This window comes from Microchirus variegatus (genome assembly GCF_963457635.1).
Source record: "Microchirus variegatus genome assembly, chromosome: 10".
In the NCBI taxonomy this organism is placed as follows: domain Eukaryota; kingdom Metazoa; phylum Chordata; class Actinopteri; order Pleuronectiformes; family Soleidae; genus Microchirus; species Microchirus variegatus.
In genome coordinates this window covers 2358124-2430212 of record NC_139811.1, presented here as the reverse complement: position 1 = coordinate 2430212, position 72089 = coordinate 2358124, and the positions used below count along the sequence as shown (strand labels likewise).

At 41.7% G+C, this 72089-nt stretch overlaps 4 protein-coding genes across 4 annotated transcripts; 2 read left to right on the top strand and 2 right to left on the bottom strand.

The window, feature by feature from the left end:
• Nucleotides 1-4092: 4092 nt before the first annotated feature.
• LOC310933054 (amine sulfotransferase-like) lies at nt 4093-5934 on the bottom strand (the record flags this gene model as incomplete). Its single annotated transcript, XM_083896476.1, has 6 exons — nt 4093-4202; nt 4290-4461; nt 4542-4636; nt 4970-5096; nt 5506-5711; nt 5793-5934. 6 exons carry the CDS (start codon nt 5932-5934, stop codon nt 4093-4095), a joined length of 852 nt encoding a protein of 283 aa, XP_083752602.1.
• Nucleotides 5935-6540: 606 nt separating this feature from the next.
• LOC310932889 (amine sulfotransferase-like) lies at nt 6541-8837 on the bottom strand (the record flags this gene model as incomplete). The annotated part of the gene is made up of 6 exons (XM_083896278.1): nt 6541-6650; nt 6749-6920; nt 7008-7102; nt 7428-7554; nt 8416-8621; nt 8696-8837. 6 exons carry the CDS (start codon nt 8835-8837, stop codon nt 6541-6543), a joined length of 852 nt encoding a protein of 283 aa, XP_083752404.1.
• A 5834-nt stretch (nt 8838-14671) lies between these two features.
• Nucleotides 14672-15079, top strand: pirt (phosphoinositide interacting regulator of transient receptor potential channels; the record flags this gene model as incomplete). Its single annotated transcript, XM_083896176.1, has 1 exon — nt 14672-15079. One exon carries the CDS (start codon nt 14672-14674, stop codon nt 15077-15079), a length of 408 nt encoding a protein of 135 aa, XP_083752302.1.
• A 16098-nt stretch (nt 15080-31177) lies between these two features.
• foxk2b (forkhead box K2b) lies at nt 31178-52077 on the top strand. Its single transcript, XM_083896859.1, has 9 exons — nt 31178-31662; nt 38129-38323; nt 42194-42347; nt 43464-43610; nt 43713-43906; nt 46198-46409; nt 46505-46732; nt 48037-48231; nt 50518-52077. The coding sequence occupies exons 1-9, from the start codon at nt 31370-31372 to the stop codon at nt 50721-50723; spliced, it is 1824 nt and encodes a 607-aa protein (XP_083752985.1). The 5' UTR covers nt 31178-31369; the 3' UTR covers nt 50724-52077.
• Nucleotides 52078-72089: the final 20012 nt, after the last annotated feature.

The following is a 72089-nucleotide window of genomic DNA, read 5'->3' as shown; positions in this document are numbered from 1 at the left end:
AAGTCGGCCGTGCACACGGCCTCACATCTGTGTCCACCGGGTCGGTCTGTCAGCGCCTTTTTATCATCAGTGCCTTGAAAAAGAAGAAAATAACAGAAAGTAAAGCAGCAGCGAGGCAGCAGCGAGGCAGCCGGAGGCCGTGAACCATCAAATCAACCAGAGTGTGGCACACTTTGTTCTCGGCCCAATTATCAGCCGGGGAAAACAAATCTGTCGCAAATGAGATGTGTGGCTGCGCTATTGATCTGTTTACACACACACACACACACACACACACACACACACTCAGCAGCAAATAAAAGCACTCTGTCCTTTTGGCCTGTCGGTCGCTGACATGTCGCAGCGGGGAGGGAAACCTTTGACGTCACACGAGGTCCGCGGGTACGTAAACCCTCTCCTCCTCTGTGTGTGATGTGTGATCTATTTGTGGACGGACGCCTGTGCGCTGTGTGATGTGCGCTTGTGTGATCATATACGTGTGGACGCCGCCATCATCAAAGCCGGGGGATTCGTGCACACGACACGAGGATCCTCCGCGACGGGAGAATCCGTTTAAAAAAACCCTGTCAAATAAATGACCCAGATAACACAGCACACGTCTGATCCTGACTCTTCACTGTCTTCTGTCCTGTTTGTCCTAAATAAATGAATAAATACGAGGTCATCAGGAGAATAACGTGTGTGTGTGTGTGTTTGTTCACCGTGGATTCACCAGAATCAAAAGGACAATCAAAAGGTCCAGAATATAGGTTCATTATGTATTCGGGGTTGAAATTCACATTAAATTTGTGAATAATTGTGTTTAAGACTGATTTTTTGTTGTTGTTTTACACTTGAACAGGGAGGGGAGGGCTGCAATAAGAAACTTCACCTCTAGATGTCACTAAATCCTCTTTCTTAGTATACAATAACCTCGGAATTTGGCGTTCTTGGTGTTCTTATAATGCCATAGTTTCTTATTTACACTTATGCATGAAGCAAACAATAGTTGCAATGATGTAACTTCACCTCTAGATGTCACTAAATCCTCTTTCTTAGTATACAATAACCCTCGGAATTTGGCGTCCTTGGTGTTCTTATAATGCCATAGTTTCGTATTTACACTTATCTACACAGGGAGGATGAAGCAAACAATAGTTGCAGTGATGTAACTTCACCTCTAGATGTCACTAAATCCTCTTTCTTAGTACACAATAACCCTCGGAATTTGGCGTCCTTGGTGTTCTTATAATGCCATATTTTCTTATTTACACTTGGACAGGGAGGGAGCATGCCGCAAACAATAGTTGCAGTGATGTAACTTCACCTCTAGATGTCACTAAACCCTGCACAGAAGAAGGCAACATATTTTAGGGCCTGTAGAAGAGCGGCAAACTTTTAGCATAGTGTTTTTGAAACTGTCCTGTGCTACGTGGCTACGTTGCCCCTTATCATGTTGTCAGTTTTAGACATTGTGGGGTTGACCTATGATGTCACAAACCAAAAACATCTTCAGTTGTTGCCATGCTACCATACGCTAACATCAAACATATAATATTTCCCGGTAAAAACTGAGGAGCGCCTTCACCGGTTTGGGTCCAGTTGAATGCTAACGTGCAACAGAAGTTCAACGGGTCCGACTTTGAGAGTTTAAGGCTCCGTCCCAACACCTCCCGCTTAGAATTTCCCCTTGGTTTTGAGCGCCCTCGACCGTAAATTCCCCTCGTTGAGGGAAGTGGTATTGGGAGACACCACTACAAGCAAATTAGCCTAGTGAGCGTAACGAACGCGCTAACCTACGTCACATGTTGACAATTCTACCGGTGGAGCGCGTTACTATTTACATTCAGGAAAAATGCCGGCAGATCAGCTGTTTGTTTTTCTCCGTCCTCGTAAACTTTATATCAAGAATGTGATTGAAATCTGACAAGTCCGGGGTATTCGTGTTCAAGTGAACGCCGCTACACACATCCAAAACACTGACAGAACTACCCAGATGTAGCAGAGCTAGCTGGCGGCTGTTTGCCGGGTGCTTCGAGGGCGTTTGCCCGTCATGCAGCTCTGCGTGGTCGGCGTGCTCTCTCAGGGAGCTCGGGGGGTAGCCGCTCGCTCGCTAGCTAGCTATCTGCTTTCATAAATGGTCACTTATTTTCTGACATTAGTGTTCAAAGCTCAACGGTCCTCTGGATGTTTATCAAACCAACATATTCCAACACATTTCGACGTTGTAAAGTGCTTATTTGCGAAAACATATTACAACGAAAATGTTCCTCGGGCAGAAGTGGCCGCCATCTTTGTTGAAAAATATCAGTCAGCTTGCTAAATCCGCAAAGCATCATGGGTAAATTTCATCTTCCACTTCTTTTTAAGCCCGCATCAGAGCTCACTATATTTTGAGGGTTGATTTTAAGGAGAAAATCGCCATCGGGTTAGGGCAGGAATGGGGATGGGGCCTTAGTCAGACTAACAGGACAGACTTTAGCTTTATGTCCGTTGTGACTGCAAACGCAACGTAAGTTGGACTCACAGACAATTCCATCTTCCTTTTGTTTGTTCTGTGGTCCAAACTTCTACTAAAGGTCACAGTGTTGTGTTGTAAGGTTGACTGAAAAAAAAAGTTCAGACAAAAGTTCAAAACGGTTTCCTGCAGCTGTTTTGTTATTTCCTCGTTAGGTTTTAGTTTGATGGCTAAACTATGAATAACAGCAAAAACTCTTTATGCTGCAGCCGATTGTTGTGCTCTCCCCTCTGGGATTACTCAACAAAATATGCAAAGCAGATTAATTAGTTTTCCAAGGTCATCTGTACAGAAATATGACTGTGTGTGTGTGTTAGTAAATCAGCAGTGTGTATCACCTGTAGTGACACTGGTCTGCAGATGAGTTGCCGCTCGGCTTTTATTGGTATTTGCTCAGGATTTAACGAGGCTTTGTGGCGAGGCTTCGTTTGGCCAAAAAGTATTCCTGTTTAATCCACCGCAAAAACAACACACACACACACACACACACACACACACAAGGGTGGGAGTTGTTAGAGCATCTTAGTTCTGGTAGCTTTAACGCGGAGGATGTGCGTGCGCCGTACGTTAAAGTCCACAGTTCATTTGAATCCCGTCTTAAAAAACCGCTGTCACACCAACAAAGTCGGCGCGCTGACTCAAGATCAGCCTCATTAGCTCTAATCCGCGGGCAAACCTCTGTGTGTTTGTGTTAGCAAACCGGATTAGACCGATACCTGGATGTATGGAGGATATACTCAACTTTTAACTTTGGAGTTGTGACGTGGGGCGTATTGGGGTCTTTTTCAGAACATTACTGATGTTGAGTTTTAAAGTTTTTAAACATCAATTTGGATTAAAAAAAACTTTCATCCAAAACTAATTCCTGTCAATCTTCCATAGGCCTGAGTCACTCTATCATCTGTGTGTGCACAAGTCCTCTCTTTGGTTTGGTGACCATGAAAAACTTGAAAACTTGCCTGTGTTCATATGCGAAGGTTCAGCGCTCAAAATAAACAAAGACACAGGAGTGAGGATGAATTCCTGCTGAGAAATCGATGCTATATCGAGTACGCACAGACCCTCGGAAAAACGTATGTCCACGTATGCGCTAACCCTAACCCTTTAATGAGCTATGAAGAAGAGAGTGGTCGTGTTGTTCTTGTTGTCTGCAGAGACGCTGCCCTCTGCTGGTATTACTGGTCTACTGTTTTATTTTTGTGAGGTGGATGTTACTGTAAACTGTGATGTTTTAACGGCCAACCAGATGTTCCTGGAAGTCTCTGAGACCAGAGGTGACCGAGTCTTTGCATCGTCAGCCCCTCGGCTTTGGAATCTCCTGTCCTGACTTTTGAGACTTTCAAATTCTCTTTAAATACCTTATTTTTGAGGGGTTTATGGTTTTTGTCTTTGCTGTTTTATTGATGTCACTATAAAGAGCACTTTGGTCGCCCTTGGTTGTCAAAACATGTTTTGATCCAAAATGGGATGACCATTTGGACTTTTGGTAGAGAAAAAAAGTCTTTCAAACAAAAATTTGTGGCTTTTTTATTGTTTCATTCACAGAATTAAAGACAGAAGAAGAGAAGAAAACGTCTTCAAATGGACTTTTAGGTTTATTCGTAGATGATCTTCAGAGACAGATCACCCAGTTTCTCCTGAAGCAGCCGATCAACTCTTTCACTCTGAGCAACGGTGAAGACGTTCTTCCAGTCACCGATCTGACCTGCAGAGAAAACCACAAACTAGACGTGATCATCTCTCAACACAGAAAGCTCTTTATTCATTCATTTGTTTGTTTGTTTTTCGTTACCTTTGCGCATGTATTTTCCACTGAAATTGACAATTGGCAGGGATTCGTAATTTGCCTTCGAGTCTTTCTTCATCGTGTTGAATGTGGATTTTTCTACGACTCCATCGATGGCGTCTTCGCTCAGGGTTCTCCCTAAGAAGCTGCCAATCTTAGACACTGCCCCCTTCAGGTCCTAGAAAGCAACACAAGGTCCAACGATGACAAACAAGACCTTTTCATTTACCGTCAACACTTAAAAATGAAAATTCTCACCAGAATCATGTCCTCGTAGGTCAGGAAGAGGACGTCGTACTCGTCTTTCTTTGAATGCCACTCCCTGATGTGGTCAAACCACGATGATGCGAAAACTGTACGATGGTCGAACAAGAAGTGGTTAGAAACAGTGACATCTAATGGTGGATGGTGGAACTGCAGAGGTGACCAATGCAAGGCTAGCCCCATATCTTAAATGAAGTGATGGATTATTCTGAGGTTACGAGAACCTAATGAATGTTTGTTTGGTCTGTTTCATTTGCTACTATTTGAGCAATTTCAGTTTTAACTGCAACCAGCCACCAGGGGGCAATCCAGATGTTGGATAAAAAAACAGCAAACCCCATGCGCTAGCTTGAGGCTTTAGAGCAATTATCTACAGTTTCATCCTCTACAAATATAGATGTGTTTGAGTCGACGTGTCTCACCGTCGCCCGTCAAAAACTTCTCAAAAAAGCTCCTGAAGCTCTCGGGAGTCTCCAAGTCAGTCAAGGCTTTGCTGAAGTGATAAGAGGAGACGACGACGTCTTTCGGATTCCTCATCACGTAGATGATCTGAAACAAAAACAACCAACAATCGGGGGATGGGTCTGATACAGGGCGTCTGACAAAATGCATATATACAACCAAACCCAACCCTAACCCTAAGCCCTATACCTACATAGCGAAATCCAAGTGCTAAAAACTACCACGCTAACAAAAAGAGGGGGGGATATCATCATCTAGCATAGCTAAAACAAGTAGCTCAACTTAACCGTGCATGGAAATAAACCCACTACTTGTTCGCATGTTTCTGTAACTTACTGGTACCCAATAATCTCTAATAATGGCCGTACATGTCGTCCGTGTAACCGAAGAAACACTTCTGCAATCAGGTGACAACCTGTTTGGTTCCTTCATCCAATGATTTTTCAAAATGTTATTGTCCCTGCAGACGTGAACTTCCACAGAATAAACCACTGACCTTTGGCTTCTTGTCCTTCGTGTCCGGAGGCATGAGAGCCGGGGTGAGGTGAGAGGTAAAGAGTCGTGGAGAGGCTCTCAGAGCGTAATCTGGACGTGGGCCCCGATATTCAAGCCACGGCATTTTGTCATAGTTGTTCAGATATTCATTCAGGCTGTTGCTTAGCTCGCAGATGGAGATGATGATCTGCTGAGTCCATATGGTGCCTGTGGAGTGAGGGAATCACAGTTCAGTCAAGTTTTCAGAAGATAAATCAAGAACTTCGAGAATAAAAACGTTTCACTGACCAGACTTTGGATAAGTGACCAGGAAAATGTCAGAGTCTCGTATTTCAAAGCTCGGGAGTGAATCCAGCTGCTTGACGTCGGTGATAGCGGTGATAAAGTTGTAGTTCTTGTAGCTGGTGAGGTATTCGCTGATCTTCTCCATGTTGCTTCTGATTCACAACAGGAATAATGTGGTCCTGAATCATTCAGAGAGGCAGTATTTAAAAAAAAGAAAGGGAGAGGACTGGACTCTGGACTGATGGTGTTTCATCACAGTACAGCGTGTTCCTCCATTACAAACAAATCTTTAAATGTAACATCCTCTAAACCATCCAATACAGCTGTACCAGATGTTCCTGGAAGTCTCTGAGACCAGACCAAAGACCAGAGGTGACCGAGTCTTTGCATCGTCAGCCCCTCAGCTTTGGAATCGTCTGTCCTGACTCTTGAGACTTTCAAATTCTCTTTAAATACCTTATTTTTGAGGGGTTTATTGTGTTGTGTACAGTAACTGTGTTGTTTTTGGTCTTTGCTGTTTTATTGATGTCATTATATAGAGCACTTTGGTCGCCCTTGGTTGTCTAAACATGTTTTGATCCAAAATTGGATGTCCATTTGGACTTTTGGCAGAGAAAGTCTTTCAAACAAAACTGTCAACAAATTGTGTCTTTTTTATTGTTTCATTCACAGAATTAAAGACAAAAGAAGAGAAGAAAGAATCCTCAAATTGACTTTTAGGGTTTTCAAGACATCGTTGGATTGTCGCGGTTTATTCACAGATGATCTTCAGAGACAGATCACCCAGTTTCTCCTGAAGCAGCCGATCAACTCTTTCACTCTGAGCAACGGTGAAGACGTTCTTCCAGTCACCGATCTGACCTGCAGAGAAAACCACAAACTAGACGTGATCATCTCTCCACACAGAAAGCTCTTCATTCATTCGTTCGTTTGTTTGTTTGTTTGTTTGTTTTCGTTACCTTTGCGCATGAAGATTCCGCTGAACTTGTCTTTTGGCATGAACTCGTAATTTGCCTTCGAGTCTTTCTTCATCGCCTTGAATGTGGCTTTTTCTACGACTCCATCGATGGCGTCTTCGCTCAGGGTTCTCCCTAAGAAGCTGCAGATCTTAGTCACTGCCCCCTTCAGGTCCTAGAAGGCAACACAAGGTCCAACGATGACAATCGAGACCTTTTCATTTACCGTACAGTGTGAAGATGATAGTGGACGTCTTCTCACCAGAATCATGTCCTCGTAGGTCAGGAAGAGGACGTCGTACTCGTCTTTCTTTGAATGCCACTCCCTGATGTGGTCAAACCACGATGATGCGAAAACTGTACGATGGTCGAACAAGAAGTGGTTAGAAATAGTGACATCTGATGGTGGATGGTGAAACTGCAGAGGTGACCAACGCAAAGCTAGCCCCATATCTTAAATGAAGTGATGGGTTATTCGGAGGTTAGGAGAACCTTATGGATATTTGTTTGGTCTGTTTCATTTGCTACTATTTGGGCAATTTGAGTTTTAGCTGCAGCCAGCCACCAGGGGGCGATACCCATGCGCTAGCCTGAGCCTTCGAGAGGGAAATGCTTTAGAGCAATTATCTACAGTTTCATCCTCTACAAATATAGATGTGTTTGAGTGGACGACGCGTCTCACCGTCGCCCGTCAAAAACGTCTCAAAAAAACTCCCGAAGCTCTCGGGAGTCTCCAAGTCAGTCAAGGCTTTGCTGAAGTGGTAATAGGAGACGACGACGTCTTTCGGATTCCTCATCACGTAGATGATCTGGAACAGAAACAAACCAACAACCGGGGTATGGGTTTGATACACGGCGTCAGACAAACGGCAGAATTATCCCTAACACTAACCCAGGAATAACCCTAACCCAACCCCAATCCTAAACCCTAACCCTACATAGCGAAAAAAACATTTTCACTCACTCAAATGATCCGGGTTATTCAAGTCACTTGAGTCAGTATTGCTAAATCGCCAAGAAAACTCAGTCCTAGTATATTATAATAATTCATACTTTGTTGTTGTTTTGCTAACAATAGAAAAGTCTGTCTAGCATTAGCCTATTATTATTATTAATAATATTATTAGCCTATTATTATTATTATTAGGCTATTTAACATCTCGACCGACATCATTTTTATATGCTACATCTATACACCAAACCTTGGCCTATAACCTATAAACATGCTATTTCAGAAGTGAAAGTATGGCTTTTGTTGTGGATTTGCTGACTCACGGAGAAATAGCCTACCTTTCGTCTGCTAGCTAGGAAACACATCCGCTCATGCTAACGTAACCTGCTGATTAGCGCGAGTCGCGGCTGTTTATGGTTCTGCAGGAGGTTCCCATCTCTGACTTAGTTGACTTGTGGAGTCGTGGTTGCCTTCGAAATTGTCAGTTTACAACTTTTGACAGCTAAGACGGCTAGGACTAGTAGCTAATGTTGCAAGATGTTTGTGTGTGTGGCGCTGTTTAAATTAAACTGTAGTACGACTCAACTGATCCGGGTTAATGATGCTAGTGACTCGCGACTCATGGGTTAATTTAAAGACACGGGTTTAAAGAGTCGGTTGAATCATGACTCAACCAGCTCTTCTAAAGACGTGAACTTCCACAGAATAAACCACTGACCTTTGGCTTCTTGTCCTTGGCGTCCGGAGGCATGAGAGCCGGGGTGAGGTGAGAGGCAAAGAGTCGCGGAGAGGCTCTCAGAGCGTAATCTGGACGACCCTCAGGATATTCCAGCCACGGCATCTTCTCATAGTTGTTCGTATATTCATTCAGGCTGTGGCTTAGCTCGCAGATGGAGATGATGATCTGCTGAGTCCATATGGTGCCTGTGGAGTGAGGGAAGTCACAGTTCAGTCAAGTTTTCAGAACATAAGAACTTAAAAAAAAACGTTTCACTGACCAGACTTTGGATAAGTGACCAGGAAAATATCAGAGTCTCGTATTTCGAAGCTCGGGAGTGAATCCAGGTGCTTGACGTCGGTGATGGCGGTGATAAAGTTGTAGTTCTTGTAGCTGCTGAGGTATTCGCTGATCTTCTCCATGTTGCTTCTGATTCACAACATGAAGTGAAATAAACGTTTGGTCCAGAGTCGTCAGTAAAGGCAGCAGTAAATGTAAAAAAAAAAATGGATCATACTGGACTCTGGACTTAAGTCTTTATCTGTGATACTGACTGCCAGGCCTTAAATATAAGTTTGTATTCTTAGTTTTATCTCAGCACTCGCTGAAGGATTGAGAACAGGCGCATGTTAAAAAATTGAGAAGAGACCGTATTTTACACTATTTTAAGAATACAGAAAATGACATGACATTGAAGTATTTTCGATAGAAAACATAAAGGCCTTTTCGTCATCTCAGCAAAATATGTATTTACAGTGTGAGACAGTGGAGACACTGGGCCAGAGGTTACATCTCCTGTTTTACGGCCTCTATACTGCACAGCATTGATGGCACAGAGAGATAACATCATGGTTACATAAGGACAATGAACCTGATCTGCAGTTTAAAAACAATGCAAAGAAAACGGACAAAAACTAAAAATATATGTGTAAACAATGTGTTACAACTTCCACTAAAATATAAGCCAGGAAACATTTTTAAAGCTTCAGTTCCACAATTCAGATCCAACTTGTTACCAAAAAAACTTTATTTTTGCAAAATCTTTCCCTTAAAGTTTCAAACTAAAATAAATCAATCTCTATGACTCAAAATTTTATGGAAAACCAGGTTTTTATTACTGAGCAGAGTGAAAATTCCCCTCACGTGACTATGAACAATCCATAAACAGGTCCATAAAAGACAATCAAAAAGTGATAATTTGTCACCAAAATAAAAGACTTAATCCACAATGAACTCATAAAAGTAAACAAAAAAAAACCCTCATACTCACAGTTATTCATGTCACAGTTGAACTGAAGCAGCTCATAAACACTAAAACACATGCGAGTGCTGCCCTCTGCTGGATTCTGTGGCTCATCGCATGTATTGATCAGTGCTTTGCACACACACACTTGTACTTGCTGCATACTGAGGACCGGGTTGCTGACAAAGTGAGGACTAGTATTTCTACTTTGTAAATCAACACAATTACAAATATTTACTTTGTGAATGACATCTATAAAGAACTACTGGGTGCAGTACCATAAAATGTCTGCAGGTGGAGCCCCAGAGCAAAAAGTGTGTGAAACACCGAGGCTGGAAACAGGGTTTTTGTACCAAATTGAGGAGCTCTGTTAAAAAGTGATTTCAATGAAAACAAAGTGAGGACCGGCCAAAATGTCCTGACTTCGTCAAAACGACCTCACTTTGTTGGTTTAAAACCCTCACTGGTCCTCAGTATGCTGCAAGTACAAGAACACACACAAGGCTGTGTCAGGACCACAAGGGAGACTCATGTTTCAGAGAACCGGGGTTAAATCCTTAACCTAAAGTTTTCTTTCACCTCCTGGTTTTTCAGAGAACCTGGGTTATTTCCTTAACTTACAGGTTTCCCTGTTTCGGAGAACCAGGGTGAAATCCTTAACCTAAAGTTCCCCCTGTTTCAGAGAACCTAGGTTAATTCCATAACCTAAGGTTTTCTGTGGTTCAGAGAACCAGGGTTAAATCCTTAACCTAAGGTTTTCTATGTTTCATAGAACCAGGGTTAAATTCTTAACCTAAAGTTTCCCCTGTTTCAGAGAACCTTAGTTAATTCCTTAACCTACATGTTTCTCTGTTTCGGAGAACCAGGGTTAAATCCTTAACCTAAAGTGTTCCCTGTTTCAAAGACCCTTAGTTAATTCCTTAACCTAAGGTTTCCCCTGATTCAGAGAACCTGGGTTATTTCCTTAACCTAAATCGCTCCGTGTTTCATAGAACCAGGTATAATTCCTGGTTCTATGAAAGTGACTGCGAGAAGCGGGTTAATTTCTTAACCTGAAGTTGTCACCGGACATTCGTTTCACCTCACGCCGCCTCGCCTGCTCGCTTTACTAGCGCAGTCAGTCACTGTGCGTGCAGCGCAGACACTGCTGTTCTGTTTAATAATATCGAACATAGTCGATCCTCCACAGAACAAAGAAACACGACCGTGTCGTCTGCAAACAGAGTGACTTTGTTTGTGATGAGATCGGCCTGGAGGGCGTTTCACCGATCACACGAGGAGAAGCGGAGCTGAAGAGTGGTTTTCATTTCCACCGCCATCATCGCCGCCGCCGCCGCGCGTGTCTAAGTGTCTAAGAGATCTTGTTCCGATCAATAGCCTCGCACGGAAACGAGCGCGCGTACAACAACAACGAAAACAACAATGCGACAGATGCAACATCAGGGCCGTTTGATGGGCGCACAAGTGTCATGTTCCTGCAGCAGCGCTCCGGCCCCATCCCCCATGATGCATCTGAGGCAGAAGCAGCTGAATCACAAACAGACCAGCGTGCAGATAAATTCTAAAAAATTGACCCGTTAAAATCCCCCCCCCCCCCCAACCACACACACACACACACACACACACTGCTGTCTGAGGGTCTAACTGTGCATTGGGGTTTTCATTCCATCGACCTCGTGTTTTTGGGGCGAACAAAACTATGCAACTTGCAGATAATTGCTCTGGGCTACTTTGGGATCGATGCGCTGCCAACGTATCAGTCTGTATTGGAAAGTGTGTGTGTGTGTGTGTGTGTGTGTGTGTGTGTGTGTGTGTGTGTGTGTGTGTGTGTGTGTGTGTGTGTGTGTGTGTGTGTGTGTGTGTGTGTGTGTGTGTGTGTGTGTGTGTGTGTGTGTGTGTGTGTGATCGCTCGGTGCATCAATCCTTTCCCAGAGAGCCATTTCCCAGCCGCTGCCCTGCCCCGTGCTCTCTGTGGGGGGGGAAGAGCAGCCACACACCGTTCACACACACACACACACACACACACACACATATTTCCTTCTCGTTGTTCCAGCGCTGGGCGAAAAGAAAAAAAAAACCCAGAGAAACTAAGTCAGAATCATGATGGAGACGTCAGTCTGAGTGGTTTTTTGGTCGGGGTTGGGGTTGGGGTTGGGGTTGGGGAGGGGTCTACTGTACTCGTGAAATCCTCTGGGGAGCGGAAAAAGGAAACTGGACCTCCTCAAACCCTGGATGTGGTGTGCGGTGGTGGATGATGGTAAAGAGGATGGAGCTCGACGGAGAACTCTCGAGGAGGACGGGAGGATGATGTGAAGCACTGCTGTGAAGCTTTGACTTCGTTGTTTCTCTGCTCGGACGCTGGAGGAAGCTTCTCCGTCACTTTTTCTGGATGCTTTTATTTGGCGGCGGTTGATGTTGTTGTTCCAAACTTTCCGTTGACCCTTGAGGAAAGAAGTCGATCCTGATTTAGAAGGTACGTTTTTTTTTAACTTAAAATTCTACGCGTCTCCTCAGCGGCAAACGACTACTACGACAATTCTCAAGGCTGCCGGGTGGTTTCTTCCATTTCAGTGTGATGTATCGTCAGGATACTGTATAATTTAACGCTTAAAGGTGTAGTACGTAACTCTCAAACGCGACGAGTCAGTTTGTCGTTTGTCAAAAGAGTTCACGACATTGTTGACGTTGCGCCGTGTGCTGCACACAGGAAGTGACAGGAGGCGACGACGGCAACTCAGTCAAAGTGCAGTGACTGCAAAAAGATTTAAAACGTTGCAGTAAACGAATATCTGGGGAAAAAAATGTGTGTATTAAAGAGCTAAAATGTTCACAATAAACCAAAGTCACTGCGAAAAGACACCGTGAAGTGTAAAGTGGGAGATTTGAGGTCGAAATGACATCACGATATCTCATTGTGATTTCGAAATATGGATGTTTATGATGATATTTTGGCCGAATTTCAAAATTAAAGTGTCTGTTTTGAGATGGAAGAGTTAATAGTTGAAAAAAAGTCAATGTATTTATGATGCAAAATCAATATATTCATAAGAAAAACAAAGCAATAACTTGTTTTAGCTCGATATTAATGGAGTTAATGGTCGCTAGTTTCGGCTCTTCGTCAATAGAACATGATGTTTTATTTTGTAAACAATCTGTGGTGAAATGGTGACAATACAAAATAATTAAATTACATGCATGTGCTCTTGAACTTGGACTTTTCTGCGTTGTGTTTACATTTCAATACTAAACGTGCGCTAGAATGTCGATCGGAACGCTAATCGGTGGTCCGTTCAGCCGAGCCGATTCAGCTGTTTATCGCAGACGACGGATCGTCTTTTACGTGATTTTTGTATTCCCGTAGCAGCCGCCGCGTTAAAACCGCTCGAGCCGCGTCACTTCCGGGGAAGCTCAGCTTCTCTGGGAGTCAACTGAAAGGCGGGGCCAGTTTCTGATTGACAGCGTGGCAGAAACAAACACCTCGGTCCCGTGTTGATTTTGCGACGAAGTCCGTCGACAAACAGCTGCTCGTTGTGCGATAATAGAACATTTGCGTTTGTAAATAAACAGCATTGACATCATTATCACGTTCCCTCGTTCTAGTTGTTTGTTTATGGAAGAATTTACGTATAAATAACTGGGTCTGAAATGAGCTTCAGCTGTTTCAGAGAACCATATATAGGTTCTTCGGCTTGTCCTCATAGGAGACCACCTGGAACCCCTTTGGAGGGTTCCACCAAGAACCCTTTTAAAACCCTTTATTCAGTAAAGGGGTTTTAAAGGGTTCTCTGGATCAAAATGGTTCTCACTGGAACCGTTAGTGTTACCAAGAACCCTTGAAAAACCCTTTCTTCGGGAAAAGGGTTTTTCAGAATCAAATGGTTCCAGGTAGAACCTCAGGAGCCTTTTGGAACCCTTATTTCTTAGAGTGTACTATAATAATATATATGTATACATATATATATATATATGTGTATGTATATATAGTTCACAAAAACACATAGAAAAAAGAAAACATTAAATTGAAGTAACAGACAATTCTTCTTAGAACCTCAGCCCTTGTAGAAGAACCCTTTTGGAACCCTTATTTCTTAGAGTGTACTATAATAATATATGTATGCATATATATATATATATATATATATGTATATATAGTTCACAAAAACACATAGAAATAAGAAAACATTAAATCGAAGTAACAGACAATTCTTCTTAGAACCTCAGCCCTTGTAGAAGAACCCTTTTGGAACCCTTATTTCGAAGAGTGTACTATAATAATATATACGTATATATATATATATATGTATATATAGTTCACAAAAACACATAGAAAAAAGAAAACATTAAATCGAAGTAACAGACAATTCTTCTTAGAACCTCAGCACCTTGTAGAAGAACCCTTTTGGAACCCTTATTTCTTAGAGTGTACTATAATAATATATGTATGCATATATATATATATATATATATATGTATATATAGTTCACAAAAACACATAGAAATAAGAAAACATTAAATCGAAGTAACAGACAATTCTTCTTAGAACCTCAGCCCTTGTAGAAGAACCCTTTTGGAACCCTTATTTCTTAGAGTGTACTATAATAATATATATGTTTATATATATATATGTATATATAGTTCACAAAAACACATAGAAAAAAGCAAACATTAAATCGAAGTAACAGACAATTCTTCTTAGAACCGCAGCACCTTGTAGAAGAACCCTTTTGGAACCCTTATTTCTTAGAGTGTACTATAATAATATATATGTATATATATATATATACATATATATATATAGTTCACAAAAACACATAGAAAAAAGAAAACATTAAATCGAAAGTAACAGACAGTTCTTCTTAGAACCTCAGCACCTTGTAGAAGAGCCCTTTTGGAACCCTTATTTCTAAGAGTGTGGCTCCTCAAAGGTCTAAACGTGTTTTGCCTGATCTAACCACGGCGCCCTCGCGTTGATTCCCGTGTGCTCTCACGTCCGCAGAACTCGCGCCGGCGGCCATGTCCGACAGCCCGGAGAACATCCCGCTGGGAGAGTGCACCCTCTCCGAGTCCAAGGACCAGCTGACGCCGCCGAGCCGCACCGAGAGCACCGTGTTCAGCCTCTCCCGCAGCGAGTCCCTCTGGACCGCCGAGACGGCGGAGAGCAAATGCGAGGTCTTCTGGTTCCCCATACACCTCATGTCCACCGGGGGCAGCTTCCTGGCGTGCGGCCTCATCATCAGCGGCCTGTACTTCGCCGGCCACTGCAAGAAGGTCACCAACATCCTGGGCCCGGCCCTGCTGTCCATCGGGCTGATGGTGTTCGTGCTGGGCGTGGTCCTGATCCCCATCACCAAGGAGAACAGGAAGCGCTCGACCACGAAGAGGCCTCTGAGCTACTACAGGCCGCCCAAGTTCAATCTGTGACCGGGTGATTCCGAACTCCGGGGATCTGCGATGAATCAAATTGTAACTTTTCCAGCATGGGAACAATCGGTGTTTTTTTGTTTTTGTTTTTGTTTAAAATGTTGCTCCGGAATCATCTGTTGCTTTGGCATTTTTTTAGAAACCGACTCTGTTTTCATTTGAAAACTCCAGGGGCAGAGTTTTATGGGTGCGTTCCAGTTGTGTTTTTTGGAAGTCGGAATTTCCGACTCGGAACGTCGGAGGAACCTCACCGAACGCAACGTGTGATTCCAAAATGGCTGCCGCTCGTACAGACACTGCTACTTTTATTGTTATTTACACTTTTATCCTTTTCACATGAAGTCGTAAAGTTCGTAAACAATGGTATCGCGAACAACGGCTAGCTCGAGATACATTTGTGTCCATGTTTTTCACTCCCAGTCCAGACCTCCGACTTCCGCAGTTATTCACGTCAAATTCCTGATTGGTTCTAATTAGCCGCATCGCGAATTTCGGGCTGTGAACAAAAATCTGCGTTAACACTCGGTTTCTGTTTCCATCTTCATCGTTGGTGCAATAAATAATACGATAAAATACGATTCAATACCCACTAGCTTAAAGAGAGATACAGCGCCACCTACGGAGGCGGAGTCAGACGTACACGGTCAATAAATCAATTTTCTTGGACTCTGCAAGTTGTCCGATTGCCTGCCTTAGTCTGGCTAACGCCTTAGCTTGTGTGTGAAAACATACTGAGCAGTGACACAAACCTACCACACGAGGCAGCGGTGCACCAGCAGCTCCTGTGTCCCCGTGACTTAAAAACACAGATTTTTCTCAGTGGATTTTCTGTGCGGGAGAACGAGTCTCTGCGCTTCCAGTCGGAGAAGTTAGCAGTGAGCTAAAGCAGCGTACGCGCACGTGCACGTGTGTCCTCACTGGCAGCCATTTTGTTAGTCACAGTGTCGTTTGAGTTCATGCGCTCGGCCGCATGCGCTTCGTGGAAAAAGCTGCATGGACTGTATATGATATGCCTGTTCTACGGTGGCCCTGAAGTGCAAATCACCATCACAAACAGGAAAACGCAACAACACATGACAAAAAAACAGTAAACACAACGACAATAGTAGGAAACACAACGACAAAGGCAGGAAATACAACGACAAAAGCAGGAAACACAATTATAAAAGCTGGAAACACAACGACAAAGGCACAGGCAGGAAGCACAATGATCAAAGCAGGAAACACAACAACAAAAGCAGGAAACACAACAACGAAAGCAGGAAACACAATGATAAAAGCAGAAAACACAATGATAAAAGCAGGAAACACAATGACAAAAGCCGGAAACACAACAACAAAAGCAGGAAACACAGTGATAAAAGCAGGAAACACAATAATAAAAGCAGGAAACACAGTGATAAAAGCAGGTAACACAACAACAAACGCAGGAAACACAGTGATAAAAGCAGGAAATACAATGACAAAAGCCGAAAACACAACAACAAAAGCAGGAAACACAATGAAAGAAGCACAATGATGAAGGGCAGAAAACACAATGATAAAACCTGGAAACAAAATGACGAAAGCAGGAAACACAATGATAAAACAACAAAAGCAGGAAACACAGTGATAAAAGCAGGAAACACAATGACAAAAGCAGGAAACACAGTGATAAAAGCAGGAAACACAGAGATAAAAGCAGGAAACACAATGATAAAAGCAGAAAACACAATGATAAAAGCAGGAAACACAATGACAAAAGCCGGAAACACAACAACAAAAGCAGGAAACACAGTGATAAAAGCAGGAAACACAATAATAAAAGCAGGAAACACAATGACAAAAGCAGGAAACACAATGACAAAAGCAGGAAACACAGTGATAAAAGCAGGAAACACAGTGATAAAAGCAGGAAACACAATGACAAAAGCAGGAAGCACAATGACAAAAGGAGGAAACACAATGACAAAAGCAGGAAACACAATGAAAAAAGCAGGAAGCACAATGACAAAAGGAGGAAACACAATGACAAAAGCAGAAAACACAATGAAAAAAGCAGAAAACACAATTATCAAAGCAGGAAACACAACAAAAGCCTGGAACACAATGAAAAAAGCAGAAAAACAAAGATAAAAGCAGGAAACACAATGATAAAAGGAGAAAACACAATTACAAAAGCAGGAAACGCAATGAAAAAAGCAGGAAAAACAATGACAAAAGCAGGAAACACAATTATCAAAGCAGGAAACACAATGATAAAAGCAGGAAACACAATTATCAAAGCAGGAAAAACAATGACAAAGCAGGAAACACAATGACATCTGTTATTTGTTGGCGGTGATTTGCACTTTCAGGGCCACCGTACTGTTCTCACTCACTGCTGCACGGCCACATATCAGAAGTATATCTGAAGTCGGACGACGTACCGATGCACTGAAATAACGCAAATCGGACTTTAAAATCCCTGAGACGTGAATGTAGCCTGGTGTTTTTTTACTCCTCTGATTCTCTGAAAGTGTGCACGAGGAAAACGTAAAGACAAAACGTTCCCACGCTCGGACAGAGTTTAGCCAACGAGGTTTTTTGCAAAACTCTCCTCGTTAATATTAAGGAGAGAAAAGTGGACGAGAGGGATTTCCTCGTTGCCGTTTGCTGCAGCATCGGCCAATTCATGAATAATTAAAGGTGGCGAGAGCTCATCGTACACGATTCCCGCTTTAGTTTTTCTTCCAGAAACGACACAGACGGCACTCTGGGAAATTTGAATCTGTTCGTCGTCAAACATGGAAAAGAGACACTGGGAAATTTGACTGTCGTGCACCTGAAAGCGCATTTTCATGGCATTTAAATACGGCGTCGCAGCAGATTTGCAGTGAAAAACCTTCGTCACTGAGCCTCCACCGCATAGCACGTTAAATATTGATGTGTTTTATGACGAGACTTCTGCTCGTCACGGGGGGGGAATTGTGATTAAAGCGGCTTAAAAATCAATATTTGCATATCAAGAAAAGCTCTGCGCGAGGAAGGCGCGGCTCGCAAACGTACAAACAGTCCTCGTCCTCCTCTGGAGTTCATTTACAATGTTTAGTTTTTCACTTTTGTTCGTCAGTGTCACAAAAAATCAGAGGTGAAAATTCAGGGAAGTTTCAATTTCCGTCGTTAAAATTCAATCTCAAAATACGGCGCACGACGTTATTTCGCTATTTCACACCTCGCGTTTTTCACAAGAAATGTGTTCAACGCTGTGAAAATGAAAGTGGAAATTAGACATTTTAAATTTTAACAGGAAAAAAATTCACAATTGAGTGAATTGCACTGTAAAAAATAAAATGGTTGAAAAGTTTTTTTACTTTTATTTAATGACTTAAGTTTGCTCCTTTAAACTAAAGTTCATTAAGTTTTACCAATTTTAGTGATTTATTTTTATTTTGTCAAAAAATTTACTAAAAAATCAACTTTTTTTATTACTAAAAAATCAACTTTTTTTTTTTTAACTAAAAAAATCAACCTTTTTTTAAACAAAAAAATCAACTTTTTTTTTTTTTACTAAAAAATCAACTTTTTTTTTTTTGGTCCTTATTTTCTTAAATAAAGATCTTTTTCTCAGGAGAAAATTCCGACTTTAAATCGATGCCTTTTCGTTGTTCGCTGCGTGTGTTGTTAAAATAAGTCCTCCTGTTTTTGTGTGCTGCCCCCTTGTGGCCAAAGGCATTAGTTATACTTTTGAAGTGGTTGAATGTCAGCTTACAAACAAATAAGTGAAGTAAAAGTGTACTTATAAAAATATAAATAACAGCAGTTTTTAACAAGATGCTACGTTGAAAAGTGAAGTTTCTACGTCGTCATATGAAGCCGTGTGTGAGCGCATGAACCTGACTGCCCTTTAAAAACATTATAATGTCATTTTTTTGAATACAAATTGAATAAATGTGTGTTTCCAGCTTCTCAAACGTGATTGTTTTTTGAAGATTTTGTCACATTTTGCACCAACAACAGAAAAAATACGTGGGTTAAATGTTTATTATCAACGACACGGACGCGAATTTACAATAAAGTGAGATAAAGATTTAAAGATAGCGACACATACAGTGTTTTTATGACACGGAGACACGGAAAAGAACACATGTAAATGTTGATTTATCTTCATTCACAAAGGTTTTCAGTGAAAACTGGTTTGTGGCGTAGTTTCCTGTTTACATGTTGCACTCTTGTGTTGTGATGTGTAAACAAAGCAGACGCTGAGTCGTGTTTACAGTCAGTGACTCGGGGGGAAAATGACTTTGACTGACAAATGACGGACGAAGAAGAAGAAGAAGAAGAAGAAGAAGCAACAACAGCAGCGACGGTCATTTGCATGAAGAGGAGGCGGAGCAACAATGACACACACAGGTGTGTTTTTGTATTTGTTACCTTTTTAGGACCTTGTCAGGACATGTAGTCCTAAACCACAGTAATATACTACATGTTAAGGTAAAACACTGCTAAACCACAGTAATATACTGTGTTTTAAAGGGAAAATACTACTTAAACACAGTAATATACTACATTTTAAGGGATAATACTACTTAACCACAGTAATATACTACATTTTAAGGTAAAACACTGCTAACCACAGTAATATACTGCATTTTAAGGGAAAATACTGCTAAACCACAGTAATTTACTGCATTTTATGGTAAAATACTGCTAAACCACAGTAATATACTGTATTTTAAGGGAAAATACTGCTAAACCACAGTAATATACTGCATTTAATGATAAAATACTGCTAAACCACAGTAATATACTGCATTTTATGGTAAAATACTGCTAAACCAAAGTAATATACTGTGTTTCAAGGTAAAATACTGCTAAACCACAATAATATACTGCATTTTAATAAGAAAATACTGCTTAACCACAGTATTATACTGCATTTTAAGGGGAAGTACTGCAAAACCAGCACGTGTGTGTGTGTGTGTCTCTGGTTTTCCTCATGTTGTGGGGACCTAAATCTGTTTACACACTGTCACATTATGGGAACTGTGTGTGCGTGTGCGCGCGCGCGCGCGCGTGCGTGTGTGTGTGTGTGTATGTTGACAGTGAGCAGCAGGTGATCCACCTTGTTTGCCTTCTCGTGCCGGCGGGGCGGTGTCAGTGCAGAGTGTGTGCAGGTGCGCACAGGTGCGCGTGCAGACAAGGATGCAGCATCCTCCCGTTATTCACGCGTAAAGACGCTCGCGCTCTCACTCTCTCTCTCTGTGTGTGTGTGTGTGTGTCCTCGCGCCGCCATGGACGTGACCAAACACATCGGCGGGTGTCTGCTGATGTTCGCGCTCGCGCTGGTCTTCGACGTCACGGGCCTAGTGCTGCTCTTCGTGGGCATCTTCGCCAACGTGCGCCTCGACGGCCGCTTCTACGGGGACTTCTTGATCTACACGGGCTCCCTGCTCGTCTTCATCAGCCTGGCCTTCTGGCTCATGTGGTACGTGGGCAACATCCAGATGTCGGAGAGCTACAGCGACCCCTACGACAAGAACGGCGTCGTGGAGCGACTCGCGAGGACCTTATCCAGGAAGATGAGCCAGAAACCCGGGGGAGGAGGAGGAACCGCGAAGCGCGTGAAGGACGCGGACGGCAGACGACGCCCCGCGGAGCCGACGCCTGCGCACAAGGCCAGCCGGGTGACGTGGGGCAAAAACTCGGCCTTCCACAACCAGGGCTTCGTGGGGGACTTCGTGGACTCTTCCACTGGGGGGTCCGGGGGTTGTCACACTGGGGACTCTTCCACCGGGGGGTCCGGGGATTGTGGTTCTTCAGACATGATGGACTAATCCGAGGACAAAGTTTGGATCGTTTCAGGTTGATTTTTTTTTTTTTTTAAATCGAATCTTTGTGTCGGGATTCTCCAAAAAAAATCAACTCAAATAGTTGCACTATGACGTTTACATGAGGTCGCGGAGGTTTCAAGATGTGGGGGCGGGGGCCACAGACGGGTCACGGGAAAAGTTTGTGGGGCCCCCCAAAAAAAATGTGTAGAAGATTTAATTAATTAATTTGCCAAAGATTTAAGACCAATTATTTGGTGTCTCAGATATGGGTGTAAATGAGGAAATTAATATTTTAAATATTGCTATGATTTTTTATTTAATTATCATAGTTTTTGCCATATTTGAAAAGTGGAAACACTGAAACAATAGTAACTTCCTGTTATTGAAATATAACAGGAATGACAAAAAAACACATACATATTATTGACAATATACCGGAATCGTGCAATTTAAAGATAAACATATTTTATTAAATTAAAGTAGAAACAAAAAAAATAAGTGCAATAAATAAAGAGTAGGAAATAGTAACAGCAAATAACAAGAAAGGGTACAAATACTGTAGTAGTATGACAATTATACACCATTAAAAGTAGTCGATGTGATTAAATATAGTGTAAATAAATATATCAGTTAAAATAATCAGAATATTTAAAATATTATTGTGGCTGCTTTTATTTCTATTTTGTTTCTAATGTTCATTCTGTGTCGTGTACAGACAAAAACAACAGGTTCTGTGGGACAACTTGCACTTACGTATATTTATTTATTTCAAAAATCACACGTTAAATCGTCCGATGTTTGTACAAAGATTCTGTAAAAAACGCAAAAAAAAAACAACTACGACTCAGGGGTATTTTTTTGTCCGTTGTTATTTCACTCACTTGATAAAAATGTTCGTCCGTTTACGTCGACGACGTCTCGACGAACGTTAGATTTCACGCTTTAAAAACAGCCTTTTCCCGAGTTTCGGCGAATTTGTCAAATTCTGTTTATTCCAATCCTTTGTGTTTCCGATTGACCACAGTGACACAGAGTGACCACACGGGGCAGCGGTGGACCAGCATGTGGTTTCCTGTGTCCACATGAGCTAAAAACACCACTTTTTTTGAATGGACTTTGGTGTGGGAGAATTAGCGAGTGGAAAAGACTGTTTAGCGGTGAAATAAATGTTCTTATTATCACAGACTTTAACCCTTTAAGGTACGCACCGAGAAAAAAGCAAATGAAAAATTATTTATTTGCATTTTTTTGTTATTTTACTATTTTATTTTAATTTACTCATGATAACAATAACAACAATCCATATTTATTTATTTACTAATTAGACCCGACAGCATTTCAGATACAGGCCTCTACCAAACGGTTGAGACGCAGGTGTATATTTATTTATTTTTACATAGTGCTAAACCACAGTAATATACTGTGTTTAAAGGAAAATACTGCTAAATCACAGTAATATACTGTATTTTAAGAGAAAATACTGCTAAACTACAGTAATATACTGTATGTTAAGGGAAAATACTGCTAAACCACAGTAATATACTGTATTTTAAGGGAAAGTACTGCTAAACCACAGTAATATACTGTATGTTAAGGGAAAATACTGCTAAACCACAGTAATATACTGTATGTTAAGGGAAAATACTGCTAAACCACAGTAATATACTGCATTTTAAGGGAAAATACTGCTAAACCACTGTAATATACTGCATTTTAAGGGAAAATACTGTGCTCGACCAAATGGTTGAGTAGTACCTTAAAGGGTTAAACAGGTGTATATTTATTAAGCTAAGCTAATGTCTGTTTTTCCCGGTTAGCCGTGTTTAAAATGAGAGCTAGCATCTTTGCTAGCTTCTAGATTCTATCAATGTTGTGTTTTTACTACACTGTTTTCTTTATTTAAGAATTTACTTTTTTTTTTGTGCCATAATTCAAGTCATTAATACCACAACAAAAAAAACACATTTCACAGAATACAGAACATTGTTGTTTTTGTGTCTGTTAGCGGTTAGCGGTTAGCTGTTAGCTTTGAACCATTGTTGCTACTGTGTTTGATCAGGAAGGATAAATATTGTCATTTGGCTCCCATTTGTCAAATGTATTTGATGAATTTCATTCAAACTGCTGCTGCTGCTGCTTCTGGGCAAAGTGGAGCTGTGCAAACACACACACACACACACACACACACACACACACACACACACACACACACACACACACACACACACACACACACACGCACACACACTGGTCAGACTGGTTCTGTCCCAGCGGTGTTGGTTAAACAAACCATGGAAATCCTCAACAGAGGATCACAGGTGACCTGGGAAAAGTGCACAAGTGTGTAAGCGTCTTTTGTCCTTTGCGTCGTCAGAGTTTGATCCTCCGCGTTAGCCGCCGCATGTTAGCCACGCCTTATGCAAACGTCCGGCTCGTCGCAGCTCAAACTCACCTGGAAGTTTCCATGACACAGAGTTTCCTCTTTTGTGTCACAATAATCAGCGTTATTGTTGTACTCGTACTGTACGCTCTTAAAAAAAAACACAGTAATATACTGTATTTTAAAGGAAAATACTGCTAAACCACAATAATATACTGTATTTTAAAGTAAAATACTGCTAAACCACAGTAATATACTGTATTTTAAAGGAAAATACTGCTAAACCACAATAATATACTGTATTTTAAAGTAAAATACTGCTAAACCACAGTAATACACTGTATTTTAAAGTAAATTCCTGGTAAACCACAGTAATATACTGCATTATAAGGGAGAATACTGCTAAACCACTGTAATATACTGCATTTTGAGGGAAAATACTGCTAAACCACAGTAACATACTGCATTTTAAAGTAAAATACTGGTAAACCACAGTAATGTACTGCATTTTAAGGGAAAATACTGCGAAACCACAGTAATATACTGCATCCATCCATCCATGTTAAGGGAAAATACTTCTAAATCACAATAATACACTGCATGTTAAGGGAAAATACTGCTAAACCACAGTAATATACTACATTTCAAGGGAAATAATGCGAAACCACAGTAATACTGCATTTTAAGGGAAATACTGCTAAACCAGTAATATACTGCATTTTAAGGGAAAATACTGCTAAATCACAGTAAGATACAATATTGCAAGGGAAAATACTGCTAAACCAATAATTAACTGCATTTTTAGGGAAAATACTGGTAAACCACAGTAATAGACTGCATTTTAAGGGAAAATACTGCGAAACCACAGTAATAGACTGCATTTTAAGGGGAAATCCTGCGAAACCACAATAATACGCTGCATTTTAAAGGAAAATACTTCTAAATCACAGTAATATACTGCATTTTAAGGGAAAATACTGCTAAACCACAATAATACACTGCAATAATACGCTGCATTTTAAGGGAAATACTGCTAAACCACAGTTATATACTTTATTTTAAGGGAAACTTAAGTTATTGTACTCATACGCTCTTAAATATCACTGTAAAGTGCGTCGGCCTCAGCTGTGGAGCTTCTCCCAGGTTAAATACGAAGTGTAAACACTGTGGCGTCAAATCTCTCAACTCGTCTGATCATTTCATTAAAGCATGAATGAAAACGTCCGTCCGGTGACTTATGACGCGTGCGCGTACTGTACGTGGGTCACTGTGGCGACAGACACCGTGACGCCGAAGGTGCCAAACGAGTCGGTCCTGCACAGGAATGAGGACGGACGAGCCGCCGTTGTTCTGCTGCTGCTGCTGCTGCTGCTGCAGCCATGTCAGAAATGCAGAGGTGTGCTCGCGTCGCTGAAGCCGCTCATTCACTGTTCCTGCGCTCGCCGTCGCCGCCGGACGCTCTGCATCCAGACGCTCTGCATCCACGCCGTCCGCCGCCATGGCAAAGAGAAGCATCACCAAGCTCTTCCTGTCGCTGGCTCTGATCCTGGACATCGCCGGCCTCGTCCTCTTCTTCGTGGGCATCTTCGCGCCGCTGAGCTCCTGGGACTTCTTCGTGTTCTCCGGGCCGCTGCTCATCTTCCTCAGCCTGATCCCGTGGATCTTCTGGTACATGGGGAACCTCACCGTGTCCGACGAGGAGCTCAGCCTGGTCAAGCCGGACATCCTGTGATCGCCGAAGGGCTTCTCTCCTGGAAACGTGTTCTTCGAGTTTCTTTTTTTTGGGGGGGGTTAGGGTGAAGGTTTCTGCACGTGAGGATGTTCCAGAACTTCAGCCTCGTCTGGATCCTCTGAACCTGGTCCTAAAACCACAGGAATATACTGTGTTTAAGGGAAAATACTGTTAAATCACAGTACTGTACCACTTTTTAAGGGAAAATACTGCTCAACCACAGTAATATACTGCATTTTAAGGGAAAATACTGCTCAACCACAGTAATATACTGCATTTTAAGGGAAAATACTGCTCAACCACAATAATATACTGCATTTTAAGGGAAAATACTGCTAAACCACAGTAATATACTGTATTTGAAGGGAAAATACTGCTAAACCACATTTGAAGGGAAAATACTGCTAAACCACAGTGATACACTGCAATTTAAAGCAAAATACGGTTAAATCACAGTACTGTACCCCATTTTAAGGGAAAATACTGCTAAACCACAGTAATATACTGCATGTTAAGGGAAAATACTGTTAAATCACAGTACTGATCCACTTTTTAAGGGAAAATACTGCTCAACCACAGTAATATGCTGCATTTTCAAGGAAAACACTGTTAAACCACAGTAGTATACTGTATTTGAAGGGAAAATAGTGCTAAACTACAATAATATACTGCATTTTAAGGGAAAATACTGCTTAACCACTGTAATATACTGCATTTGAAGGAAAATACTGCTCAACCACTATAATATACTGCATTTTGAGGGAAAATACTGCTAAACCACGGTAATATACTGTATTTGAAGGGAAAATACTGCTAAATCACAGTAATATACTGTATTTTGAAGGAAAATACTGCTCAACCACAATAATATACTGCATTTTAAAGGAAAATACTGCTAAATACTTCATTTTAAGGGTAAAAAAGAGCTCGACCTGTACAAGCCGGACATACTGTGATCACGGCGGCTTTTCCTGGACGTGTTCTCGAAGTTTCTCTGAGGATGAAGGTCTGAAACGCGAGGATGTTCCAGAACTTCACCTTCGTCCGGATCCTTCACCTCTGACCTCAAGGATTTACTGCTCCGGTCGATCAGTGAAGGACAAACGGAAGATTCCATGTGTTTGACTGAGTCTCACAGACTCTGTGTTTGAGCACTTTCACCTGGAAGAAAAACAAACCTGCAACCAAAAAATGTCTTTTATTTATTGTCACGTGTTGATATTTATATTCCGTGTTAACATGATAACAGATATGTGCTGATGTCACCAGCAAACATGCTTCTGTTGTGTTTCCTGTGGAGCTGCTGCTGCTGCTGCTGCTGCTGCTGCTGCTGCTGCTGCTGCTGCTCATTAAAACAAAGAAGACAAAGAAAAGTGGCCAAACAGGCAGTGTGGGTTTCAGCTCGGGGTTATTTTAAGTGACGGCGATCCACCCAGTGTTGTGGAGAACAACAACAACAACAACAACAACAACAACATGCAGAAACATCAGTCTATCGTGAATTTAAAGTGATAGATTCTTTTGGAACCACTTAACAAAGTCTAAAATGTCACGTTCGCTGCTTCAGCACGCTGTTAAAAAAAAAACCTGCACTGACTTAAAAGTAAAGATTGTAAACAACTCACTCTCCCACACCAAACCCCATAGAGAAAACCACAGATTTTTAGCTCACGGGGACACAGGAGCTGCTGGTCTAACTGCTGCCTCGTGTGGTCACGTTGTGTCACTGAGGTGAATCTGAACAAAGGATTTCAAAAGCCGAATTCACATAATAACACATTTGACAGTATGAAAGCAGCAGTGGATCGACGACTCGCGTGTGCTTTGACGTAGAAACCGTCGATTTTCTCTACGGGGTTTGGTGCAGACGAGTGAGCGATTTACATAGTGAATAAAACGTCTATTTCCAGTTAGGTAAAATACTGCTAAACCACATTAAAATGTACTGCATTTTAAGGGGAAATACTGGTAAACCACAGTAATATACTGCATTTTTGGGGAAAATACTGCTAAACCACAGTAAATCACTGCATTTTAAGGGGAAATACTGCTAAACCATAACAATATACTGCATTTTAAGGGGAAATACTGCTAAACCACAAAAATACACTGCATTTTAAGGGAGAATACTGCTAAACCACAGTAATATACTGCATTTTAAGGGGAAATACTGCTAAACCATAACAATATACTGCATTTTAAGGGAGAATACTGCTAAACCATAACAATATACCGCATTTTAAGGGGAAATACTGCTAAACCATAACAATATGCTGCATTTTAAGGGAGAATACTGGTAAACCACAGTAATATACTGCATTTTAAGGGAAAATACTGCTAAACCACAGTAATATACTGCATTTTTAGGGGAAATACTGCTAAACCATAACAATATACTGCATTTTAAGGGAGAATACTGCTAAACCATAACAATATACCGCATTTTAAGGGGAAATACTGCTAAACCACAGTAATATACTGCATTTTAAGGGAAAATACTGCTAAACCACAGTAATATACTGCATTTTTAGGGGAAATACTGCTAAACCATAACAATATACCGCATTTTAAGGGTTGTAAACAGTGGGGTAAACATGTTTTTAAGATAGCGCAGATGTTAATAGACACATATGTTATTGGATGAACGTTTATATGAAGTGGAAAAACACAACAGAGTGTGAGTTTACATCGTAGTAAAGTCTTTAAACTATTAAGAGAAGAGAAACAAAAGGATCTTTGCATTAAAAACTCTAAGAGTAGACTATAGTTTTTCTTGTTTTTTTATACGAAAAACAGCACTTATTGTGACAGTAATTGTACTTTTAACAACACTAAAAACAAACTGTAGTCCTGAGGTCTGTATAGAGAGAGACACACTTCCTGCTGCTGGATCTGTGTTGTGAGTGTAACTAATACTCGTCCACGCCCAGATCTTCTCAGCCTTAATCAGCACTTAAAGCAGCATTAGCTCCCTCAGACGTGGGGAGTGTTATTAATGTGTCCATTGGTTCTCTCTCTGCGGCCCCCGGAGGACACCGGAGGTAATGGGAGGAGAGGCGTAATGGGGGCTCTTTCTCTGCAAAGAGACGGAAACCCTGCTGCTCAGAGAGCCTGTGGAGGGCGCCGCCCTCGCCGCAACCACTCAAATCCCCAAGTTGTCTTCATGGTATATTATGTCATTATGGGCTTAATCACAGGTGCACTCATCAATGTATAACCGTGAGTCCCTGAGAGGGGGGGGGGGGGGGGGGGTGGGGGGGCCCTCTTTACGCCCACTCTTTACTCTTGTCTGCAGGTAAACGCCCGCCATGATATCAGGTCATAAATGGCAGTCGTGCGGTTTGGAAAAGCTCCGAGCAGCAGGTTTATCGGTGCCACGGCGGTGACTGTGCTGCTGCTCTTCCTGGAAACTGTAATGGAGCCAGAGCGTCACCAGTGGAAAAACAAGTTTTACCATCACACGCACACACACGCACGCACACACACACACACACATTTTCTCCTTAAAATGCAGTTTATTACAGTTGTTTAGCAGTATTTTCCCTTAAAACAGGGTATATTACTGTGTTTAGCAGTATTTTCCCTTAAAACGCAGTATATTACTGTGGTTTAGCAATATTTTTCCTTAATATGCAGTATATTATCGAGGTTTAGTAGTGTTTTACCTTAAAACACAGTATATTTGTGTTTTCCCTTAAAACAGAATATATTACTGTGGTTTAGCTGTATTTTTCATTAAAAAGCAGTATATTACAGTTGTTTAGCAGTATTTTCCCTTAAAACAGAGTATATTACTGTGGTTTATCAGTATTTTCCCTTAAACGCAGTATATTACTGTGGTTTATCAGTATTTTCCCTTAAAAGGCAGTATATTACTGTAGTTTAGCAGTATTTTCTCCTTACAATACAGTATATTACTGTGGTTTAGCAGTATTTTCCCTTAAAACACAGTGTATTACTGTGGTTTAGCAGTATTTTCCCTTAAAACAGAGTATATTACTGTGGTTTAGCAGTATTTTTCTCCTTAAAATACAGTATATTACAGTGGTTTAGCAGTATTTCCCCTTAAAATGCAGTATATTCCTGTGGTTAAGCAGTATTTCCCCTTAAAACACAGTGTATTACTGTGGTTTAGCAGTATTTTCCCTTAAACAGAGTATATTACTTTGGTTTAGCAATATTTTACCTTAATAAGCAGTATATTACTGTGGTTTAGTAGTATTTTACCTGAACACACAGTATATTACTGTAAATGTACTGTATGTAAATACACATTAAAATCTTCAAATTTAAAAACAAAAATTCCAGTTGTTTTACTGATACATACAAATAATAATATTAATTATAATATAACAATTATAACATAAATAGAAAATATTATATTATTATAATAATAATACAGAAAATATATAACAACCATTTCCACCACATAGAATGTAAAATGTTGTGTATTTCGATTAATAATAAATGTAAAAAAATAAGAATATAAATTCATTTTCAACCTGTAGATCAACTCAACAGTCATTCTACAGAAGTACTACCAGAAACTAGTAATGAATACTGTATATCATGTATATTATATAAATACTGGGTAAAAAAATATTCACCCAAAAATAAGATTTGATAAATCACATTAAATCTAATGTGGATATATAAATGTGTGTGTGTGTGTGTGTAAATTCAGTTCAGCCTTAAAATGGCCCGTGAACTCATCATGACGTCATCCTTGGAGAGTGACAGCGAAGAAGGTGAATGTCTCCCCCTAGTGGTCAAAGACAGGAAGTGATATCAGGTGCTATTTTGGGGCCTTTTCAAAAAAGAATGAATAAATAATACATAAAAATGATCAAACAGATTTTAAAAAGAGGTTATTGTCTGAATGTCAGTGTCTGCTTTTATTTTTGTTTTTTTTATTCACATAATTTTCATTTACAAACATGTTTATCTGTTGTTTACCTGTAAAAAAGAGAGTAAATTAATTGTAAAAGCACAGAGGAATTTAACACATGCACGTTTTATACACTAATAGACTTATTTATTATTTGTTGTATTTCATGTTCACAGCAAATATTTATTAGTTTAGTTTTTTTTGCACCAACGACGATAACACATTCTTATTTTGACAATAAACCCTATTTTGATTCTAATAAGTAAATGTAAGGATTGAACATTTTTAACTGAAAGTAAAAGAAAAAATCCTCTCACTTAAGGAATTTAGAATAACTTTAAAATGCTAGTTTAAAATAGTAAGATGTAGTTAACTTTTAAGTTAAAGTTAGTTAAATATAAATATTTCTCGTCTTGAACGTGAAAACATCACTTAAGTCCTTTTTAAAATGACTTAAAACTGTCGTTAAAACCTCATCATGACTTGAACACCTGGGTCAAAGAGGTGTTGTTATCGTCAGGTCGATGTCGCGCATGCGCAGTGGCAGCAGTTGGCCCTCAGACAGTGTTTACAAACAGTTACGTGACCTACAGATGGCGGGGTCACGCACTCTGGCGCTAACAACACGGTGCGACGTGCAGATCCCCCACATGGACCACCTGTCAGTCTGTAAACACGGCTTATTTATTTGTTTACTTCTCCTTTGCTTGTTTGTTGACGTCGTCCAAACATTTGTGACGACGTAAAAAAAAAAAAAAAAAAAACCTCCTCTCAAACATTACAACTCAACACAAGATGCTGCAACGGGGGCGACGTGCAAAAGCCGGCGTGGATCATATAGTGGAGCGGGACTGCCATAGAGCCCTATGTTAGCTCAGCGCTGCTGCGACGCAGAGCTAAAAAATACAAAAACCCGGGCGCCGCTAGAATACAGGCGCGATTATTTTTCGATTTCCACGCACGAACGACCCGCAACGCCGATAAAAAACAACGCGGATTGTCGCGTATCGTTGCCCGCGTTGATTATTGTCACCGAATGCACGTGTGAAACGGCGAATCCGGTCCGCGTCCGTACACGGCCCCGCGTCTTCCGTGTCGCCGAGCAGCATATGCTCGTCCAGCCACACACCAACCGACCTTGAATGTGTCCTCGGATTAACTCTGGCACCCGATTGGCGGAGGCGTTGGGGGCGTATCCGCGCTCTCGAATCCTATAGGTGGAGAGCGCTGTCAGTCACGCCGCGCCCGCCCCCCCCTGCTCCGTTCGGTTGTTTCGCTGTGCTCCCCTTTCTCTCGGCGGTGGGTCGGAGCCGCTGCTGTCCCTGGCCTCGCATGTTTCCCCTCTAAATTCCTGCGTTAAAATTCGGTGCCCCTCTTTTTTTTTGATTTGATCCACGAACGCGCCTCTGTCGGGCCGCAGTTGCTGACTAATTCATCCCCCCCTCCCGCCCCCTAACATTCGGCGTTTGGAGACTTAAAAAAAAAAATACACCCGAGCATGGCCGTGGTGAGCGGATCGTCTGGGCCGGTTGCCCGGCTCGAGGGCCGTGAATTCGAATACATGATGAAGAAGCGCTCGGTGACCATCGGCCGGAACTCGTCCCAGGGCTCCGTGGACGTGAGCATGGGCCACTCGAGCTTCATCTCGCGCCGGCACCTGGAGATATTCACCGCCAGCGACGACGGCACCGGCAGCGGCGACTTTTACCTGAGGTGTCTCGGTAAAAACGGGGTGTTTGTGGATGGAGTGTTCCTCCGACGGGGCGCCCCTCCTCTGCAGCTACCGCGAATGTAAGTCACCCCCCCTCCCCTAACCATCCTCGTATCCCCGCTCCTTCCCTGCCTGGTGAACATGTGGACGTGACGCTAGTAGCCTGGAAGCTAAACGTCCACACAGAGAACAACATTGGGTTTGTGTTTGGCTAACAAGGGGTCGAGAGCACCACGTGTTTTAGCATGTTAGCAAAGGAGAAGAAGCCCGCATCCTGTTCGCAAAGCCTCCGTCTTTGTTGACATTCCTGTTAGCAACAGTGTTAATTAGCCGCCTGTTTTCATTCCACCCCCCCCAACACACACACAATGTACTTAACACAGTTAGCAGTTAGCCGCATTCCACACTTTCTCCATTAGACTAGCTCGAAAGCTAGCTCGTGATTACACACGGGGGGATTGGATGTGGTTTTGCTTTCGCATGTAATCACATGGCCACGTTGAGTCCCGACATGTTTATGTCGTGTTATTGTAAAAACAACCACAACAGCAACAACAACACCGAGGTCATGTAAACACGATGCTAGCATGTAGCATTTCACTTGTTGTGAATGGAGCTCCTCTCGACCCCTAAAACGTAAACAAACCCAGCCCGTCCCCGCCCTGCCGGCTCACAACAGCACAGCCTGCGGGAACTTTGGCCTCTCTCGAACACAGCCGAAGTGACGCTAACGTGCGCATTTTGTCAAACATTCGCCAACTTTAAGCGTTAACTGGTGTTTTTTTTTTTTTGGCGTGGAGGACGCGTTTCGAAAATTAAATGCGACTTATTTATAAGGGACTTTTGTGTTGGCGTTCAAAAAGCAGAGCTGTGGAGGCCACACAGCCTGCGTTGGGCCACCATTTCATTGTTTGTTTATGTTTCTAAAAAGGTAGACTATTGTAAATTGACCCATGCAACAGGCCTTAATGATACAGCAAAATGAGTATTATGAGAATAATTATCATGAAAAAAGTGAGTTAGCTTTGCTCCTAAGTTGAATTTTTGGGGTTTAAATTCCTTTCTGGACAGAAGACGACAAACAAAACTTCTAATTATAAAGTGTTTGTATCTCACAAGAAAAATTATACAGTGTTATGTGTTGTGGTTGGATAATTGCCCAGCTGTAAATCGGTGATAACTTTGTCATAGGTTTGTCATAACGATATGAAATATTGGGTAAACAAGTACTCAAGTGTCTGCTTTGGCTTCACTGCAAACAGACTTGCAGCCTATTCTGTAAACCGGTGTTAATATAACGCATTATTTCCATTCCAACAACATGACTTCATTAAAAAAAGGAATGTCATAATGACCCCGTGTTAAAAGATTGTGTGCTACTCTATATGGAAACGACTCCTACTTACCTGGATCAAAACAAGTTATAAATGTAAACAAAGCATTTAGAATCCAACTTTAATCCATCTTTACAAATTCAGCACAATAAATATTCTATATTTATGAAGTTTAGAACAGCCTTTGTGGTATATATGTGCGTGTGTCTGTGTATTTCATCTCAATCCAGGTCAGCAACGAATGAACCTAAAGTAAAAATAACAACAATGATAGATAAATAATACATAATAATACAGGATGATTCTGCCCTGGTGCTGTATTAAACTTTAATATATTACACCGTACTTTACTCGGGAGGTTGTAAATCTCGGCACTGTGTGTGTTTGGACGGAGGCCACCACGCTGTGAGCGTCTGCTCCAAATAAAGTTACTGATAAAAATAAACGGTAAATAGGTTGGTCCGTCTTTTCCAGGGTAATTGCTGAAATGATGAGCTCTGGGAAACTGTGATAAACCTTTTCTCATTCATGTTTTTTTTTTGTAAACAAAACTTAATTGAATAATACTATGATATTAATACTACTATGATATAATAATATGCTATTCTGAAGCTGGAAGCACTGCATTTTAAGTTGAATATACAAGCTATTGACGACTAAATTAACCGCAAACTGTTTTGATAATTGCTGTTCTGTGTTCGTAAACAGAAGACCTTTTAATTTGAGGACAAACTGTTGTGTTTACGTGTCATTTTTCACCGCTGTCTGACTTTTCATCGACCAAATAACAGCTGGTGAATCTGTTGCTTATCTTCTTGATTTGTTGATTAGTTGTTTGTCAGAAAATGTTGAAATAATCTTGTTTTTTTCCACACATTAATATTTAATTGAGTTTTAATGGTTTTATTGTTATAAGGAGCAAAACAAAACAGAAACTAGTCAAATTTAAGGAATTGAAACGCTCAAACCGATCAAAAGTCATTCAGTAACCGTGTAGTTGAGTATTCCGTTCATTATTAAGCCCTAGTTCAGTCATTGCCAGAATTATTGGATAGGATAATGAAGATAACATACAACTTTAAACTTTTTCACAAATAAGTGGTTCCAATTTACTCAATTAAAGTCTAATGAACTGTGGACAAACTTTCCAGCCTCTTGTCAGCAGCATCCATTTTCCCCCTCTTGCTCTCAGCGATTGTGCAATTCCCTGACTGTGAAACCACTTTCTTCATGCTGCAGAGCAAAGAGGCCTGTTTTGACTTGATGTACAATCGCAATTAGCATTTTTTCTGCACCAAAACGACAACTGTGTTGTCTTTGCGCAAGTCCAGGCGCTTAAATCGATAACCCCCCCCCCCTCCCCCAACGCCGCTCTTTAGCCGCATCATAACCTCATTTACGTCGGTGCATTTCATTGCGTAGACACCACTCGGAACAAGGGGAGGGCGCAAACAGGCCGGTTAAGGTTCCAGTATTGATCCGGGCCGAGCGAAGAGCTTTTAATCAGACATGAGTAAGACACCACAGCGCGGGCTCACATGTTGTGTACTGGACTGTACTGGACTGTAAACCTGGAGCCCGACGCCACGCGATCTCGTGTTAGCGGCGGTAAAGAAGCCGATTGACGGCATGAGCAGACTCGCAGAGCCGCGGCCCCCGGAGAGAGGTCGCCCGGTATTCCAGGGATTCCTCTGTGGTGATGTAAACAGACGGAACACAGATGAAAATCTTCCCTTCCAACCTCCCTATTTTTTTCTCCCTCCCTCTCCACACACACACACACACACACACAAATAATTCTCCCAAAGTCACTTTCTGACTGCTTTTGTTTACATTCATTTTGTTGTTGTTGTTGTTGTTAGTTTGTAACTTTGCTGCGTGGATGAAGGAGGCCGAGCGAGTGAAAGTTTTTCCTGTTGAGCAAGACTTGGTTTGTTGCCGCATCAACAGCTCAGTGTGTTTGTTTTTGTGGAGTTTAAGAGAAAACGCGGAGTTAATGAGGAGGTTCCTGTGAATGTGGCCATGGAGTGAGGGAGGGTGAGCATAATAAATGCACCTTTCCCCAAGAAATTAGCCTCACGCTGACAATTAAGCCGTGTTTCCACCGAGTGGAGCGGTTCGGTTTGGTACAGTACGCCATGTGTGTTTTTGTGTGTTTCCATTAGGAATAGGTCCCAAAATAAACAGTCCCCAACCGTTCCATTGTTTATCACCCGTCACTTCGGGCACCAGAGTAAACTTATGCAACCGAAAAAACGTCGCAATCTTTGCGATCAGTGTAAATATCCCGTGGAGGTCGAGGCAAACGCCACAGTCTCTCAGTAAAGCGTCAAGTTTGTATGAGAATAAAATAAAGAGCCAGGCGTCCAAATACTACTATTGTCCATGTCGTAAATGATTATACACTACTGTTCAAAAGTTTGGGGTCACTTAGAAATGCCCTTATTTTCAATGAATACAACATTGGATGAATCAGAAATACACTCTATGCATCGTTAATGTGCTAAACGACTATTGGAATATGTACATAGGTGTAAAGAGGCCCATTTCCAGTGTTCTAATGGTACACTGTGTTTGCTAATGGCCTTGAAAACCCTTGTGCAATGATGTTAGCACAACTGAAAACAGTTTTGCTGGTTCTTTTGACCAAAGGGCAAAATTATTAATAGGAATAAAAATCATTCTTTCTAATCCTGTCAATGTCTGACATGTTTTCTATTCATTTTGCAACTCTTTTGATGAATAAAAGTGTGACTTTTAATGGAAAACACAACAAAAAATTTATCCGTGACCCCAAACTTGAACGATATATGTAGTGTAACTGTCTAGTCACGAGGATTTTTGGTATTTTTGGAGTCATTTGGAGGCTTTTTTGATTACTCTCCTCTGTCCCCAATTTTTCCTTTCACCGCAACCTGTCTAGGCACATGGTTGCACACTTTGGGTCTCTCGTCTCTCGATTATATTGTAAATCTTTCTGTATTACTATGTACCAAGAAATGTAAGAGGGCACAGCAACCTTGTGTTTCCTGGTTATATAGCATAGCATATAGCATAGCATATAGCATATCCAAAAATGTTCAAGCGACGCTTGATTTGTTCTCTCACGTTTGTCCTTACAGGCTCCGGTAGAAACATGACGTCTCACTGCTAACAGTGGCTATGCAACCGCGGCCCGCAACCATGTTATTTTACATGACTTTTTGAAACGCTACGAAAATGAAACAAAAACTATTATACAGCGACTAGACAATGCAGGAGCACATAATATGTATAAAAGAGTGGATTTTGGGTTATATAAACCCATAAATACTACACAGTGTCCCTTTAAAAGCTGAAAATCATAAAGCCTCAGCATCAGAAACAAAAAACATATCTTTTTATATTATTATTATTATTATTTATAGATATATTTAGACCTCACTGTCCCCACTCTGTCACATTCACACAGTCTTGATATCGTGACAAAGTCTCTGATGTTATTTAAAGGCTGACGTTGAACTTCCGAAGCCTCGTCGGTGACTCAAGCGTCTCCTCCCGTGAGCGACATCGCTAATTCCAGATGCAAAGTGTCGCGGATGCAGTTGTGTTGAGCAGATGCCAGCGCTGCGAGAATCGCTGCCGTGCCTGGCACTCTGAAATTAAAGACAACAATGTGTGGCTGCTCTGTCTGCCCTGGTGTCACAACAAACACCGATTTTAAACAAGTTCCTCCTGCTCACCGATATCTGGCCGGCGTTCACGATTTCACCCTCAACAGCTTCCTCCTCGATGTGAACGCCGTAAACGGCACACGTCACATCTGAGACGTTTTAATGAGGAGAAATCCACCTTTTTAGGAGTCGCTCAGAGTTTCTGTTGGCAGCGTCGTCGCATTCCTGACTCCATTTTGTTGGTTTCGCTGTTTTGAATTCCTCTGGATGGTGAAAAAGAAAAACATGGGAAAGGAGGAATGTTCCTCTTTGTCGTAAACACCGTCCGTGTCTCAATATAATAATATAATGTTTAAAAAGCGTGTGGCGTAACTCGTTCTTGGAATCATTTGTTGTTGTTGTTGTTGTTGTTTTATGGAGCAAAAAAATCAGACAATATTCACATTATAAGAAGCTGAAAAGTCGGATAAATTGTTTTAATTGTGGGGAAAAAATGCTCAAATTGAACAATTGATTATTGAAATAGTTGGATCAACATTGCGATTGTGAAATTGTGGTCATCGTTCACACTTTGGGCGGAAATGGTGGAGTTTATTTACATAATGATCAGCATTTACAGTATATATATATTGAAATAATGGTGTTCTCATACGTCTTGTTTTGTCCACGAACCAACATTTACCAACATATTCACAATTAAGAAGCTGAAGAATCAGAGAAACTTCAGAATAGTTCAATAATGGATTATTTTGCCCCAAGTTATCATCACCTTGTTACATCACCAGAGGGAAATTGTGGTTACACAGTTATTTTGGTAATTAATCATGGAATGAAATCAGAAAATGTGTAAAAATGATTGTTGGTGTTTCCCAAACTGCGAAATGAAGACGTTTGGTCTTCATGAGTGATTTGTGCCATTTTCTGACGCGTAGCTTTGATAATCGCGCCACAAATGCCACGATTGCTTGCTGTGCTACGCCTAGCGTTAGCCACCAGCCACTCTTAAAAGGATCTAATCGTCGCTCTTTCCCGAAGCTGTTAATAAAAGACAGATTAAAAGACGCACCGCAGGAGCCTGAAGTTGTGAATATTTACACGTTTTTCTTGTTAATTATTAATCATAACTGCACGTTTTTTCTTTTTTTCCCCGTTGACCTACATAATCTGGATAAATATGTAACTCCACGCTCGAGCAATGACACATGTTTACCTGCGGTAACCTGTGCTATATCCGTGACGCGTTGCTTAGGGGACGCGTCGACGTCTTAAATTTAGGCCTGTCCTCTTCCTCCTGAGACGAGCGCTGCCGTTTGAAAACAAGCTCACGCTTTCGTCAGTCTGTGAACTCCGCTTCTCTGCGGCTTATTAATGCTTCATCGAGCCGCCGCGCGTCAGAATTCACATTTAATTAACTCGCGCGTCGTCTCGGCGAGAGAGCGTGCAAACGGTTTTCACCACAGCAGAGCAAGTAGATTTTGCCTTCTTCTCATCACCGCTTGTTTCTCGATAATATGAAAAACAAAAACTCACTAAGCTCATCTCTCTGTTTGCCTCTGCAGGTGCACGTTCAGGTTTCCCAGCACAAACATCAAGATCACGTTCACGGCGCTGTCGAGCGGCAAGAAGGCGAGGCGCGACGCCCCGGAGTCGCCCGTGAAGCCGGTGCAGCCGCAGATCTCCCCGCTGACCATCAACATTCCAGACAACATCGCTCACCTCATGAGCCCGCTGCCGTCGCCAACCGGCACCATCAGGTACGCCGCGCCGCGCAAACGTCGCCACAAGCGAGGTTTGACGGTTTCTGCAAAAGAGAGACGCAGGATCAGGTGTGAGATACGCTGAAGTCGCACGTCGGCGTGGTTGCGTGAAGAAGTGCAACTAACGATTATTTTTTCGTAATCGATCAATCTGTCGGTTATTTTCTCGATGAACCGACGAATCGTTTGGTCCAGAAAGTGTTAAAAAACGTTGATCCGTGTTTGTCAAAGCTGGAAATGATGATGTTCTTGAATGTCTTGTTTTGTTCACAAACCAAAATGATTCAGTTTTAATGATTTCTTTGTTATGTGGAGCAAAAAAAACCAAGAAAATATTCACATTTAAGAAGCTAAAACAATCAGAAATCTTGTTTTTAATAATGAAAAAAGTTTCAAACCGATTATCGATTATCAAAATAGTTGGCGATTAATTTAGTAATCGATCCAGACATGTGTGCACGAGTCGGCACGGCTCGCTATAGCTTTCGCTAAATACACCAGACTCCACTGTTAAATTTTGACATTTTACACATTTCCTTTGCTAAATGTTGGGAGATTCACGCATGTTTTCAGGATTTTAAAATATTTTTAGTAGCGTTGGGCACCTTAACGCGCCAACGGCGTCGACGTAAACACATGACGCGTTTCCATGGCGACGGAAAAGATGCGCGTGGCATCACGTTTACGTGCCGTGGCACCAGAGTCCAGGCACCATTTGCCAGTTAGCTCCGTTAGCTGCATTTGCTCCTTTAGCGCCGTTAGCGTTAGCCTACAGTCGAACTGGAGCGGTCTGTTTATTAAACGAAAAGAGCAGTGCTACAAATAACTAGCCTAGCTGTGCGCTGCGTATGTGCGCCTCTGTTTTTAAAGTTTAGCGGCACTTTAGTGACTCGTCGTCATGGAAACGCGTCATGCGTTAACGTGCGCTAACGTTGACGCCGCTAACGCCGGTTAACGTGCCAAGCACTGCTTTTTAGCTGATCTACAGTCGGACATTGTTCGCTTTGATTCTTGTGTCGGACGTCGCGCTCACGACTCTTTTAGTGACGGCACTCTTTGACCAATCAGTGGTCGGCAGTCTGTTGACGCCACATTTTGATATCGGCTTGTCTCAGGGAAACAAGAAAAACCCTGTTTTTATTCACAAACCAAAAACACTCACCTCCCACTTCTACAAACGTATGCCAGCTTTTGTTTATGATAACTTCAGCATGCGTTTGCAGCTTAATCTTGTAGTTTGACTGAAGTTTTGACGCTGCTCATCGTCCCCGTACCAAAGTCCATTGAGAAAATCAGCGTTTTTAGCGAACGGCAACACAGGATGTGCTGGTCCTCTGCTGCCCCGTCTGTTCAGTTTGTGTCACTGAGGTCGATCTGAAGACAAGATTTCAAACACCAAAGTTATAAAATCACTCATTTTAACCCACTGACGGAGGCCGCGGTGGATCATCAACTCCTCTGTGCTGTGAGTTTAAAACGATGATTTCCTCTATGGACTTTGGTGTGTGTGTGTGTGTGTGTTTTACAGAGCAACACAAACTCCAGTTTCTCGTCAGACGAGGCTGTTTAACGTTAAGATTACGTGACAAACTCCTAAAATCCTAAAATGCCACAGCCTGAAGCTGCTATTTGTTTTATTAGGTTAGGTCTTTGGTTTTAGGGTTAGACGCTGACTTTGTTTCAAACAACCACGACGATGCCTTTAAGGGAGCGCTAATGTTCTAAAAAACCTTGCTTCTTAATGACTTTCAGGTCTAAGTTTAGCGCTTCCCTCTGTCGGCGCTGATTTTTCAATCCGTAGGAGATTTCACCCTCCACGTCGCGCTGCTGCGTGACCTTCGGTTGTTGTCTGACCTTGACGTTTCCCCGTGTGCGTTGATGAGCTTAGGCTTAGGTCAGTGACTGCAGGGCGACTCCCAGAGATCCTCTCAGCCCCCTGAGCTCAGCCAGGTGGCTGCAAACCACTTAGGTTTCCTCTGTCGTACGAGTTAGGGACGTCTTTGTGTCCAATGTCACAACCTTGAAGATGCACCGATACTGATATCAGGACTGATTCAGAGTGTTTGTCTCATATTAATGAGACAGAACGTTTATTGATGGTGTCAGATTATACTTGAATTTTCAGATCTCCAATCCAGTTATTTTGGCCACTATCGGACCACAAGTCTTTATTAAGGTTGAGTTTGACAAACGCTGATTATTAGATTTCTGATATTTTATGGAGAAAGCGATTAATCGTGAAAATAATCGACGGATCAATTAATTACGAAAATAATCTTTAGTTGCAGCTCTAACTAACTCGTTGGTTAAATGACGGAATGTTTGTACCTTTTTGAGGTGAAAGCGTAAACGCCTATGGTGTTTACGCTTATATATATATATATATATATATATATATATATATATATTAGGGCTGTCAAAAGATTAATTATATAAAAGCGAATGGTGTTTACGCTTTTATATATACATATATATATATATATATATATATATATATTAGGGCTGTCAAAAGATTAAAATTTTTAATCAGATTAATCACAGGGTAGCTGTGGATTAATCACGATTAATTACCATTCGTAAATCTAATTTTCTCTTTATATTGTTGTAGGAACGGAGAGATAAATAAAGTATGTGAAAATATAAATGTAAAGAACAATAAAATACTGTAAATAACTTGTAAAAACCTATACAAACTTAGTAAAAAATAAACATTACATTGTAAAAAACCCACATTATAAGACAATATAAATAAATAGAAAAAATAAAATGCTGTAAATAACTTTAAAAAAAACTATACATTGCACTGTAAATAACTCGCATTATAAACTAAATATAAAGTATAGAAGTTAAATAGTTTTCTTACTAAACCCACAGCAGGAAATTCCTCATCAGCACCTGCTTCTACTAGTTAGCGTTAGCGTCAGCTAGCATTCTGACGCTAATGTTAGCTGCTTTCTGTGTCCCCGTTAGTTAGACAGTAACTGTTAATGTTACGATTATATCATTATCTGCGCCTGTAGAAATGTCCGATCCGATCCGTCTGAGCTTTAATGTCTGCTGAAATGTCTCCACAAGTGATTCCCCGACTGCTCTGATAGCTGACTGCAACACGTGGTAATGGATTTCCTGAACTGAGGCGTGTCTCAATGAGACGCGGAGTAATGATGCACGACTCCGTTCAGGAAATCCGTTCCACAGTTTACAGCCAGCTAGCAGGCGAAAACACGATTAACCAGAAGTTTACCGGGAAAATCAGCTCCGCGAAAACGGCTGCTCGTTGAGGAGAACAGTACGGTTAACAGCATAAAAACAATGAAAGTCACACTCCAACAAGCCGAGGTTTACGTTAGTCGGTATATATTTCGGCATTTGGCCGGCAAAAAAGTCAATGTAAACATCGTAAAAGTCGTACATATCACACTTTCCTGTATAAAGGAGTTGATTAAAGCCTTATATAAAATCAACAATCATGATGATTATATTAAAGCAAACGGAGCATCCATATCGGAATAGTATCGTTATCGGCAGATATCCAAATTCAGGTATCGGATTGGATCGGAAGTGAAAAAAAGTGGATCGGTGCATCCCCAATATATATTAGTTGGACAATTCATCGACATTTCTATCAAAAAATGCAATACAGTAGTTGGAGGCACATGATTTCTTATTGCCAAAATGTGTCAAATGTCATTTACTTGACTGAAGAAAACATCTGTGTTCCTCACAGATCTGCACAAATATCACACTGTCGTCATGTTTAACATATCATTCAAACAAAAATGAGAGTCTTATTGTGTTGTTCCCACAATCACACGTTGATAAAATGGTTCAGCCCCATCGTTGACCGTAGCTGTTTCCTCCCCGCAGTGCTGCTAACTCGTGCCCCTCCAGCCCACGCGGCGCTGGATCCTCGGGCTACAGGATGGGCGGTCGCATGGTCAGCTCTGCAGAACTGCAGCTTTTAAACGACAACTCCCAGCCCGAGAACGACAAAGACGCCTCCGGAGGAGACAGTCCAAAGGTGAGACTCGCCACAAAAAATGTATTGATTTGTAAACTGAAGTAAATGTAAACATGTTTTTAATGGGTTTACATTAGGGCTAAACATCTATATCATGTGTATGATGTATATTGAATGAAATGTACTTGAAATTTCCAGATGCACATTTCAAAATGTCACTTATTAACACTTCTTTTGGTTTTAAGCCTGATTATTTGTGTCACAGCAGAATTTGACCATGTTTATAGGTAACTTCATTGTTTCTAATGCACGTGAATATCCTTTGTTTAATGTTTAAAAGCCAAAGAAACAAACCAGGTATTATCTGAAATGAAAAGTGTATTTTAAGAGCATGTAATGTGGATCGTAAACAGTTTCACGAGTCCAGAGAAATGTGTGTGTGTGTGCAGCTTTATAGCCACGTCTATCTCCTTTATCAGAATAAAAACTAACAATATCCAGATATTATTTATAAGCCATATAGCTCAGTCTTACAGAAATGGTGATGATAGATATCAGATATGTTTGTCTGTATGTTTTGTATATGTCTGTTATGTTTATTGTTTACAGTTCAGTTTCTTGTTTTTAACTGGTCTGTTAAGTTATTGTTTACAGTTTTGTTCCTTGTCTTTAGCTGGTCTGTTTAGTTATTGTTTACAGTTGTTGTCCTGTTTGTCTTGTTTGCCTAGATTTGTCTTATTTTTACCTTAACCTAATACGCACCTTATTTACATTCACTCTTATCTTATTTCTTTCCATGTACAGTTTTTATAATATTGTGTAATTGTTTATCTGTATACGAAGCTGCTGAAACCCTGTTCTCTCCCCACTGTGGGATAAATAAAGCTATCTTATCTTATCTTATCTTATATCATGAAAAACTACTTCACAACTCTCAAAATACAACAAATGGAATATATGAGGTCAAATCTAAATATATTTATGCCAAAAATACAAATTAAATTAAAATAAGAAGATATAAAAGATATAAAGAGAGGTCATTCACCTCAGCAAAAGTCTTTATAACACATTTTGTCTTGAAAAGGCACAAATACAGTTTTGTTTCTTGATTCTTTAAGACGCATTTGTGTTCCGTTTGCTTCATGAAAAGAGTGTAATTCCTCCTCTGCTCCACAGGATGACTCCAAACCTCCGTACTCCTATGCACAGCTCATAGTCCAGGCCATAACGCTGGCCCCGGACAAGCAGCTCACACTAAACGGAATCTACAATCACATCACAAAGAATTATCCTTACTACAGGACTGCAGACAAGGGCTGGCAGGTGAGGATTCAGCCTCGTGATCTTCTGTTACCAGAGAATCGACTCTTTTTTTTAAAAAAAAACCCATGTTGTGTCATTTCCTTTTTTTTTTCCCGTTTGCAGAACTCGATCCGTCACAATCTTTCGTTGAACCGTTATTTCATTAAAGTGGCGCGGTCGCAGGAGGAACCAGGCAAAGGCTCGTTCTGGAGGATAGACCCGTCCTCGGAGGGGAAGCTCATCGACCAGGCGTTCAGGAAACGAAGGCCCCGCGGCGTCCCCTGCTTCAGGACCCCGCACGGACCCCTCTCCTCCAGGTCTGCATTCACCTCGCCTTTAAGTTTGTCTGTTAGAACGTATGTATTTTATTATCGTGACACTTCTTTTAATGACCAGTAAGACGATACAGGACAAGAGAAACGAACACTGCAGTTACAAAAAGGACAAAATACTTTATCAGAGAACATTTAAAAGTCAAAGATACTTTTCACAACCTCCTCAGACACAGAAGGAACGTAAATACACTACCTACGTTATGTAAGTAACTGGAATAAGCTGTGTCTTTTCTTGTGTAAGTTTGATTTGACTCGTGCACCGGCGTCTCCCAATCACTTGGGGGTGCTCTGCTTCGTTGTAAAGGTTCGAGCCATTAGTCGTTTTGTGGATAAAATGTCAGAAAGTATTGATCTGTGTCTCTCAAACCTGGAAATGATGATGTTCTCAAATGTCACAGAACCAAAATTATTCCGTTTTAATGATTTCTCACTGTGGGGCAAAGAAATCGGAAAATATTCACATTCAAGAAGCTGAAAAAATGAGACGACCTGGTTTTTAATAACGGGAACAACTGATTATTCGGTTATGAAAACAGTTTATTCATTGATTAACAGTCAGTGAATTAATGTTGTAGCTGAAAAGGAAAGACAAATTCTCGGGTCTTTTCCGTTGTAAAGTTTGATTTGACGTTTGTTCCTACGCCGTCTCAGGAGTGCACCGGCGTCTCCCATTCACTTGGGGATGCTCTGCTTCAGCCATTAGTCGTTTGGTTGATAAAATGTTTGAAAATATGTGTTTCTCAAACCTGGAAATAATGATGTTCTCAAATGTCTTGTTTTGTCCAAAAAAACAAAATTATTCAGTTTTAATGATTTCTTTGTTCTATGGGTCAAAGAAATCAGAGATTATTCAGCAATCAAAACAGTTGACTATTAATTTAGTCATTGATTAATTAATATTGTAGGTTGTGAAAACTTTCTGAAAAATTCTCCATTTTGTTTCCTGTAATTGACGATGATGTGTATTTATAACGGTGTCATCGACGTACAGTCGTATCCTTCATATTGAAGCTCAGGTCTTTTCCATTGTAAAGTCTGATTTGATGTTTTTCCTGCGCCATTTTAATGAATTCTTTGGTGTATCGAGCATGAAAACCAGAAAATATTCACATTTAAGAAGCCGAAAAATTAAAAAAACTATTTTCAATAATGGGAAAAACTGATAATTCACTTATCAAAACAGTTCACTGTTAATTTAGTCGTTGATTAACTTTGCAAATTGAAGAAATTCTCCATTTTGTTTCCTGTAATTGGCAGTGATGTGTATTTATAACGGTGTCATGAGCGTATGGTCGTATCCTTCATATCGAAGCTCAGGTCTTTTCTGTTGTAAAGTCTGATTTGATGTTTTCTCTGCGCCGTTTTAATGATTTCTTTGCGATATCGAGCATGGAAACTAGAAAATATTCACATTTAAGAAGCCGAAAAAATCAGAAAACCTATTTTTAATCATGGGTCAACTGATGATTCACTTATCAAAACTGTTCACTATTAATTAAGTCGTTGATTAACTTTGCAAATTGAAGAAATTCTCCATTTTGTTTCCTGTAATTGGCGATGATGTGTATTTATAACGGTGTCATCAGCGTACGGTCGTATCCTTCATATTTAAGCTCAGGTCTTTTCTGTTGTAAAGTCTGATTTGATGTTTTCTCTGCGCCGTTTTAATTATTTCTTGGCTACATCGAGCATGGAAACCAGAAAATATTCACATTTAAGAAGCCGAAAAAATCAGATAACCAATTTTTTAATTACGGGAAAAAATCATAATTCACTTATCAAAACAGTTCACTATTAATTAAGTCGTTGATTAACTTTGCAAATTGAAGAAATTCTCCATTTTGTTTCCTGTAATTGGCGGTGATGTGTATTTATAACGGTGTCATCAGCGTACGGTCGTATCCTTCATATTTAAGCTCAGGTCTTTTCTGTTGTAATGTCTGATTTGATGTTTTTCCTGCGCCATTTTAATGAATTCTTTGGTGTATCGAGCATGAAAACCAGAAAATATTCACATTTAAGAAGCCGAAAAATTAAAAAAACTATTTTCAATAATGGGAAAAACTGATAATTCACTTATCAAAACAGTTCACTGTTAATTTAGTCGTTGATTAACTTTGGAAATTGAAGAAATTCTCCATTTTGTTTCCTGTAATTGGACCTGATGTGTATTTATAACGGTGTCATCAGCGTACGGTCGTATCCTTCGTATTGAAGCTCGGGTCTTTTCCGTTGTAAAGTCTGATTTGACGTTTGTCCCTACGCCGTCTCAGGAGTGCACCGGTGTCTCCCAATCACTCGGGGGTGCTCTCCGCTCACTCCAGCGGCGTCCAGACCCCCGACAGCCTATCACGAGAAGGCTCCCCGGTTCCGCTGGAGCTGGACACGTCCGCCGCTGCTCCCGCCCCGACGACCACCACCACCACAGTGGTCCAGCCCAAACTGGCGGTCATCCAGGAAGCACGCTTTGCACAAAACACATCAGGTAAAAGGAAAAACAGGTTATTTGTTTTTGGTTTTTTTAAATGGCTGCTTTTTAAATGTTTTCTGACTCCGCCCCTCTGTGCCGTTGCGCTGCAGGCTCGCCTCTGAACAGCCAGCAGGTTCTCATAGCAGTCCAGCGTCAGTTACCTCAAACCATCAAGCCGGTGACGTACACCATGGCGTCCCCGGTGAGCACCAGCGCCTCGCAGCCCACGCTGCAGACGGTCCACGTCCTGCAGCAGATCCCCACCGCCGTCATCGCTCAGCCAGCCACCATCATCAAGAGCGAGCCGCAGGAGAACGGCGAGCGCGCCGAGGTCAAAGGTGAGTCGCCCGACCCGATGTGTTCCGTCACGTTTTTGCTCTGTTGCGTTTTCCTCTTAAATGAAATGCAATGTTTCTAAAATTTTTTAAAAATTTTTTTAGAGAAAAAACGGTAACAAACTGCTTAAAGGTGCATTATGTAATAAATCATAAAATCCTCCTAATATGTCACAGAGACTCAGGAATAACGTTCATAGAACAAACTGAACTCACCAACAACAACAGTACAGACAAAATATTTACACTAAAAAAAATATTTTGCAGACTGCAAATCATGTTTATGTTTTGAAATCATGTTTTGGCGTCATGTGGCGCCACCTACCGCCGTCTACCAATCATGGCAGTCAGTAGAGTCTCAGCTGCCGAGCAACCGCGGGTTGCCAGTTACGTCAGAAAACCAAACCTAAAAGACCTCGGTGTTTTGAATTTGAATGTAGTAACGGTTTTTGGCCACATTCTTACATATGGCGCCTTTAATATTTTAAAGTAAAGGATAGTTGAGGTTTAGGTAAAACAGGCGACTTCGCTAAAAATCAAATCAAATTAATCCAACTTTATTTATAACGCACTTTAAAAACAACAACAGCTGAAACAAAGTGCTTTACATCAGAGATAAATAAATAAAACAAATAAAATAAACAAACATGTGACCTAATAAATTAAGATTGTTATGATCTGGTTGTTTTGGCTGAAATGTTATATATATATATATATATATATATATGTGTGTGTATATATATTTCCCCCCCTCTGCCTGATAAAATGTGAAATGTTCACGATTTAAAAACTTAAAAATACAAACATAAAATAATGCCAATAACAGTAAACGTGTTATTGACTCTTAAGAATCTTTTTACGAGTTTCCGAGAGCAAATGTGTCGCAGTTGATTGATTATTTGAATAAAAATAGAAATGACACTGACAAGTTTTTGCCACTTTTCCTCACTGTTTGACCTCCTTCTCCTTCTGGAATCAAGTGTGTAAACCGTTCACTCTCTCACACCAAAGTCCATAGAGGAAAATCTGCGTTTTTAGCTCACGGAGACGCAGGAGCCTCGCTGGGGTACGTTTATGGCACTTAACAAAAATCCAAATGAGGCGTTTCAAACACCGACGTCTCAAAATAACACCTATGAAATAAAAATGAGGCAGCAGTGTGTCAGTGACTCCTGTGCGCTGTGATGTAAAAAAGGCTGATTTTCTCTATGGTGTTTTTGGTTCAGAAAGAGAGGAAAGGACTGTGTTACTGTGAGACTTATTTTAATAATGATGTTTATTCGTAATGTTTTCTGTCCTCTCAAAAGTCAAAGTGGAGACCATCCCCACCATCACCTCTATAGGCGGCACCAGTCGCATCATCCAGAGCTCAGCCACGGCCCTGCAGACCGTTACCATAGTGCAGGCTCCTCCCCTGGGTCAGCACCAGCTGCCCATCAAGGCCATCACGCAGAACGGCACCCACAGCATCACCACTGCCCTCCAGGGGGCCGTCAGCTCAGGTGAGACGGGCGCTCGGGGGAGTGGGCGTGACCTCGCTTGCGGAGCCGCGGCTCGGAAAACCTCGCCTGAATACGACGAGGGGGGGTGTTTGTTTTGATGATTTATGGTGAAGTGTTAAACTGTACAACGGGGATGAGCACGTACGTGTTTGTGGGCAGATTTTTCTTTGTAAACAATTGAATGTTGGTCTAAAACATTGTATTTTCATCAGGTAACAGTGTCTTAAAACGTCTTCAGCAGCTTGTTATGAAGACAAACGTATATAACGTATGATAATTGTTATTTTATTGACATTTCCTGCCCAAACCTGGCTGTATCCATGACAACGGCGCTGTTTTTAGTTCTATTTTTCAAACCAAACATTTAGTTTAACGTTTAACTGTCAATTCCAGCAACATAATCTATTTGAATACTTTTTTCAGAATAAAATCTAAAAATTCGAATCTTTTTTGGGAATATAAGCAAATAATATTCATATTAATTTTTCAACCATGAATAACCACCCAGTTTATCTCTCTATGTTACGTTATCTGTCCATATGTCCGTTTTCTACTGCTTTATCCTGTCACCAGGGGGCGCTGTGTCAATCTCAGCATCGCCAGTCCATCATTTTTGAGTTTTCTAGACTAGTGCAGTGGCCGTAGGAAATATGTATTCCTTTAGTGGGAGATAACTGAAGATTTTTAAGTTACGGTAATGCATGATGAGCACTGTCGCAAAACAGCTAGCTAGGCTAATGCTAATCGAAAAATTAAAAATGTTGCGTTGTTCCTAATGAGGTTGCACAGTGTTTGTATAACGTTAGCCCTACGCTAATGCTAATAGTAGCACTGCTAGCTTACCTTTGGAGACGGGTTCGCCAAGTAGCCGTCAGACGCGCTGCCTGGAACTCAATATGAAATTAAAATATTTTTTTGGAAAGATGAGCAAAACCATTTGGAATTACGGTACTGAGAAGCTGACAAATATGTCTCTACGTTACGTTATCCATCCAAATGTCCGTCTTCTACCGCTTTATCCTCTACATGTCAGTCACCAGGGGGCGCTGTGCCAATCTCAGCATCGCCAGTCCATCATTTTTGAGTTTTCTAGACTTGTGCAGTGCCCGAAGGAACTATGTATTCCTTTAGTGGGAGATAACTGAAGATTTTTCAGTTATGCATGATGAGGACTGTCGCAAAACGGCTAGCTAGGCTAATGCTAATCGAAAAATGAAAAGTGTTGCATTGTTCCTAATGAGGTTGCACACTGTTTGTATTATGTTGTATATGCTAGTCTTTGTTAGATTTATATTTTGTTTGTTTGTTTTTTTCCCTGCCCAGGGACTACAGAACAAATTAAGCTAGTAGCTAATTCGGTTAAGGCTGAGAGCCAGTCCATCATTTTTTAGTTTTCTAGACTAGTGCAGTGACCAAAGAAACTATGTATTCCTTTAGTCGGAGATAACTGAAGATTTTTCAGTTATGCATGATGAGGACTGTCGCAAAACAGCTAGCTAGGCTAATGCTAATCGAAAGATGAAAAATGTTGCATTGTTCCTAATGAGGTTGCACACTGTTTGTATTATGTTGTATATGCTTGTCTTTGTTAGATTTATATTTTGTTTGTTTGTTTTTTTCCCTGCCCAGGGACTACAGAACAAATTAAGCTAGTAGCTAATTCGGTTAAGGCTGAGAGCCAGTCCATCATTTTTGAGTTTTCTAGACTAGTGCAGTGACCAAAGAAACTATGTATTCCTTTAGTCGGAGATAACTGAAGATTTTTCAGTTATGCATGATGAGGACTGTCGCAAAACAGCTAGCTAGGCTAATGCTAATCGAAAGATGAAAAATGTTGCATTGTTCCTAATGAGGTTGCACACTGTTTGTATTATGTTGTATATGCTTGTCTTTGTTAGATTAATATTTAGTTTGTTTGTTTTTTTCCCTGCCCAGGGACTACAGATGAAATTAAGCTAGTAGCTAATTCTGGTAAGGCTGAGAGCCGTGCACTGTCCCTGTTAAATAAATAAATAAATAAATAGCCCTACGCTAATGCTAATAGTAGCATCGCTAGCTTACCTCTGGAGACGAGTACGCCAAGTTGGCCGCAAAATAGCTGTCTGACGCGCTGCCTGATGTAGAAGCGCTAAGCTAAAGCTAAAAAGCGTGAAAATCAGGGATGCACACCATCGGGCCACGCTCAACCCGAATCCAAAATCATAGGTCGGCGAGATACGCTCGTCACAGACAGACACAACTTGTTTTATCGACAGAATAAGTGATAATGTCTTTCTGTTTCTGCAGCTCCCGCCGTGGCGAGCCCCCTCCACCTGCTGGCAGACCACGCCTCCGCCTCCGCCTCCCTCCCCACCAAACGGCAGAACGGCGACCAGCAGGCCGGCGCGCAGCCGGACGCCAAGCGCATCAAAACGGAAGGCGGGGCCGCGGCAGACTCGGACTCTTCGGCGGCGGCGGCGGCGGCAAACGACCAAGGCGGCGTTCCCAACTAATCTGCAGCAACACCACCACATCCTCCTCCTCCCACCTCCCTTTCTCCCCCTCTCCCGTCCTTTTTTTTTGTTTGTTTGTTTGTTTGTTTGTTTGTTTCTCCTGCTCCTCCCACCGACTCCAGTCGTGCCAAACGGAGAGGATTATTTTCATTTTTTCCCCCCACTTTTTATCTTCTCTGGAGCGTCAGAAAAATTCAAATAACGTGCACCTCCTCCCTGAAAGACTGGAACTCAAAGGTTCCTCCCCCCTCTCCCCTCCTCCTCCCTCCTCCTCCTCCTCCCACCTCCTCCCTCCGTGAGCCGCTGAAACAGGAGAGCGACTAAACCTCGACCACAGGAAGCCTTAACAACGACCGGGAGCCGACATGTGACGCGTGGTCGACGCGGCGGGGGGAGACTGAGCCTCGGGGGCGGCTGGACGCCAACCTTTCTGTCGCATCTACCTCAGAGCAGACGGGAGACTCCGGCGCCCTCCTCAGTCCACCAGTGGAACAGTAATAATAATAATAATATTAATAATAAACGGTCATCGCGTTCAGAAAGGGATCGACTCGGAGCCAATATTCCTGAAACTCTGGCAGCTAAGCCTCTCACGACACTGACCTTCCGTTTATCGCAGCTGTACGTAGATGACGCAGTATTTTGTCGTTCGACGCGTTGATGCATAGGAAATTTTTTTAACAAAAAACGTTAAGTAATAATTGAATTAAAGGAAGACGTCGGTGACATTTCGCTAACAGAGTTATTACTACTTTCTTTTCCCGTTTGTGACGCGGTGGAATCGTTTGTTTTTCTTTCCCGTACTCTTTGTTTCTCGCTCCGACGCGAGATTCCCGTATACCCGACATACTTTACTACCTGCACAGATTTAACCCGTATAAGCATATGAAAAAAAACCTCCGTGTGTAGTTCCAGATGTTGACGTTGCATGTAACCGACAGAGAAACTGTAAAAAAAAACTGTACGTTGAACCGAGGAAGAAGAAGACAAAAAAAAAAAGAAGAACCGCTTTGTTCAGAAACCCGACCTGCACTTGACGAAACGTTCGTCTTTTCATTTCCTATTCGTTTCTTTAAATCCTCCTCTTCCTCTTCCTCCTCATTTCCTTCACTCTCCCGGCTGTGTTGACGTCGTGGTGTTGGCAGAGACCCCGCCCACTTTCACCCACACGCCCCGCCCCCCTCTCTTCTTCCCCCCCCCCCCCCCCGTCTTTTACTCGATTCTTTTCCTCCGCGGCGACGACTCCCGTTTTCTGATCGTTCCAAAAAACAACCGTAGTAAAGGAAAAAAAAGATTTGATGTTTGTTCTGCTTCAGTGGAGAAATGCTTTTTTTAAATAAATTAATTTAAAGCCCACTTCTGTACCTGCGTCACTTCACTTCCACCAAGAGGGGCCGGAAAAAACCCGGAGAACGGTGCGTTCCATTTGAAGTCGGAACTCGGGAGAATTTGCGAGGTCGATAAGGAACGTCCGTCTGAATTCTTAAATCTACTTAAAGTTCCATAATCTACGTATAATTCCAAAATCTAAGACGTTAGCATATAGATAATTTAGGTTTGTTTTGCTTCAGTGGAGAAATGAGATTTCCTTGTTTATATAAATTAATTTAAAGCCCATTTCTTCAGCTGCGTTCACAGCTAAAGTGTTTTATTATTGTTGTAGTTCCACATTTCTCCACTGAGGGGCAGCATAGGACCGTCTTTAAAAACTGCATTGATTTCACTCAAAGTTCACCTCTTAAAAAAATGGCTTGATATTTTTCAAGCTTTGGACAAAAATATGCCAATTTTTAAGTGTTTTAAATGTTTTGATTCACAAAAGCTCTGGAGCCGTTCAAACCATTTACAAGTGAATAAAGATGATTTATTTCAAGGAAACGATAAAAATCTGTAAAACAAACAAAATAAGGTTTATATCCACAGTTAAAGAAGAAGATATTTACGGTGATTTGAAAACAGACAGAGAATCTCAGGAGGGGTGCGTTTACTTGCGAGGTAACCACGGCAACAAGGACGTTAGAGGACACTTCCTGTTTCCTGCCGGAGAGACGGGGAAGTTCTTTGTGAAGCTGGTCACGAAAAAACAAACACTCGCATTCCTGAGACTCTGTGTGAGGACAAAAAAAGACAGGAAGTGAGGACATTTATCTCCTTAAAAGGCTTTAGATTTAGTCACAAGGACACTGTCTCTCTCTCTCTCCGTCCGTTGACGCGAGATTCCGTGCAGAACAACGAGCGAGTAAAGCTCCCCGAAGAGCGCGCAAATGACGACGTGAGGTCTCCGTCTCACCAAAGACGGACTTTGACCAAGATCTCCATGGACGAAGACGCCCTGACGAGTTGTCCTAACCCATCTGAAGCCTCGTCAGCACATTTTAGTCCTTGAATTTAACGGGAAATGGTCCTGGAAAGTCCTTGAATTTGGATGTGAACCAGGGAGAGGGAACCCTGACTTTGCTAACACAGCTAGCAAAGAAACAAGACAAGTACTCATTCGTTTAAGAAGCCCGAAAACTGGTTTTAATTCATTCATTAAACACTCGCTCGCTGATTAATCGATGGATGATCTTGAGCTGTGTCGGCACATTAGGTCCTTGAATTTAAGAGGAAACGGTCCTGGAAAGTCCTTGAAATTCCGTGCAGAAAAATGAGCGAGTAGAGCTCGGCAAAGAGAGCGCAAATGACGACGTGATGTCTCCGTTTCACCAAAGATTGACTTTGACCAAGATCCCCTTGGACGAAGACGCTTTTAGTCCTTGAATTTAAGGGGAAAACGGTCCTGGAAAGTCCTTGAATTTGGATGTGAACCAGGGAGAGGGAACCCTGACTTCACTAACACGGCTAGCAAAGAAACAGGACAAATACTCATTAGTTTAAGAAGCCCGAAAACTGGTTTTAATTCATTCATTAAACACTCGCTCGCTGATTAATCGATGATCTTGAGCCGTGTCGGCACATTCGGTCCTTGAATTTAAGAGGAAACGGTCCTGGAAAGTCCTTGAGATTCCGTGCAGAAAAATGAGCGAGTAAAGCTCGGCAAAGAGAGCGCAAATGACGACGTGATGTCTCCGTTTCACCAAAGATTGACTTTGACCAAGATCCCCTTGGACGAAGATGCTTTTAGTCCTTGAATTTAAGGGGAAAATGGTCCTGGAAAGTCCTTGAAAAGTCCTTGAATTTGGATGTCAACCAGGGTGAAGGAACCCTGACTTCACTAACACGGCTAGCAAAGAAACGGGAAAAATATTAATTCATTGAAGAAGCTGAAAACTGGTTTTAATTCATTCACTAATCACTCACTGATTAATTGATGATCTTAAGCCGTGACGGCATATTCAGTCCTTGAATTTAAGAGGAAATGGTCCTGGAAAGTCCTTGAAAAGTCCTTGAATTTGGATGTCAACCAGGGTGAAGGAACCCTGACTTCACTAACACGGCTAGCAAAGAAACGGGAAAAATATTAATTCATTGAAGAAGCTGAAAACTGGTTTTAATTCATTCACTAATCACTCACTGATTAATTGATGATCTTAAGCCGTGACGGCATATTCAGTCCTTGAATTTAAGAGGAAATGGTCCTGGAAAGTCCTTGAAAAGTACTTGAAATGGATGTTAACCAGGGTGAGGGAACCCTGACTAGCAAAGAAACGGGACAAATATTCACATTTAAGAAGCTGAAAACTGGGTTTAAATGGTCCTGGAACGTCCTTGAAATGTGCGTCTCTCTCTCTCGTGAACTGGATAAACTCTTCGACACTCGTGTCTTTAGGGTTTGTTTGTTTACAGACTGCAGAGCTTCATGTTCCTGCTCTTCTGGAAACATCTCCACCACATGATTTTCAGACACCGGGGGGGGAAACGTGATTAATAAGCAGCAGGAAGTGAAAACAGCAGAGGCTGCAGGTGACAGCGTTACTGCTGCATGTGTGGGCGGACTCTCCATAGAAACCAGGATTTAAAAAAGATGTATTCTCCTGCAGCCTGAACAACAACAACAACAACAACTGATTTCACTTCATTGAGAAGAATCCTCGTTTTCCCCCGAAGCGTTAACGTCTAAAAACCAGGACACCAGGTCTTTATTTAGCTGCTCGTTCTATTCCACTATTCCAGGCCCTAATCTGTCTAATCCCTCTAATAATATCTGTCTCCTCGAGCCGCTGAACTCTGCAGGAACTCGTCGTCAGTCAGTGGGCGAAGTTTTTTTTTTTTTTTTTTTTTTTTTTTAAGTGTCTCCGGTTCCTTTTTTTGGACGTGAAAACAGGAAAAATCTGCAAAAATCTGTCGTTCCACACGGACGTTCTGTTGTTATTCTGAGCCGCCGTGAATCCGTGTCTCATAATAGTGACAATGATGGTGAAAGACAAAACAGGAAGTTGACAAAAAATCACAAAAAATCTGTGGAAGTTAATTTGAAACACGGGCAAATATTAGCTACTCATGTTTACGTTATCTTAAATACATATTTTTGTTTATTTTCCGACGAGAAACTGAAGTTTGCAAAGCGCTAACTCTCCCGCACCAAAGTCCACAGATAAAATCAGCAGCTTGCAATAAAGTGTCAGAATATAATCTTAACATATCGTACACTTGAGGCGACAAAGGCGGTTTTTAGAGGCGAAAGATTCTCTATTTTTGGAAGAGATTGTGGAAGAAATGTCACCCGAAAATGTCAAGTGAGGGGCTGCAGTGCTGCCATTCACCACAGGGTGGCAGCGCAGTACAAAGCAGACGCATCTCGGCCCACACACACACACACACACACACACACACACACACTCGCTCCTGTCTAAGTGTCACCTGTGTTGAATCTCATGTTCTCTCCCAGCTCATCATCATCATCATCATCCTCAGCAGGAGTCAGGGGAACGACAGCGTGATGGAGACGGAGAGTGGGAGATTTTTTTTTTTTTTTTTTTTTTTTTTCAAAAACGCATGTGGGTGGCGCCGTTGAGCAGAGATGTGATGAGGCAGCGTGGGGGCGTGTGAGGGACCGAGCTGTGCTGCCCGTGACCCTCTCTGTGGAGACGGTAACCGAGGGCAACAGCTGCTCCACCGCGGCTTCGCAGAGTCCTCGTCAAACGCAGCATCAGCAGCAACATCAGCATCAATCTCAGCATTATTTTTAACAAAAAGAAAGAAAAAGCTGCCTCCCTCCCTGAGCTGAGAGCACTCAGAGGTGTTTTTCTCTGAGAGGCCTCGACGCTTCTGCCGCCGATGTCACAGGCTAATGATGTGATGCTAAAAAAAGGAAACCCACTTGAAACGCAGAGAAATGGACGGTTTGTGCTCGTGTAACTTTGTCTCCGCTCTGTTCACTTCATCGACTGAAGCTCCGGTCGAAGGGGAACGCGGTTGTCGCCGTCGTTTCCTGTTTCCTGTCCGACACGGGTTTAAAACCACGAACAGTTACAGAACCACGCAAATAATCTGACCTTTATTCATTTCCCTCATTTCCCCTTCACTGCCAACTAGGAAGCTTTGAATCTGGATGCCAAATTTAGCATCATTAAAGACTCCAATGCTAATGAAGTACTCACGAAAACCACCAGGGGGCAGTGTTAGAGGTCAGATATATTCCGTCATATATATATATATATTTCCTTAATTTTACGCGGATTCAAAGTGCGCAGTTGACAAACTCTGACGACGTTGAAAGCAGCATCATTTTTTGGCAGAAGTTTTTTTTCCTGGCCAACACGGAAGTCTGTTTCCAATACTCACGAAAAGCACCAGGGGGCAGCGTAAGGATCGGATATATTCCGTCTGTCAGATTCTGCGATATATTGCTAAAAATCTACGTGGATTCAAAGTTCGCAGTGAACGATCTCTGATTACTGTTTTGGCAGAAGTTTTTTTTCCTGCCAACATGGAAGTCTGTTTGCAATACTCACGAAAAGCACCAGGGGGCAGTGTAAGGAGCAGATATATTCAGTCTGTCAGATTCTGCGATATATTTGCTAAATTCTACGCAGATTCAAAGTTCGCAGTGAACAAACTCTGACAACGTTTAAACCAGCATCGTTTTTGGCAATCAAAATCAGCCTCTGGAATCAGCCAATCAGGAGGCAGCATCTGCTCTGAGAAGCTCCATGAAATCATGAAACTAAGGTCTTATTTTGGAGTTTACGGATCGCGTTGAATTTCGAAGACGTCCGATCCAGTGAGTCCGATACAGACTTTTGTATCAGCTCATCGCTAATTGTCAGGATTAGCTATTGGCTAAATTGTTATTTTTAAGCTACGTCGTAGCTCGTTTACGTTATTATGGTTTTGCGTCGTTGTTTATGTGACTTAGTGAGGACACGTCACAGCCTTAACCTTAACTGTGACAACTCAATACCTGACCACGAAAAGGCTTTTCTTAAAAATGTCCTCACAAGATCAAGATTTTAATTTCATCTAATTATCCCTAACACTTAACCAAACCACAACACACACACACACACACACACACACACACACACACACAGGTGATCAGGCGTGCTCTCCTCCCGTCAAACATGTGCAGCATCACGTGTCATTAGCGGCTCTGCCATCAGCCAGTTTGGTCGTCGTGGAAACGTGATGCAACAAAACTCAGCGGAGCTTTTATGTCGTGTTGTCGCGGTGAGGAGGAGAGAGAGAGAGGAGATGTCAACACAAAGTTCTGAGAATGATGACGACGATGATGATGATGATGATGATGATGTTTCCATGACGCCACCGTCCGTCCATCATCCATTCATTCATTCATCCTCAACTGACTCAAGTTTCACCCAAACCGAGACAAAAATAGTCTTGACGCCAAACGCGTAAATCTGGATTAAATCCAGAGTTTTTAAGACAGATTTTGAGTTCGTGAAAACTTGATTGTTTCTTTGTAACCGTTGACGGGTAAATAAAGATGTTTGTATGATTGTTATTGCACAAAATATACGTCATTCAATGTCAAAATAACTTTGTAATTTGGTAAAACGTCATCATAATTTTATATGCAACAAATCAAATTAACTTTATTTATATAGCACCTTCCATACATATAAACAATGTAGCACTAAGTGATTAGCTATTTAGTTATTACCAGTTTAGTGATGTTGTGTTTTCATTTTCAGGTCATTAACAGTCACCTTTTATAATACTACTGAAGTAAAAGTACTTCGAGTATATGACACTTACTGTACTTCAAGTATCAAAAGTATTTTTTTTGTTGATAAAATTTAGTTTTTATGGAGCCCCTGAAGTGACATGAGAAAAAAAAAAAAAATGATGTTTTTTTTGTTTTTTTAAATCTCGAGTTTCAAAGTCGAGATCTCGAGTTTCCCAAAAAAATGAAAAAAAAAAGAATTTTTTTTTCCAGATTTTTTTTGGGAAACTCGAGATTTAAAAAAAAAAATAAAAAATTCCGTAATTTTTTTTTTTTTCTCATGTCACTTCGGGGGCTCCGTAAGTTTTAGAAGCAAAAGTATATGTAAAAAAAAAAAAAAAGTGAGGAGTTTGGATTGAACCATGGTGGCTCAGTGGTCGTTCAACTGGAAGGTTGAGGGTTCAATTCCTGGACACTTTGCAGCATGTGAATGGGCAGCTCGTAATACCAACTCTTCTTCTTCTTCTTCTTCTGGTTTTATTCGGTCGTAACGAGTAACAAAGACAAAGGAAACGACGTCAATGAGAAATAAAAAAGTTGTGAGAAATACAAGCAAGTAAATGTTCACTGCACACGTTCATGAGCACAGATGCTGTTTTTATATCTATATTTATACATCGAGATATAAAACACGACCTTCGCAACTCGTCGTTATTTTCCTCGCAGCCGCGTTTTTGTGTATAAAAGCCTGAATGTTTCATTGACTGAGCTCAAAGAAAAAGAAGAAGAAGAGGAAAAAAACCTGCTGCAGTGTTAAAAACAGGCCTGGTTGTTTCCGTGGAGACCAGAACGAGGGCAGTGAGCGATGCTGCTGCTGCTGCTGCTGCTGCTGCTGCTGCTGCTGCTGCTGCTGCTGCTGCTGCTGCTGCTGCTGCTGCTGCTGCTGCTGCTGCTGCTGCTGCTGCTGCTGCTGCTGCTGCTGCTGCTGCAGAGCGACACTTACTCATTACAGAGCAAATTATCTTCAAGAGCGTTTTCACAAGGACGCAAATTATAAAATCAAGGAGGGCAAAAGCTCCGTTGAAATATTGTTTTAAAATCCCCGTTTTCTCCTCTTCACGCGTTCGATGTTTGTGAGGAAAACTAGTCGCAGGAAAGCTGTGATGAGGCTGCAGTACCGCTGGTGGAGGAAGAGGGAGACAGAGAGCAGCACTGGAGCCAAACCAGCGTCCTTTTTTTTAGCCATAACCTGGCTTTGTTGTTTCTGACAAAGACACAAATCCTGCAAAGTTTTCCGCTTTAAACAAATGGTTTGACACCGTTTTACGTTGATATTCTGTAAAAAAAACAGCGACAGACGGAGACGTTAGCGGACTTTGGTCCCAATAAACGCGAGAGGTCCTGTTTGTGTGAGCGATTTTACGTCTTCTCCAGAGGACACACACACGACGTCTCAGGGCAGAAAATGATGAATTAAGGACTTTTTTTTGGTCAGTGACATGTTTTTCTGTGGGGAGACAAAGAGAAGAGAAGAGATATTTTAGTTTATTTTACTTCATTTAAAGCGGACCTAGACAGGAAGTTCCAATTAACGCTGTTTTTTTAGTGTGTATCTGCGTCATTACCTTGTTTACGAAGCCCTGAAGGTTCTTAACAAACAGTTCAGCCACTGCTGAGAACGCTGTGTTTTATTCTAATCTCGGGCTCAGCGAGATCTCTGAAAAAACCCGGAACCGGTTACGTAAACACCGGTTCTCCTGAACAGCAGATCCTCCTGCTCCGGGCACTTGTCCGGGCACATCCGGTTGCGTAGATTGAACCGCAGAAGAAGAATAACGTCCGTTGTGGAGGTGTTTCACGAGCGACAGTGTCTTCTGACTCTGGGTCTGACTCCGGGTCAAAGGTCGTCAAAGGGACTGCGGCGGGGAGTCGTGAAGAAGCTATTTTTAAACACTGTTAAAACAATGTTTTGATAATGAGTAGCAGTGCATCCACCGCTCCAGAGGGGGGAGCTGTGCTTCTGAGAGCGGGTGTGCTGAATATGTCACTTCCGGGTACTGGCCAATCACAAGACTCTGTCTTCTGAGGGTGAGATTTATGTCTGAAATATCGCGGCTGAGGAACAGCGTCAGAAAAGAGGATTTCTATCGGCTCGTTTACAGCAACTAGGAGGTTTTTGACCATAAAAACAAGTTAATGTATGTAAGTAGACCTCCATAACTAACATATATGTGCAACAGGACCACTTTTCCCTCTTTTATTCAATGTTTTTCTTTAAATTAAATCTTTATTTTGTCCCTGAACGTTGTGTGTTGTTTCCTCCTCGTGTGTTAAAGCACTTTGTGTTTCAATTTTAAAAAGTTCAAACCTTTTTTTAAAGAGAGAGATTCTTCTTCTGGAGGCCATTTAACAAAAATCTCTGAAAGAACATCCATTATCTTGTCTCTATTCTCACTATTTGATTGTTCTGGTTCATGTTTTTCATCCTTTTTGACAGTGTGTGTGTGTGTGTTCTTGTACTTGCGGCATACTGAGGACCAGGGAGGGTTTTGAACCAACAAAGTGAGGACATTTTTACGGAGTGAGGACATTTTGGCCGGTCCTCACTTTGTTTTCATTGAAATCACTTCCTTAGATTGCTATAACATGCTATACTCAATTTGTAACAAAAAAAGATGTATATACTATAGTTGTACATAGTATAGTATTACGTTTTTGTAAAAAAAAAAAAAATTCAAATTTTGGACAACATAGTATAGAATGACTTTTTTTGTCAAATTTTGGACCAAAGTAATGTTTATTTTTTTTCAACTTTTGGATGACATAGTATAGTATGACGTTTTTGTCAAATTTTGGACCAAAAATTTTGGGTCAATTTTTTTTTCAAATTTTGGACAACATAGTATAATAAGATGTTTTGTCAAATTTTGACCAAAAATTGTTGGTCAAAATTTTTTATATATTATTTGGTCGACAGAGTATAGTATGACGTTTTTGTCAAATTTTGGACCAAAAAAAAAAAATTCCAAGTTTTCCAGCCCTTTCTGCTCTGGGGCTCCACCTGCAGACATTTTATGGTACTGCAACCAGTAGTTCTTTGTAGATGTCGTTCATGAAGTAGATTTTTGTAATTGTGTTGATTTATAGTGGAAGTGGAAATGCTGGTCCTCAGTATGCAGCAAGTACAAGAATGTGTGTGTGTGTGTGTGTGTGTGTGTGTGTGTGTGTGTGTGTGTGTGTGTGTGTGTGTGTGTGTGTGTGTGTGTGTTCAGCCTGCACCTCGATCACAAAGCACCTGGTTGAATAATTAGCTAAAAGCAGATCAGTTGTGCGTCATCAGCTGATCGTGGTATTAAAAAAACACCTGCAGCGTCTTCTTCAGTCAGTTCTGAGACGGAAAAAACACAAGAAAACAGAGGCTTTTTAGTGACTTTTGTTTTTATTTTGCAAGTTTATCTGAATCCTTTGGGGATTTGGGCTTCATCTAATTATGTTGAAAGTCTACAGTGTGTGTGTGTGTGTGTGTGTGTGTGTGTGTGTGTGTGTGTGTGTGTGTGTGTGTGTGTGTGTGTGTGTGTGTGTGTGTGTGTGTGTGTGTGTGTGTGTGTGTGTGTGTGTGTGTGTGTGTGTGTGTGTGTGTGTGTGTGTGCGCGTGTGAGCAGCTGCGTCCGTCTCACTATCACGTTCAGCTCGGGTCAGAGGTCAAGTCTCTGTGGTAATCCCTCGTCGGGCTCGAGGTGGAAGAGACCATTTTCTGCTTTTCTTTGAGTCGACACGTTTAGATGCGACAGGTGGCGCCGTAAAGGACGTTAAAAGATGGGAAAATAACGGGAAATGTGACGAAAAACCTTTCAAAATATGACGTTACGCGACAAAATGAAAGCACAAGTTTTAATTAAAATAAATGAAATAGCAATTTATGACACAATTTACATGAAAACTAATAATAATAATCATAATACATTAATGTATGGAAAAATCTCACATTGTAAAGTCTTAAGAATATTTATTTGGCTCTTTTTTTCTCTCTTTTGTAATGAAATGTGCATAAAAACTCTGAAAATTTGGTCGGGTTGCTGAAAAACACGATAGTGCCATAGGGCACGGACCCTGTTCATAGCCCCAGGCTCTTTAGCGCCCCCACAAGCCGAACAGGAAGTCGGCCATTTTGAATTTGGCGTCGTCATCTTGCCGATTTGTCGTAGCAACGTAAATAACACGTGACCGTTCGTATTGGACACATAAGAGGGGAAAAAGTTGTCAGAAGGGGCGTGGCCACAAAACAGGAAGTGCCCGATAACAGATTTTTTTTTAATTTTTTTTTAATTTTTTTTTTACATTTATTTTTACACCAGTACTTTTACTTGTACTCAAGTAAAATGTTGATCAAAATAGTGGTTACTTTTACTTATATATATATATATGCGCTGAGTGATGTGTGTGTGTGACGTGTCCTCTGGAAAAGACGGAAAATCACTCACACAAACTTGCGTTATCGGGACCAAAGTCCGCTAACGTCTCCGTCTGTCGCCGTTTTTACAGAATATCATCGTAAACTGTGTCGAAACACTCGTTTAAAGCGGAACTTTGCAGGATTTGTGTTTTTGTCTTGTTGCGGGGCGATTGGGGGGGGGGCTCTCTCTCCACTGCCCCCTGCTGTCTGTGAGTGGGAATATTTCTGTACTCTCCAGAAAATGCATTTTTATGTGCAGTTGATAAAGTGAATAAAGCCTGTGACGGAGCGCAAGTCTTTTCATTTCGTTTCAGTCACGTGACGAAAGCGCCGCCAGCGCTATTTGACCTTTAAAAAAAAAAAAAAAATAAACAAAAACCTGAAAAGCGAGTTTGAGACGAAGGTAAAAGTCGTTTCCTCTTGTTTTGCTTCTGATTTCCCTCTCTGGGGGTTTTTGTTTTTGGGAAAACAAACGAGGCCGGTGCAACAAGTGCAGCGCGCTGTACCTGCAGAGAACAGCAGGAATGCAGTGTGTGTGTGTGTGTGTGTGTGTGTGTGTGTGTGTGTGTGTGTGTGTGTGTGTGTGTGTGTGTGTGTGTGTGTGTGTGTGTGTGTTGTGTGTGCGTGTACATTGCCCAGATTGATGGTGTGACACACGTGTGAGGCCACAGTCCCTGTGAAGTACATTCCTTGTGCAGAGAGGCCTCCAGGATCAGGAGCTCGCTCGCTGCAGCCTTCTTGTGCCTGCCTGTTTAATCACATTTAACGACGGCCCGCAAGCCGCGGTCAGGACTCGCCAGACCGCGCGGAGCGGACTCACGTGGCAGACCATGCTTGCTCGCTCTCGCTGCTCACGACCAAAACAGCTCAAGCTCCGCCGCCCCCCCACCCCCCCCCCACACACCCCCCGTCCATCCATCCAGTCAATCCAGTCCCCGGCCGGACTCCGCTCCACGTTTCCCCCCTAGCTTGTTCCCTTCCCTCAGAAAGTAGGTCACTGTTTGCTTTGTATTATTCAGCAACTGGAATGATTGTGTGCAGCGAGGGTTCTTGACTGTGATCTGGGTGACGTGCAGCTCTGTGTGTGTGTGGAGGTGAAGAAGAAGAAGCAAGGGAAGAAAACAACAACAACAACAACAACAACAACAACAACAACACCCCGGTTGCCGGGTTGTTTAGAATAACGAGGAAACCCTCAATAACAACCTGTAGCTCGGCCGGCCGGTCGGGGTTTTTCACGGCCCGGAGAGGAAGTGCATGGATCCATAATATGTGCCGCCGTGAAGAGGCTGATGAATGAACAAGTGAAACACAAGCGCACAAAGGTCGCGGCCAAACAAAGAGGATCAGGAAATAAGAATTAAAACCAAACGAAAAAAGCCAGAGTTCCTGCCAACACGCTCCAATATCAGGTTCATTTCCTTGTCACTGATCTCACAATAATAATAACAACAGTAACTATAACGATAGCGATCGTTATAGGTCTCTGCGCAGGTACGTTTTTGTTTCTTCTTCTTCTGCTAAAAAAGGAATCTGCCCGGGGTCCTCGGGGGCCTCAGAGCTCCGGCCGGGATTCTACCTGGAATGCAGAGTTGTTTTGGATGATGTGCGAGCGAGCGATCGACGAGCTCCAGGAGCGAATACAGTCGCGGCACGAACGCAAACAAAGAAGAGACGACTGGTGTTTAACAGCGTAAAGTCACGGGTTTGAAGAGAGAGGGAAAAATAATAATAATAATCACACAGCTCTTGGTCACGCTGCACGAAACATTAGCAGAAAGAAAGGGTTATCTTTTCTTTTCTTTTTTTTTTAATAAACTGATGGTAGTCAGCTGAGACGAGTCGGGCACAATTTTATTTATATAACCCCCCCCCCCAAATATCACAAAGTTTGCTCCGAGCAGCGTAAACATCTGCTGAAATCTGACGCTCGAATTGAATTAGCAAAAAATAACAAATAATAATAATAAAAGTGGGAAAACACGAGGGAGAAGAAGAGGAAGAGAGGAGAAATGTTTTAGAGGATAACAGAAGAGAAATAAGTACGTTAGAGATCGTCTGCCTGCAGCTACGTAAGGAATAACAGGGACGACTCACTCTGCCGAACCAAAGTCCAGAGAGAAAATCAGCGTTTTTAGGGTTACGGGGACTCAGTAGGTTCACGGCAGAGGTGGAAAAAGTACTAAAATATCGTACTACGTTAGTAAAAGTACCAATACCTAAGGTTACTTACTTACTTACTTACTTACTTAATAGTAAAAGTTACTTAGTTACTTTGCGTGGGATGTGAGGGTAGTAGAAATACAAATCCAAAACTATTTCGGAGCTCACGCGCCCGGCGCGACACAAGATGTGACGTCACTTTTGGCCACGCCCCCTTATGTTCACGCTCCAGCGCTAATGGTGCTTATCACATCACCAGTCGTCTGGTTCTGGTGTATATTATTTTCCCCCTGTAGGGTTTCATTGTGCTGAATTTTTATTTTAGTATTTAAGTACAATACTTGAGTCAATACGTACTCGAGTAAAATACAAAAACCCCGATTTTAAATTGTACTTAAAAAAATACAAAATACACACAAAAAAAGTATTCAATACAGTAACTTGAGTTTCCACCTCTGGTTAATGGTCTACTGCTGCCTCGTGTGGTCGCTTTTCGTCCCTAACCTGACTCAAAAGAAGGGTTTTCGAACACAGAACTCAAAGAAATAACACATTTGACACGCTTTCTAATACGGCAGCGGTGAATGAGCAACTCCTGTGTGCTCTGGTGTAAAATCACTGATTTTCTCTGTGGAGTTTGGTTTGGGAGCGTGAGCTAACTAACTTTAGCTAGTTTTAAAAAGAGTTTTTGTTGTTTTGTTTTGGGGTTGACCCTCGATTCATCGGCTGATAAATCCAGAGACGAATGGATTCGTACTCGAAGAGAAAGAAAACGCTGCAAACTTGTGCCACTTCAAATCCGTGTTGTTGATCAATTTCAGTTAAAGCGCAACTAGACCGGAAGTTCCTATTATCGCTGTTTTTTTTGGTGTGTTTCTGCGTCATTACCTTGTTTATGAAGCCCTGACGGTTCTAAACAAACAGTTCAGCCACTGCTGAGAACGTTGTGTTTTATTGTAATCTCGGGGCTCAACGAGATCTCTGAAAATCCCGTAATAGTTACGTAAACAGCGGTTCTCCTGAACAACCGATCGTCCTCCTCTGGGCACTAGTCCGGGCACATCCGGTTGCGTACGTTGAACCACAGAAGAAGAATAACGTCCGTTGTGGAGGTGTTTCACGAGCGACAGTGTCTTCTGACTCTGGGTCTGTCTCCGGGTCAAAGGTCGTCAAAGGGACTGCGGCGGGGAGTCGTGAAGAAGCTATTTTTAAACACTGTTAAAACAATGTTTTGATAATGAGGAGCAGTGCATCCACCGTTCCAGAGGGGGGCATCCGTTCTCTTCTGAGAACGGATGTGCTGGATAGTATTGGCCAATCACAAGACTCTGTCTTCTGGGGGTGAAAGTTCACTCTGAAACATCGCGGCTGAAAAACACTGTCAGAAAAGAGGATTTCTATCGGCTAGTTTACAGCAACTAGGAGGTTTTTGACCATAAAAAAAAGATAATATATGTAAGTAGACCTCCATAACTAACATATATGTGCAACAGGACCACTCTATGTGACCTTTAAGCCAAAACCATGTGCTAATGCTAACCTCCGTGAGTATAATCTGACATAACGTGCCTTTACGTCACTGAAACTGAAGCTAATCTGAAGCCGTCAAATGTGAACAGTGTGATTTGCTTATTTTCCTCCTGATCTGATCTCATTTATTCTAAATTTCCTCAGCCAGAAGAAATGACAGTCATCGTGTACGCAGACGACACTGTGACATATGTTGGATCTGGGTTAATCGAATCTCCTGTGTTTTCTGATAACATTCCCCCCCCCCCCCCCCCCCCCTCCCCCGTCACTGTCACCAGATGGAGATCACGCGTCAACGCCGCCGTGGGCGCGATCGCGTGCCGTCGCGCAGGTCGTCCTAGCGTCGTCTGCCTCCGTCTCCATCAGAATTGCTGCTAGTAACGCGGATACTTTGACAAACCGCAAAAAAAAAAAAAAAGTCAGACGTTTCCTTTTGACTCGGCGTGCCAGGGACATTGTGTCTTTTGGGGATTCTTGTTTTCGCCAGTTAATCACATCGTTAAAAAAAAGGGGCGTGGGCCCCCAGAGGGCGTGGGCCCCCAGAGGGCTTGTCGTTCTAGGTCGTCTTCGCACAACAATGCGCCGCTCTATTGTCAAGTGACAGGTGGAATTGTCGCTGTGACTGACAATGTGTAATGCGGCTGTTTGCACACACACACACACACACACACACACACACACACACACTTAATGGATGCAATTACGCCATTTAATTGTTTTACTATTTTTGTCCCCGTATACAAACGCTCACGGCGAAAAAATCTATTCATTAACTCAGGGACGACGTACAAATTGTGGTACGCGGGCCGATAACGGTACTCGGTTAGATTTTGTACGGATTTTATTGTCATTTTATGTCTTATTTAAGTCCAGGGAGATAAAGGGCCAATTCCAATTCCTATCTTAACCCTCAAGCTCAACCCTTAATCTTAACTGGCCTCAAAACCAAGTGTTGAGGGTTATTTTGTCACTTAGAAACGGGGACACCCCTTAAATGCAGATACGTCTTCAGACTGTAGGGGGCAGAATAACGCCAAAGCTGCGTCCAGTCTGTCAACTCCAAAAAAGAAGAAGCATTTACGTTAGGGGTTCTCAAAGTTTTGATACCTGAGGGCCAAAGGAAAAAAAAACCAGAAAGAAATCCCATTAGTAATATCTATGTCGTCCAAAATTTGACAATCAAAAATAATAAAATATATATATATTTTATTGGTTTTATTTGGTTTTAAAATTTGACAAAAATGTCATACTATACTATGTCGTCCAAAATTTGACAATTTTTTTTCCCAAAAAATTTTTGGTCCAAAATTTGACAAAAACGTCATAATATACTATGTCGTCCTAAATGTGACAATTTTTTATTTTTTTTTTGTTCCAAAATTTGACAAAAACTTCATTATACTATGTTGTTCAAAATTGTAACATTTTTGGGGAAAAAAAATGTTGGTCCAAAATTTGACAAAAACGTTGTACAATACTATGTCGTCCAAATTTGACAATTTTTTTCAAAAAGAAATTTGGTCCAAATTTTGACAAAAATTACATATGTCGTTCCAAATGTGACAATTTTTTGGGAAAAAATTTCGGTCCAAAATTTGACAAAAACGTCATACTATACTATGTCGTCCAAAATGTGACAATTTTTTGGGAAAAAATTTCAACGCCAAAATTTGACAAAAACATCATACTATACTGTGTCACTATGTCATCCAAAATTTGATGACATAGTAAATACAGTTGTACAGTTTACACTTATTGGTCTGTATCCAGTAATGTCCAATAAACATTTAACAAGCTTAGTAGCTCCTGGATTAAAACTATCAACTGTAATTCATTGCGGGGCCGCCAGAAATGTTTCTGCGGGCCGCCATTGGCCCTCGGGCCGCACTTTGAGAACCAATGATTTACGTCATCCGTAATAACTGTAAATCAGTTAGTTATAAGATGATACTCATACAAATATTCAGCTGACAGTTACCACACACCACGACTTATTGAAAAGTAAACCGCACCGGCCGACTATTGACAAAAGATCGTAAAATAAAAATAAATGTTACGCAACAATGACGTCAGTAATCCATAATATGGGCCTAAACTAAGATAATACAATGGTTTTTCATCATTTTTATATCTCTATTAACAAAGAAAATACTTCATTTGTCGCGTACTCGTTTCGCTGCTTTCGACGCCATCTTTGTTATGTGAAAACATGCAATGCATTCTGGGTAGCCCTTGGACAGCACTTGCACTAGAGGGAGAGCATTTTTGAGATTGAGGGTTAAGTAAGGAATTGGAATTCACCCTTGTTCTTCAGCTCAGCTGGTCAGGATTTACCCTTTGAAACCAGAGTAACCAGGTAAATGAGGTCGAGGGACGATTGTTTTCGTAAGCAACTGAATATTTGGGCCAAAACATCTGATCTTTATCAGTGACTCAAAACATCTACAGACCCACAGAAAAACCCACGTTTGCTGCTTTAAAACTTACAATTTACGTTGCATTACCATGTTTACAAGCCTGGAAAAAGACAAACAATGATTGTAAATAAAAATATTGTCTCGTAAACGTACAAAACTTTAGTTTCAGCGTGTCCTCACAAAAAAAAACAAACAATGGACTATGATGATGATGATGACGATAATCCACAAGAATACAAATAATATTTGATTAAACAATAAAAATATGGCATCAGCCAACACGAGTAAACACTTTGACAGATCTGTCAACATCAACCGTGAGTGTGATGGAGTGTGTGTGTGTGCGTCACCGTCAAGAAAACAAACACACACACGGAGCTGCGCGGTGCAGGAACAGCAGAAGCTGTTGTTTACGGTGTTTTCCGAGGAGGAGGTGGAGGAGGTGGTGGTGGAGGTGGAGGAGTTGAAGGAGGTGGTGGTGTAGAAGGTGGAGGAGGTGGTGGTGGAGGAGATGGTGGTGGAGGTGGAGGTGGAGGAGTTGGAGGAGGTGGTGGTGTAGAAGGTGGTGGTGGTGGATGTGGTGGAGGAGGAGGAGGTGGTGGTGTAGAAGGTGGAGGAGGTGGTGGTGGAGGAGATGGTGGTGGAGGTGGAGGTGGAGGAGTTAGAGGAGGTGGTGGTAAAGGTGGAGGAGTTGGAGGAGATGGTGGTGGAGGTGGAGGAGTTGGAGGAGGTGGTGGCGTAGAAGGTGGAGGAGGTGGTGGTGGAGGAGATGGTGGTGGAGGTGGAGGAGTTAGAGGAGGTGGTGGTAAAGGTGGAGGAGTTGGAGGAGATGGTGGTGGAGGTGGAGGAGTTGGAGGAGGTGGTGGTGTAGAAGGTGGAGGTGGAGATGGTGGTGGAGGTGGAGGAGTTAGAGGAGGTGGTGGTAAAGGTGGAGGAGTTGGAGGAGATGGTGGTGGAGGAGTTGGAGGAGGTGGTGGTGTAGAAGGTGGAGGAGGTGGTGGTGGAGGTGGAGGAGTTGGAGGGGATGGTGGTGGAGGAGGAGGTGGATGTGGTGGATGTGGTGGAGGAGGTGGAGGAGATGGAGGGGATGGTGGTGGAGGTGGAGGAGGAGGTGGATGTGGTGGAGGGTTTCCAGCTGCTGCTGATGTTCACCTTTTTCTCCACAGAAACAGCTTATCCAACATGTCCTGCAGAGACTGAAGGACGACACGAGAAGCTCAGTGAACCAAAAACATCCAGAACGTCTGCTCGTAACTGAAAACATGTTCTTTGGATTCTTCTTCCTATATTTTGTGCTCACATCTCATTGACCTGGATGGAGATAAAGTGAAAGATGTTGATGTCACGGTCGAGATGGTTCGGTCACGTGTGGACAGTTGAGGACAGATGGTGTAACAGAAGAAGACACCTGTGGCGACCCCTACAGGGAGAAGCTGAAAGAAGGAGATCTACAATAGAACCACTGTAATACACTCTACACAATAAAAGTGCTAAGTAGAACCATATAAGGTTCTTGGGCTTGTCCTCATAGGAGAACCCTTTTTTGGCTCCAGGAAGAACCTTTTTATAAAGATTCCACCTGGAACCCTTTTGGAAGGTTCCACCAAGAACCCTTTATTCAGAAAAGGGGTTTTAAAGGGTTCTAAAGGGATCAAAATGGTTCTTACTGGAACCATTTCCAGGGTTTTTCAGAAGCAAATGGTTCCAGGTAGGTTGGTTCCACCTCAGCCCTGTTGGAACCCTTATTTCTTTGGGCCCACGGTCAGTGTAGTGGTTAGCGCTCTCCTGTTCGATAAGACCCGAGTTCCTGGGTTCAAACCCCGGTTGGAACAAGGACCTTTCTCGCAAGGAGTTAGCATGTTCTCCCCGTGTGTGCGTGGGTTTTCTCCGGGTTCTCCAGGTTCCTCCAACAGTTCGAAGAAACATCCAATGGATGAATGTACGTAAGAATGATCGCGGTGGTCGGAGGGGTCGTTTGGCGCACATTGCTAGCCGCGCTTCCGTCAGTCTGTGGCTACACGTAGCTTAGCATCACCAGTGGGAATTTGTCAATTAATAATGCGTAATTTGTAGAGCGCTTTGGGTGTCTAGAAAAGCGCTCTAGAAATGTAATGAATACTTATAATAATATAAAAAGAGTCTAATAAATGTTGTGGTGTGACGTCGCTGTGGAGCCCCAAACATTGACTAAAACAGGGTTCCTCAACAACGGTTGTCAGGATCGCTCACGTTGACTTTGACGAGTTCTTCAAATGAAAACGGTAAAAATGGCGTCAAAGAATATTTTCTGTTAAATCGTGTGAACGAGCGTCTGAAAACAAAGAGGATGAGAAAACGCTGAGGGAAACACGAGTGTGTACTTTGTAAATATTGGAGGAGGAAATGAAAAATAAATACACACAAGACACTTCTATACACACACACACACACACACACACACACACACACACACACACACACGTCACATCGGTAATTTAAATGTAATCATCTTTAATAACCATATCACTCTTTGACTCTTTGACACTTTGAAGTCAATGGATAAATTATTAATGCGAAGAAGTTGGACGTTGTTGCTGTTGTTGTGTGATCTGTGTTGATAATAGTGTGTGTGTTGTCTATGTTGACTATGACGCTGTTGTGTTATAGCTGTAATGGCAGCAGTCGTAGTGTGTGTTTTGTCCACATCGTCCTTTTGTCTTCTTAGTTTCCCGCCCAGGGGCCACAGACGCAAATTAGCTGTGTCGCTAACTCTGTGTGTGGGGTTTTGTTCTGTGCGTGGCTGCTGTTTAATCAACTAATAATACTAATAATGACCGCTTTAAAAAAATAAAAGAAACTTAAGCGACGGTATCAGACTTAATTATATGTAAAAGAATAGTTGATGGATGATGAAGTTAATGGAAATATGTTAAAGCATCTTTTTGTAAAAAAAAAACAAAACTGCAAGATAAGTGGGTGAAATCTAGCTAGCTAGATCTTGCTAGTTCTTGTTATGTAGCTACCTAGTTAGATCTGGCTAGTTCTAGTTATATGCTAGCTAGCTAGATCTTGCTAGCTAGTTAGATCTTGCTAGTTCTAGTTATGTAGTTCGCTAGCTACATATTGCTAGTTCTAGTTATGAAGCTCGCTAGCTACCTTGCGAGCTACCTTGTGAGCTACCTTGCGAGCTACATAACTAGAAGTTCTAGTTATGTAGCTCGCAAGGTAGATCTTGCTAGTTCTAGTTATGTAGCTCACAGGGTAGATCTTGTCATTTTTATTTATGTAGCTCGCTAGCTAGATCTTGCTAGTTCTAGTCATGTAGCTAGCTAGCTAGATCTTGTTAGTTCTATTTTTTTAGCTACCTAGTTAGATCTAGCTAGTTCTAGTTATGTGGCTAGCTAGCTAGATCTTGCTAGTTCTAGTTATGTAGCTTGCTCATTAGATCTTGCTAGTTCTAGTTATGAAGCTAGCTAGATCTTGCTACTTCTAATTATATAGCTCGCAAGGTAGATCTTGCTAGTTCTAGTTATGTAGCTCGCTAGCTAGATCTTGCTACTTCTAATTATATAGCTCGCAAGGTAGATCTTGCTAGTTCTAGTTATGTAGCTCGCTAGCTAGATCTTGCTACTTCTGGTTATGTAGCTCGCAAGATAGATCATGCTAGTTCTAGGTATGGTGCTAGCTAGCAACACATGTAGTCTATGTTCTGCCTTAATTTGTTTTAAATATGTATACTATGTTGTACACATTATATG

Coding starts and splice junctions, on each gene's coding strand:
- foxk2b (XM_083896859.1), top strand. CDS start 31,370: ATGGCCGTGGTGAGCGGATCGTCTGGGCCGGTTGCCCGGCTCGAGGGC. Junction 31,663..38,128: donor CCTCTGCAGCTACCGCGAAT/GTAAGTCACCCC, acceptor TTGCCTCTGCAG/GTGCACGTTCAGGTTTCCCA. Junction 46,410..46,504: donor CTTTGCACAAAACACATCAG/GTAAAAGGAAAA, acceptor GTTGCGCTGCAG/GCTCGCCTCTGAACAGCCAG.